The 52,536-nt window shown below is 44.5% G+C and overlaps 4 long non-coding RNA genes across 4 annotated transcripts; 2 read left to right on the top strand and 2 right to left on the bottom strand.

Moving 5' to 3' along the window:
* Nucleotides 1-13,865: 13,865 nt before the first annotated feature.
* LOC135295963 (uncharacterized) lies at nt 13,866-30,726 on the top strand. Its single transcript, XR_010357999.1, has 5 exons — nt 13,866-13,974; nt 20,062-20,147; nt 20,562-20,645; nt 20,765-20,852; nt 30,598-30,726. It is a non-coding gene; the product is annotated as an uncharacterized LOC135295963 (long non-coding RNA).
* On the bottom strand, nt 13,909-23,489 carry LOC135295964 (uncharacterized). Its single transcript, XR_010358000.1, has 2 exons — nt 16,551-23,489; nt 13,909-14,146 (listed from the first exon to the last, which is right to left on the bottom strand). It is a non-coding gene; the product is annotated as an uncharacterized LOC135295964 (long non-coding RNA).
* Nucleotides 30,727-31,166: 440 nt separating the features above from the next.
* Nucleotides 31,167-37,805, bottom strand: LOC135295962 (uncharacterized). The gene is made up of 3 exons (XR_010357998.1): nt 37,599-37,805; nt 36,580-36,841; nt 31,167-36,343 (listed from the first exon to the last, which is right to left on the bottom strand). It is a non-coding gene; the product is annotated as an uncharacterized LOC135295962 (long non-coding RNA).
* LOC135295961 (uncharacterized) lies at nt 36,556-51,822 on the top strand. The gene is made up of 4 exons (XR_010357997.1): nt 36,556-36,691; nt 40,957-41,055; nt 41,947-42,033; nt 51,688-51,822. It is a non-coding gene; the product is annotated as an uncharacterized LOC135295961 (long non-coding RNA).
* Nucleotides 51,823-52,536: the final 714 nt, after the last annotated feature.

The raw sequence follows: 52,536 nt of genomic DNA, 5'->3' as shown, positions 1-52,536 counted from the left end.
GGAAACTGAGGAAGGTGGTAGCTGCACGCCTGGCAGCAGCGTGACAATGACCAGTAATGAGAGAGGAGTGCTCCATCTGCTCAGACTACTCAGCTCTTTTGCACAGCTGCCCACGTGGCCAGGTATTTGCCATTAAATAAGATGATTAATTCCTTGACTAGTTGGTATCTGGCCTAGCAGTCCGGCATTTCCTTTCGGCATCTGTGGCTGCTTTGAGGAATGCAGCTTTATAGAATTTTACTAATTATCTAATAGCTTTTCAATCTCTTGTTTCAGTACAGGGAACTGCTGTTAATTAATTGCAGATCTTCAGCATACCATTCTTAACTGATTCCCCTAGTAAATATGTTTAACACTTGCCTTGGTTTCCTGTACATGATTCATTCAGTTGGTAAGTGATCCATCTTTGTTTGCTGTCAAAGTCTTTGAGTTGGAAGAAGACTTTAATCATGTTACTTGGCTTTCCTGAATAGAGAGAAGCAATGGAGTCGAAAAAGCACGCAATGGTAACGCAGTCAAAGACCACGGCCTGGGTTTCTTTCACCAATAAAAAAGTTGTGTAAGCTTCAATTTCCCTTTCATTTTCATAAAGAACATACTGGAAACATCTATTCAGCCAAAGACATGAAACTAAAACAAAGAAACAAAAAACATCTTGAAAGGAGGAAAGAAGGCACTTTCCCAGCTTATGCATTAATTAAGACCAGTCAAAGAAAACGGCTTCAAAGGAAGGAGGAAGCCAGTGGTAAGCACGGCTGCAACTGCTTTTAATGGGCTATAGCAATGACATGCATGGCAGGCAGAGCCAGAGCAGGCATCAATGCAGCAGTGGCAGTTCAAAGGCGACAGAGAAAATGTTGGAGGCAGAACTGAAGTTGCTGAATAGTAAAATTGTTTCACTAGCAGATTTGTCAGCCACACTGTGGGACAAAGGAACTTGTTTAGCAGAACACATCATCTTGAGAACCGTAAACACTGCTGGTTTAAAGATAAAATCAAAGGCCTTGAGAGCAAAGCAGAAGTAGACATAAAAGTATGCATAACTGGCTTTCCTGGAGGTGAAGAGGTTTGCATCCCTGTCAAACAATTCAGAAAGAAGCTGTTAAGTGCCCCAGGTCACTCCTAGCACCCTTAGCACCCATTCTTCCCCTGGGTGGAAGCCAGAGCTGCAGGAATATACAGCAGGATTGGTAGGTTTTTGCACATTTCCTCAGTGGTGATCTGGGAGTCTGGTGGGAAAATTTATTCCCCCCTACAAAAAAAAAAAAAAACCCAAAAAAAAAAACCCCAAAAAAAACCCACACAAAAACCACCAAAAAAACCAAAAAAAACCCCCAAAAAAACCCAGCTGAATGCAACTTACCACATACCACTATAAATATTTTATACAAGTAATGAATGTATTTGTTTAGCAGCAAAAGACAGGGCTTTATTATGTTATTTCCATGCATATTTATTCTCAGTGCTTTTCAGCCTGTGTCCCACATCCAGCTGTCTGGGAAACCAGCTGGTAATTTGCTGTTTCTTTTGACAAACACTTCAAGCTCATGCTTTAGAGACTTCCTAGGTCCCTTCATCAGCAACCAGCAGCACGTGTGCAATTTTACAGGAACATGATGTCTACAGAGAAGTCTCCAAATTAAGATGTCTCTCCTTGCTTTCATCCAAACTGGCACACGACACAGTGAGCATGCAGTAAATGAGTGATGACACACAGTTTATTGCTATCAAAACCAGCATTCTGAGAGATGCAGCTGACACACTGGAGGGAGGGCATCACTTCCCTCAGGAAGGTTTTAGTGTCAAAAATGTCTGAATACACATTCACTGGTAAAAGTGTGGCTACTCTGCAGTGTTCAGGCAGTTTCACATTCTCATGAGATCTGGGTATCAAAGGCATGGCTCTCCCTAGATGTGCTCAGATAAGCTTCTCATCTGAAGAGGACCTTCCACTTTGATCTGGAGATGTGGGGGTCTGAAAAATGTACCACATCCACCACATCCTCCATGGTTTCTTCTCATGTTTAGTCATCCTCCATGTGAAAAAAACCTACATATTCTTGCTAATTTAATGTCATCTAGCTCTGGTTTCCCACCAGTGATTTCTGTGACTTGCTCTGACAGTGATATCGTTCTCGTGTTCCTCCTGAGAAAGTGCTTCAGTGTCACGTGTGCATTACCTCTTAGACTCAATTCTGATAAATAAAAGATACTAAAGCTGTATTTCTCTCCAAAAGGGGTTTCCAACAGGTCTCGTGTTGGTTTTGGAGTCTTTTATTTTGCACATCCCTGGATGTCCTTTTTCTGCATTGTCTTATGGAGAGGTAACATTCAGCCTTTGTAACCTATTAACTTGATCCTAGACACATGGTGTGGGATCATTTTAGCTCTCTTTTCCTCATCAACATATGAGGGGCACCACTGGAGCTGACTGCTCATGTTTTTTCTGCTTCCTAGCCAGATTACTAATTTCCATTAAATAAAATGTGACCTCAGTTCCTTCAAAGGAGGAGTCACAGGGAAGGCTGAGCCTCCTCCATGGCTGGCAGCTGCCTGTGGTTCCAGTGCACATGGGTTTGCTCTAACAAGGGCTCTGTCCCATGAGCAGCCAGGCCACAGGGCTACAGTAATCACAAAGAAAATTCTGGATCTGGCTTTTTAGCAGAAATCTCTATTAGCAACTGAGTCCTAAGGTTTTTCAAACTACCATTTTGTCTGAATCCCAAGACTGTGTCCCTGAGTTGTGTCCCAAGGATCCAGACAATCAGGATTTGTTGGGGTTGTTGCTCTTCTGCTCAGCCTACACAAAAAACCCTCAGCCACTTGGGATAAACCCCACATTTATCGTCTCCTTCCACAACCCAGGGTGCCAAGATTTCACCATAAGGCACGTGACAATGAAATAAATGACACCAATGGTTTCCCTTTTTATAATTGCCATGGCAACTATATTGTAACTTTTCTGATAACATTTCATTTCTGGGGCTGTATCTCTCACAACATGGCATAATTTAGCACTCAGAGCCATCCCACCAGCCTGCCAGCCACACCATAACAGCAACATGTTGTTGCAGCATGCATAGCATTATTTGTTCTTCCAGATTTCTTCCCAAATAATGCAGCATTTTAGAAGGGAAGGCTGCATATTTGGTAGCTGTTTTTCAGAAGGAAGTATCTTGCAATTTTCTGAGTGTTTGTAGGAGTGTGTGCTTAAGCTAACTTCAAGTCCTTTAGCAGTTCCTTACACTTCATGTTCCTTTCATGTAATGTTGTTCTAAATTTAGGGTATTGACCTTATATGTATGAGACATCTCCAGAGATGAGACATGTCTTTTCTCAGCCTCCAAAAACTGTACTGCCTGCAGCTTACCATGGTCATTAGATACAACACATGCTACATGCAAACCAGGAAAATAAGATCTGTTTACCTGGCATGGATCAGAGGCAGTCCTATTTTCAAATCCACCTCAGGAATGTAGGAAGCAGTGTCTCAGGAGGCAATCCAGGCTGGAAAATGTAGGCAGTCATACCAAGGCTTAGTTTCTTTATCTGAGTGGTGCTGCTGCTGGGCAGAGCTGTGCTGGCCTGGGGACAGGCAGGAGAGGGCAGCTGAGGCAGGAGCAGGTGGCTCCATGCCCAGCTCCATCTGCCAGCTCTGTCCAGTGATGGCTGGATCCCATGGCCTCCCTCCAGCAGCAGCTCATTTCCCTTCATTCTCACCCAAGCCCTCTTGGTCAAAAACTCACAGCTACTTTTGCCTCCTGCTTTCAGCCCTCCTGTTTCATTTGTAGTCCTGCTTCTGGCCCAAGGCTTGCTCTGAAACCTCCTGAAGCCAGGAAAACTGGGAAAGGTCTTCAGCACCGTGACCTCTGTACAGCCCTCCTCTAATTAGCCTCAGGCTGCAGGCAGTATTGGGAGAAGGCAGCTCCCATTTGAAAAGGGCTTGATGTGGATGGTATGTCCTGTGGGAAAAATTCAGATCCTGGAAGGAAATGCTGGCCATCATTATGTCAAGGGTCTCTGCTGACACTTCATCATGTTTCTATCTGAAATTGAATCATTTGCTGTTATAAACAAATTGTAAGATGATTAAATGAAGCAGAGGAGGAACATCAATATTAGCCACATTCTCAGTCTGCAAAAGGGATTTTCTACTTGTGTTCCTGGTACTTTCCATTTTATTTCTCAACTAGAAAACAAACCATGGTTTACATGACCTTTGGGGGCCATGTTCACTTCCCAGCTCTGCTGGGTAACACTGGCCAAGTTATTTCAACTCAGGAGCTAATGGCTTTGATTTCACATCTTTTATCTGCTTGTATTCTCAGATCAGCATTCCCCAAACTCTACCAGCCCATGCTCTACACAAAGCAACAACACCCCTTGCTTTCCCTGTGAGCCTCAGTTCTAACTTCAGACTGTGCTGTGCCTGTGAGTAGCATTGGGGCAGGTTCCACGAGCCATGGACTGGTGTGGCCAGCAGGGTCAGCTGGTGTGGCCAGTGACGTGGGCTGGCATGGCCAGGGGGTGGAATTTTGGTGCAGGAATTGTTGATGGTAGGATGGACACCTAAAGCCTTGGGAGCAGGTACTTGGAGGAGCACTGGTGTCATGCCAGCTGCGAGTATTAATGATGCTTGTTGATCTGGGAGATCTTCATGCTGCTGAGAGAAAAACAAGCCTTAAAAACTGCCTAAATCCTGAAGCAGAACAGGGTTTAAGGTGTATGCCTCAGGATTTCTAATGAGCTCATTGTGTGGTGTGCTGGCCATTCTCAGTTTGATCCCCAGGCATATACATGCCCCTCATTAGACAGGTGCCAAAGGTGCCAGGTCCTATAGCTCTCAGGAACAGAATCCTATTAACTGCTCACATAATGCTGCATGTAAAATGTAAGCATTTCCTTTTCTAATAGTGTCAGTAGATAGGCATGTTGGTGATGTGAGGCAGTCCGATGTAGTTCTAACAGGAAGCAGGAGTGGGATTAAGACGTTCCAGGTCAGTTGTGTCTCTCAAAATGTGGTATTGTTCCCTTGGAGAGCTCATCCCTATACCAATTGCCTCGTTTTTTGAGCTGCCACAGACAGGCATGGACCACAGCATGCCTCTCTCTTCTGCAGCAACTGCCAGGAAAATGCCCCGTGTTGAAATGTTAAGCTGCAAAATACATTTGGGAATATTTCCCTGCCAGTCTTTCCTGGTAGACCTTTGAGCTCAGAAATGCTTCTGCAGAGGATGTGGGTTACCCCTGTGAGGAATCTGAGTACCCAGTGCACAGTCATTTTCAGTTTTCCCAAAGCGGTATCGCTTTCATGTTGGCAGATAGGAGATGCTTGTGGTTAAGAGTGCAATCCAGTTTCAGTAGCAGAATAATATCTCTATTGTTCAGTCTAGTTTTTAATGGCTCTGTGATCCCACAAGCATATAAACAATGGGAACTAAAGTATAAGATTGGGAAGATGAAATTGCCCATTCCTTAGTTGCCTGTGCACCTTCTCTGTTCATGGAACTGAAGAGCAGAAGGAGATTTTATTTTCTGCTAAAATTTAATATTGTAGAATAGGACTCTGCATCCCATGTGTGTCATACCACCTTTGATACTTCTGAGCAGGAGGGAAAATTAGAAGCCCTTACATGTCTGTGCCAAAGCAGAGTCCTTCAAAGCAGTGAAACAAATGATCCTGGGATGGTTGAAGCCTCTGACAGGGATGGCAGTCACTCTACAACGTGTCCCCCACCTGCCACTGATCACAGTCGTGTGTGGCCAGGCCGTCGGAGCCGAGTTCTGCAGACTGTGCGGACCCAGGGAAATCTGCAATTCCAACAGCAGATGGCACAGTCCTAAAACTAAAATCAGCCTGCAAGGGGAAATGCTGCCTGGGCCGTGAATCTGAGCGTTCCTTCAAGGGGATCCTGTGGATTTGTCAGCATAAAGCATACTGGTTTAGAAAACAGTGTGTTTTCTCTTTAGGAGAAATAACTATAAAGAAACGGCATATATGATACAATCTGACAGCAGTGGAGTTTGGTTTAAGATTCTCAAGTACAGCTGACAGTTTAAGCTTTTTGCATCCATGCCTGATAAATCACTCTTTTGATCATCCTTGTATGATCTAGAAACCATTTACAGTGGTCATGGATACAAAGAAATTCTATTTACTGGAAAGAAAGTGAAACCCCAGAATGATTTAATTGAGCAGTAATGTCTGAAATTTGCTTTTATGTGGACATAATCCTTTTGAGATTCTTAACCATCATCCAGAAACTTACCAAATTAGGCACAAAAAATATCTTCTGTTACGTTTGGAATTTCATGAACTAAGTGAAATATGGGTAAATCAACCCCATAATCCCCAGCCCTCCACATGTGAGGAAAGCAGTGCAGCAGACCTGGCACTTTGGTTCCATCAGTAATTAGCTTTTGGACAGGCAAATATACTTAGGTTGGCACTTTTTCTACTAACTTACAGAATAAAATCTAGAGGTCTTCCTCCAAAAGGCAATATGGTAAGCCTGGATGTATAATACTGGAAAAACATTTCATGATGTTGAAGGAATTAAGAAACTAATCCATCCATTTGATGCACTAAGGAATTGCTAGAGGAATTGTCTAGTGGTTATAGCAGGAAACTGTGAGTCAAGGCATCTGTTCCCCCTTTTGTCAGTGAATCATTTCCTCTTCTTTGGTCCCACAAAACACCCAGACAGAATCTGTCCCCAAGTGAAATACACCTTTTACTAGATCTGGTCCCCACACAGCTCCCAGGCTTGTGGTAGAAGCTTTCACCTTAGAGTCAGAAAGATGTCAGAATAGAAAGATGTCTTGTAGTCCTGTACATGAATTTTCCCTCTGCTCTTTCCACAGAGGGAAAATTCACAGAGCCCAGAGCTCTGTTATCAGCTGCCCTGTGAGAGCAATGGAAGCACCAATCTCAGCACAGTCCTCATTTTAGGAGATGTCGAAGTGCAGAAAAAAAAGAATTTTCCAGTGGTAAGATTCTGTATAAGCAGTGTTTGTATTAGCAATGTTTAAGGAGTGAACGATCCACCACTGTTAGGGATCTCATGATTTTCTTGCAGTTAGAAAGAGAGATTGTTGTGTTCAGAGAGAGATTCAATTCACAAATTTTAAACTTTTTCCTGAATTTAGCAGGAATTATTTTCTGGAGCTGCCTGTCTCCACTGTTTGCAGAAGGAAATGTTGAGCAATTTTACTGCTAACTTTCTGCCTCAACTCGGTGCTGAAATGGGCATCCCAAACTCCTGGAGTCAGACCACATTAATTAGATATTCTTCCTAGTTAAATATTAGGATGAAATTATTTACCGTGGGGGTGGTGAGACAGTGGAACAGGCTGCCCAGAGAAGCTGTGGGTGCCCCATCCCTGGAAGTGTTCAAGGCCCGGCTGGATGGAGTGTTGAACAACCTGATCTAGTGGAAGGTGGCCCTGACCACAGCAGAGGGTTGGAACTCCAACTCAAGCCATTCTGTGATTCTGTGGTTCTGTGATTCTGTGATTGAACACTAAGTCTAACAGTACTGGTCACTGTGTTGTACTTTCAACAGCTGCAGTTGTTGCTGCTGATTTTGTATTTGCCACACACTCCCTGCCTCCCACCACTTCACACGGAGCACTGCTGTGGCTCTTCTGCTCAGGGGTGTGTGCCCAGGAGCCAGCACCTTCCCTGAGGCAGCAGCAGAGAAACAGCACAAGCTTTTACTGCCCAACACACCAATCACTCATCCTCTCCCACTGCTAATCAAGCAAACAAAAATATGTGCTCTCAGAGATAACAGGGATTAAAGGTTTTGCAGTTATTTCCCAGAGGGATTCCAGGCATTCCCATGTTTGCAGTGATCCCCAGAAGTTTACATCACAGTTGCCTACGCAGGGAAAGCAATGGTTTTCAATATTCAGAGAAGCATGAGCTCTAAATCAAATAACTTCGCAGAAATATCTCAAATATTTGAGATTATTCCTTCAAAAATATCTGTCTGACACAAGAGGAGATTAACTTTACCTAACTACAGCTTTCTAAAAGTTAAGCGGGTGAGCAGGAATCCCCAGTAACCAATGGAGGCAGGGAAGCAATCTCAAACAATGCAAGTATGAAAGAAATAATGCCTTAAACAAGGGAATAACAATGGCCTATTCTGTTCTTCCTCTGTTTGTCTTAAAAACAATTCCAACTGTACTTTCTCAGGGAGAAAATAATTTTCAGTTTCCGTTCTCTGTTAAAATTCAGTTTGCATTTTCCTGATTTCTCCCAATTGGTATGTTTTCTTCCTACTCATCTGTTGTCAGAGGCTGTTGTGGTTCAGGTGCGTGAGTGTAGGTACACGGATTGTAGATGTTTACATCTGATTTAGCTATTTTGAGCTCTGATTGCAAATACTTCTGTGAGTGCTATTTGTTGTTCTAGGGTAGAACAGACCTAATGAACAGCACCCCAGAGATGCTTATTTGTCCTCGTTCACAGTGGGGAGAGACTGGGGTCACTAGCTCTGGCGTAGATATCTGCACTGCAAATGTCTAAAATTAGGTGGGATAAGTCTCATGCAAGGAGATTGATACTTTAAACCCCTGTTTAGCAAAGTACTTACTGACAGCATAAAATGAAGCCTGAGCTTTAATGCTTTGCTGAGCTGAAGCCTCAACTACTTAAGGAATGAGAAGACAGTCGTGGGGATCAGGCTTGTGCAAGGTTTATGTTGGATTTCCACCGAGCAGTCCTACATACCACTCTACTCCCCTGCAGAAAATACTCTCCTTCCTTCAATTTCCTCCTCCAAACACATTTATTTCCCCCTCCCGGGGCTCCCTCTCCCTGGCTGAGTCACCCACACTGTGTAACCCAAAACAGAGGCGGGCGAGCCAGGGGCACCGCGGGCTGCCGGGATCCGCGGCTCTGCCACTGCCTCTCACTGCTTCTTAGCCTTTGGGGGTTTTGGCTTCAGCGTTTAGCATCAAATTCTTCACCACCCGGCTGAAAACTTTGCCTGAGAGTGGCAGGCTAAACAAATATCCGGTGGTGAGCTGAGTGAGCTTCATGTAATTTGGGGCTTGTTTTGTAACTAGCCCGGGTAGGTGGCTGGAGCTGGAAGTCTGACCACCTTCTTGGGAGTGTTGGCACCAGCAAACTCCAGGCTTGCAGGACACAGGTCCAGGCACAGGCACCAGTACCTGTCGGGATGTTGTTCTGGGTCACCGAGCTGTCCTGTGCAGCACTTGGGCACATCCAGCCCCCGAACACCCTCCCTGTCCTGCTATCTCCTGGCTACCAGGAAAACCTGGCTGTGAGAATAAACCTTGAATTTATGCTAATTCACAGAATCACAGAATCCTTTAGGGTGGAAAAGACCTCTAAGATCAGAGAGTCCACCCATTAACCAGCACAAAGTCACCCACTAAGCCATGTCCCTGAGCACCACATCTACATGTCTTTTAAATACCTCCGTGGTAGTGACTCAGTTATTTTTGTAGCCACCTTGAACCTTTAGGGCAAAAATCTAATCATCACTTTTGCGCAGAAATGAGTTACATTCATCTCCTGAGCTCGGCCAGGGATTTTGGGTACAAAAAATAAATGATGGCAGAGATTTATTATTGTTGTGCTTTTGCTGTAAAGATGTCAGAGGAGAAGTCAAAATACTCAAATCAAATTGACATGCTTTGTTTATATGTGCCATCACTCTGATACATAAGGAAAAAAAATTAAATTACTAAACTGAGATCAGCCACCAGAATGAATTGCTGCAACCCTGAGGATGTGCAGAGCGTAGACTGAGTGGAAAGTGATAACTATAAAAATACAGGGACTCCAATGTGATACTTTTATCCCCCCCCATTACCACAATTTAGGCTCTGTACTTCTTGCTGGTTAATAGAAGCAATGGAGACTCAATCCCAAGTATTGAGCAATATTGGTATTGATAATCACAGACACCTGAATTCACACAAGTCATTAAATACCTAGTAAACCAAATAGGTAAATTAAACCCAGCAATGGCAAGAGAAATGTAACTGAGAATTCAGTTAAATCCAGTGTCCGTCACTGCCATGGGCATGGGGACTATGTTAAGGGACAAGGGAGACCACGTCCAGCATTATTTGAAATAATCATATTATTTCTGGCCTAGTGTACATTATGTTTCTTCCTGTAACTCCACAGAACCAACATCCATTTCCTTGTGGTGAGTGCTTTCACCATGTTACAAGTGCAAATATGAATCATGCATTATCAAATGCATTTTTCCTTGGTTTTCTCCTGATATTTTCTATAAGAATTGTTACAGATGTCCATGTAAAAAAATTTCAAAGCATTCTGTCTTTCACTCCATTAGCACTCAAAAACTGTGGTAGATAATGAGGCATACTTAAGTTTCTGCTTTTTCCTCCTGATTTTTTAAATGAGAAATAAATAGTTTTTTCTTCCAATTAATTGTGTCAAGTTTTTATTATTTTCATACATTCAGCAATAAATAGTGTATTTTTACCTTTTTTACACCTTTTGTTTGCAAGAAACTATGTCAATATTCCCAGTAAACTGGAGGCTGGAAAATAGATGTGTGTGTGTTATAACTTCCAGAAATGCTTTTTGGTAACATAAATAAATGCTTTTGGAGTCTTTCAAGGTGGGAAAAGCTTTCTAATAGAAGTTAAAACACTGTTAATGAGAAACGTTTAATCTCTTTGACAAGTTCTCAGGGAGAAACGAGTGAATAAGATTTTTATTAGCTTTTCTTTTTCATTATGTCATGTATGAATTAAAATATCTCTGTAAAATAAGCTCTATGGACAGGTTTAACTTTCCATTACCCTAAAAGCAGTATCAAGGACAAATTTGCCTGCAGTTCTTATTTCTAATTGTCAAGTGCTTAAAATGTAATGAGTAATTAAAAGCTACTAGCAGTGCAAAAAATGTACAAATTCAATAATAGTAATTAAATTCCCTCCTTGCATAACTCCAAGGTTTCACAATGCTCTAGCATTTCTCTTTTATATAAGACAACAACTGAGTCAGAGACTTCAACACATTTTTACAAGCTCAGTTGGTGCACAGCCCCTATTTGCTTCCCAGCCATGGTCATGAGATGATCTACACCCAGTCAAGGCTCCCAGGCTGCGGGTTAGATATTCATTACACAGCCCTGGTGACTGTGTGCTGCAAAATTGCATAATGTCTTTGTAAATCTCATTTGAATGAACGAGCCATTGAATTAAAAAGTGACGTAAGGCTCAGTCCTGCCCTTTCAGATGTTGTATTTCACTATGTGTTTTCGAGAATTGGCAGGTGGCAAGATGAGCCTTTGCTTTCCCCACGACAGCCTGGAGGCAATGGCTGGGCACTCAGGGTCATACTCTGACTTGCTGGCTCTTATAAAAGCAAGGTATCCACTGAAGAGTCAGAGTTTAGGCAGTTTTTATTGCAGCCCTTATTCCCTTGGCATTTACTTGGGTTTAATTCTACTAATCTGGGGGGCTCTAAGGTTTCTGCCCACAGAAGGAAATGTTGTAAAATCTAAGGATACAATAAAATGCATGGCAGCATCTCGGTCCTAAAAATATACAAGAAGCTGAAACTTTTTTATTATTTTATTAATGTGCAATAATTTGTGGCACGTGCTTTGGCTGTGGAGCTCCCATGTGCATCAGTGCACCACTGCCATTGAAAACAGGCATGCCTGAAGGGGAGGTCATGTAAAACTTTTTGTTTTGATGATACCATAGAGGCAGGAGTGAGCATTTATTAAAGTAACCTTGCCTCTTCATGCTAGTCGAGATCACAAGGCCCCTCAATTGCCTGCAGAATGCTGTAGCACACCACTGTGTTACATAAAATTGCATCTCTGGCGTCGCTCAGTACATTTCCAAGGGAAGAAAAAATAATGCTCGCTGAGCTGCCTTTGGGTGTGAGCTGTGCTGAAAGCACTTACAGCTGTTGACAATGAGCCCTCAAAAACCTGTCCCACTTGAAAACCAGTCCCCAGCCTTTCTACAAGAGCAAACAGGCAGAGCAGATCAAGGCAGCGATTTCAGTTTGCCGTCCTCTGACTCTGCAGGAGTGGCAAAATCTCCGTAATCCTGCTGATACTACTCACAATAGTGTAACTGATATCCAGCTCAAGAAATTAAATGCGTTTTTACCTACAGGTAGCTCACCAAAAGTAATGCATTACTGTTTTGCTCTCTTCCTCAGACAGTGAGAGCCTCAAACCTGGAGGACAACTTTTTCTTGTTTCCCTCAGGAATTAGTTGCCATGAGACTGTACCACTGCCTGAGATAATTTCTCTGTCACCTCTTTCTTTCATCTGGTGAGATGCCAGAGGACTGGAAGGTGCACAGGGGTTTGCTGACAGTCTTCCTGTTCAAAACTGCTCCTGTGCATTGGCCAGGCATTAAATGAGAAAGAAGGTTTGCAGAGGAGAGAGGTCACATCCTGCTGGGAGACAGGTCACAGCCTGGCAAGAAATCCAACTAGAAAACTGATTCCTTGTTTCACCATGGGGGAAAACCACTATTTTTAGAGATGAAAAAATAATAGGAGTGAGGGAGAAGCTTCTCACCTACTTCAGCATAACCAAATGGTCACAATCCTTATTCCAGATGTAGTGAGAGCACATGGAAGCTTTCTAAATTTAGTTTTACAAACAGTATGTTTTTTCCTGAAAGAAAAAGAAAAAAAAAAAAGAAAATCCACCAAAACCCAAAACAAACAAAAAACTCCATTGAAATCAAAATAACTTTAGAAAGAATAAATCTATTTATAAATCTGGGTTAAGTTTGGCCAGAAATATTGACCCTCAAAATGGAGGCATATTTTTTTGGAAATATTACTTTGGTATCCCTTCTTGGCTTTTGCTAAACAAAACCTTTTACTTTGCCCTGCCGAAAGCCATCTTGAATTTTAAAATTATCTTAAATTTACCAAAAAAAGCCCTTGAAGGTTTAAGTTCTATCTCCCCTAAGAGACATGTTGGTTTAGATCAAAAATATCTTAGATGTTAACAGAAGTATTTCTCATCTCCAGAAACCCTAAACTTCTGTTTCTTGGTTCAACCTAAGGGAAAATTTCTTCTCTAACTGTTTATTCAATCTCTGCCTAAACAGGAAATGTTGTTTTCATACTCAGATATAGATTGTAGAGGAAAAGTCGAGTCCCTATTCTCATGTCCAGCTATTTGTAGAGAGGACATTGGAATTCTGGTCTAGGCAAAGATCTCTTAGTTACCTTTGTGCAATAATTTTCTCCTGTGTTAAGCAAAAAAATAATTTCCTTTTTCCCCCCTCCAAAGCAGATACAAATAGTCTAAAAAATAATTTTGGTTCATATTAACCAACATTTTCAGACAGAGAAGGTTTCTGTAGGAAACATTTAACCCTCTCTAGCTGCTGGGGCATTTGTGGGGTGATTTCCTTCCAAATTTCAACCACACAAACAGCTGTTGCAGAGGTGATAAATGGAGAAATTGGTCCAAAAAAGCAGCCTTGCTGAGGGAGGAAGGGATTCAAAGCACTCAGACCCCATGGGAAGGGGGCAGAGGGGCAGCCTCAGCCGTCTGTCCTCAGCAATGCCATAAGGACTGGCAGGGAGAAGGATTGCTTAAAGCCCCTTTAATTTTTAAAAAGCTTGACTTAATAAGTATTCCCATGGGAGCATATTCTAGCACAATGTGGGAGTCAATGAGCCCATGAAGTAATAACACATTATATATTTTAAAGATTTTGAGAAGTAGTGGGAGAAGCAGAAGACAACCTGGGTAGAAGTTAAACCACATTTATGACAAAACACTCTCATAATTAAAAAAAAAGGGAATTAATTGTCTTACAAGCAGAAAGGCTTTCACTTTCTTTCCTCCTATGTAGGTAAGAAAGAGAAATCAGGAGATGAGAATCTGAGAAAGAAATGGTGAAAAAGCTGATTTTATTTCTGTACATTGTCACTAACTTTCAGCCATGCAGATCCAGCACAGGTAAGCGAGATCATCACAGCCATTTACAGGAGGGAGAGAGGTGGGATTTATCCAGGGGGGTTCTTCTGGTGATGGAGAAGCAGATTTCAGTAAGATTTATTTCATGAAGATGCTCCACTGAAACAGGAACCCAGATTACCAGATTTATATTGCAAGGTCCCAAAATCTGCACCTGAGGGAGGGAGGGAGGAACAGAGGCAGGGTCAGGGGTTTGTGCTTTTGTTGTTTGGGGTTTTTTAAAACATTCTCTTCGATACAATACAAGTGAATTCTTGGGTGTTTTGCCCTTTCCTGTAATGAATAAAGATCAGCTGTACGTGGTACAGAGAGGACAGACAATGGGAAAACAAAGATAAGACATCCTTTAATTTGTACTTAAGCACAAAATGGCTGATGACTGCCCCAGCCACGGCGTGGGGGCCGCTTAAAAATCGTATGTGAATCGTAACAGGGCCAGGCCAGGCATGTGGCAGCAGATTTTTTTTTTTTTTTTCCGATGTGAATCAGGACTCTTCCACAGGCAAAGAAGTCTCCATTTCATCTCACAACTCTTCACTGTTGGCTGCGAGAAACCTGGCACTGCCGCTCCATCCTGATGCCGCGGGCTGGCGGCGCAAGGCTGGCCTCGCCCAGCCCCGGCAGCTGAGGGCTCCTCTCCTCCTCACCCCACACCGGCCCTGGCACGGCCCGGCTATTTCCCTGCTCCTGGAACACCGGGGCTCCCTTCCCTCCGTGCTCCGGGGAACGCGGACATCCGGAGCGAGGTGCCCGCAGGGCACGAAACACAGAGCATTTCTTGCTGTGACAGCGCGCGGGGAATGTCAAATATTTCACATTTCCCTTGATTACCGTATTTTTTTTTGCTGTGAGAGGGTGCGAGGAATGTCAAATATTTCTCGTTTCCCTTGATTAGAGTATCTCCATGAGTCAGCCCGGCTCGGGGGCACCGGCAGAGGGAGGGCTGCTCGCTGCCGGCTCGGTGCCAGCATCTCTCTTATCACAGCCCAGAGCGCCGTGTCTCCGCTGCCGGGCCGGCCCAGCGGCCCTGCCCAGAGCCGAGCAGCCCTGCCCAGAGCCCAGCAGCCCTGCCCAGAGCCGAGCAGCCCTGTCAGAGCCCAGCAGCCCTGCCCAGAGCCCAGCAGCCCTGCCCAGAGCCGAGCAGCCCTGTCAGAGCCCAGCAGCCCTGCCCAGAGCCCAGCAGCCCTGGCAGAGCCCAGCAGCCCTGCCCACAGCCCAGCGGCCCTGTCAGAGCCCAGCTCTGCCCACAGCCCTGCCCAGGGCTCAGCGGCCCTGGCAGAGCCCAGCAGCCCTGCCCGGAGCCCAGCAACCCTTCCCAGAGCCCAGCTCTGCCCACAGCCCTGCCCAGCAGCCCTGCCCACAGCCCAGCGGCCCTGCCCACAGCCCAGCAGCCCTGCCCACGGCCCCGCTGCGGCTCCCAGGGTGTCGCAGCAGCCTGAGCTTTGTCCCGTGTCACTCGTGGAGCTCTACACCTCACACCGGAGACATAAACAATGCTCATGGGCCATTCTTCAAAAATCTGGGTGCTGTGAAGGGCTCAGTTAACCCCGTGTTTCTTGTGTACAACACGAAGGGAGTTTCTGTAATGTGTAATAACAGGGAGAATACATCCTGGGACCCGGGAGGAAGGTTTTGGAGGAATACAAGTATGGATTGCATTGCACTTGGCAAACCTGAACCAGATGCATTTCGTGCTTGATATAAGAAACTTCAAGGCTAATCAGTGCTAAACGTGCTGAGGGTGGAAGCGAGTATTTCCAGGCTCTCTTGGATGTCACTGGCATTGTGGCTGTCCAAGCAGGAGGTGTCCTGGCCTGCAGCCCCAGGGTCAGAGTGTGCCAGTAGTGAAGACTTGTAGGGGAAGAAGGAGAAGCACTGGGGTATCCTCAGGAAAAATGAATTAGGAGTAGGAAATGGCTGCACCATGTCTCAGAACAGATGTCTCTCAACCTCATCCTGCTCTTTTGACCAGTTTCATATCATGTGCTCTGCCCACTCTTTTTTTGCCCCTTGCTGTTCTCTATGTTTTCTTTCCTTGCCTCCTTTTGTGCCATTCCTCCTCCTATGCCTGAGCACACATCCCTCTTCTTGGGTATTAAGGGGCTGAGGGATATCATCCCTTCTTGCACTCCTATCACCTCTAGCCATTTGGTAGAGTTTCAATCTACAGACCATGTATTATTGTATCATGGAAACCGTCTTTGTCACTTGCAATAGTAATAGCTATAAACTTTACATTTTTTGGCCTTGGTGCAGTGAAAACACATGATAGGAGACAACTGCTTGCCCCAGGAGGCTTGTAAACATGATCCAGGGTGTCTTAAAAGGTGTAGAGTTCACCAGCCCCATTGGGGAGCCTGGAGGAAAGGCACCCCCAGCTTCTCAAGGGAACTACAGGTGGGTGGCCCAGAGGTGACCCAAGCAAGTGGTGACTGCAGAGGGGAGCAGGTCCCTGGCTGTAAGCAAGAGCTGGTACTGCATGAACCACAGCACCCCGTGGCAAAACCTGTGGCTTGGAGGCTACTGGGCACCAGTCTGGGGCAACTGGGAGCACCTGCCTGGCCTGATGATTCCATGGGGACACCAGCAGCAGGGCTGGGAACATTGTCCATGGGATACTCAGAGTCCTGGAAATGGCCTGAGCAGCACTGTAACACCCTGAGCACAGACGGGTTTCAAGGTGAATGGGAGCAGGCAGGAGGGCAGTGCCATCCCTTTGTGCTGTCACAGCTGCAAGCAGAAAGATGAGTCCAGGCTAATTCCCTTATAACTCAGCTGAGGGGCAAGCCTGGGGCTGGCTGGGTGTTTATTCAGATTTCTCCAACTGTTGCTTCCTGCTGTTTCCTTCCCTCCCTTCCCTCTAATAAAGTTATGTTCATTTAAAACATTTCGTTAAAGGTTGCTGCTGTGACTGGTGAAACACTGCCTAATCCAAGGTGCACAGAGGCATTTAGTGTCCCAAGTTTCTGAATGTATGGTTGAGACAGGGTTGCTCCAGTTTCCAAGGACATGTGGTTCAAAATTGAACCCAGGTTTTCAGCACATGCTGAAAGTGTTACAGAAGGTAGAAGAAAAAAACCCCAAAAATGGAATGACAACAATGAGGGATGCTCCCAGGATCTCTCATCACCTCAAGACATTCTATAACCCAGCTGTGGATCCCTTTCACCCTGGGATACTCTGGGATTCTATGACACAGCAGACCATCAACAGCAGTGTGGAGATCTCTGAGATCTTGGCCTGCCTGGCAAAATGTCCCTCACGGGACTGGACATGGACACAGACATGTCCTGACAGATGCTAGGTCATGTGTTCAGGTTCAGTTTGGCAAGTCTGAATGTGCCCAAGGAAGTCTCTTACTCATTTATTTGCCAAACCACTCTGTTCTTACAATTGTCCCTTTGTTTGTTCTCTTGGAAGTTCTCACACTGCAGACCCTCAGGCTGAGAAATTCACTGTCACTTTCATAGTGGGGGCAACAGCAGCACAGATATGTCCTAGGAATTTATCCCCACATTTGCTTTCTGTGGTCTATAAAAATATTAAAAACACCAGAGACCAGTGCTGCATCCAGAGACAGGATCCACCCATGACCTTCTCTGAAAACACAATGCCATCTCACACAGGCAAAATTCCAGGACCTAGAATTGCAGAATGAAGAGTAATACACAGTATGGAAATCCACACTGGTAACCCTTGATATCTGTGATACCTCTCTATGCATTGAATAAAACAACTAAGAGTAGCAGTAGATAATCTTTGTAATTATCTTAATTAAACGACCAATATATTATTTTATTTGTCTGTCTTTTTAATTCATGACATTTATTACAAATTTAAAAATCATTCCTTAGGAAGTTTGGGGTGGGTTTCAGCTCTGTATGAAGAGGGGCTGTGGGCTCAGCTCCGTTGGCCAGACTCATGTCCTGGGATGCACAAGACTTCTATGTGGTGCTGTGGGAGTTGACACAGCACAATCCCAAAGATGTTTGCACTGTTGTCTATAAGCCAAAGAGAGTACCAAGAAGGTCTCAGGTGACAAAAACAACTTCTTCTTTACCTCATGTGTTGACCCTTAGATGTAGACACCTAAACTTTATGTAATGAATTTAATAATGATTTTTTTTCTGCTAAGTCCTGATGTCTGAATTGCTTCAGAGAGCTCCATTTGCTCCTTTCCTCTCATGTCCTGGCAAGATAAATCCAAAGATGTCACCACTGTGAATTATAAAGTAGTTCTAGGACCCTTTCTGCCCCATAGCCTAGAGTTGAGACATTCCTCATGACCACACAGGTAAGCAACTTCTCCCCAAAACTGAGTGGTCCCATTGTAAATGCCTGCTGGCAGTGGTTCAGCTCCTGAACCTTGCTGAGGTGTCACTGCAGGAGCACAAACTGGCCTGGGATGAGTGATGGCCAAACCATGAGCCTCTCTACACCTCACTCACGTATTTGTATCATCTTTTCAGAGCACTGCTTGTCAGTGTTATATCCACCTTTTATGACAACATAATGTTTTAAGGCCAGCATGAAATGTGAATGAAATTTTTTAAAATAAGTGTGTTCTGTATAATGAAGTGAAAACCACAACCACAGCGTTGTTTCACTTAATCCAGAAGCTTTTCACAGATAGCCTGCAAATGGCAACTTTACTCAGTTAAGGCAAGCTTGCAAAGCCCAGGAGTGCCAGATTTTCTGAGAGTCGACTGGGTTTTGCCCTTTCATCCCACCTTGGCTTCACATTGTAAAAGTGCAGATGCTTAGGAAATTGCCTCCAGGTGTTGAGTGATCTGAGTTTCACAAAAATAATAAACCTTGATCTGAGGTAGATGACCTTGTTGTCAGCATAGGATCTTCAGGCTTGCAGAAGAGAACTGAAAAGGCACTTTCTGCGTTCCCTTGCTGCAGCTGTGGAGCTCTTTTGGAGAGTCTCAGAGTGACTCAGAATTGCTCTGTTTTCTTGGGCAAGAGATTTTTGATACACACCAAGTAAAAGGGTGATTTGGGGAGATATGGGAACTAATGCTAAAGTCCCTCATTCAGGTACTGCCTGTTAACTTAGACGTGGCACTTCAGTACTCAGCATGGAGCAAGACATCTCTTTTGGAGGCATCCAGGACCATGCCTTTTTTGAAGGCATCCAGGACCAAAAAGCCATGTGGTGTCTCTGCACAAAGGTCTGCAGTGGAGACCTGCCCTCCAGTTCTCTTTGTACATCTCATGGACCTAAAACAGCTGGTCTTTCTACCTTCATTTCTTACACTAGAAAGAAGTGGCAGTACTATTTTGGTTTCTCTTGGGGGTTCTGTGTTAGTTGATTTATAAACAGAGATGAAATCTGGAAGTTTTTTACATAGGGGCTTGCTATAATTCCAGTCCTTTGTCCCATGTCTCCCAATAGACAAACTGATGCATTAGGGGCCTCTGATGTGCACAGTGGTAGCCCAGCAACTGCTGCCCAGCTGTCTCTACGACCCATACAATATTTACTGTGCTGCCAGGTTCAACATCACTGGAAAAAAATTAATTGTAGATGTAATTTCACTGTAGAAATTGTTTAGAGCCTGCTATAGCTTTAGCCAGAGCATATGGGATTTTTTCTTCTATAAAAAGCCTGAGGGTTAGTGTCTGTTTAATATTCAGGAGGCAAGAAATGCTTCTAGCGCTCAGAAACAGTGAAGAGCATCCTTGTGGGATCCCTGAGATGAGATACTAAATCCTGAACTTGCACTCCTTGTTCTCCTATTACAGCAGACATCGAGGGGTAGCACTCGTGTCCCTGCACATCATCACCAGCAGCAACAAAGACATTAACTCAGTGCTGCTAATGAGGGCCGGGTGAGCACTGGAATAGGAAGCTGTGTTGACATTTAAAAGATCCCAGTCATCAGGCTCCATGTTGCCTAATTGCCAGGGCTGTGTGGGAAGCACTGCTGCAATGTCTCCATCTAGTATGGACATGACGAGCAGGAATACACTGCTCCTATGGAATGTCAGTTACTTCAGGAAACAATTAGCCTTTCTGAATATTTAAAATATGTCAAAACATTCTTCCTTTTTCCCTTTTAGAGCTCTTCAAAGCTGTGAGTGTGTCAACATCATTCCACCTACTTGGAGGCGGCTCTGGAATATTTGATTCACAGACTTTTCTCTTGGTTGGTGTCAAACCTCAAGCTGTTGTAGCCAAATCAAATCTTTGCAAGTAATACAGGTGAAAATGGATTTTGCCAAAGGATAGCTGGTCAGCATATACCACTACTATATTCCTTTCCTCTCCAAAATACAGTATCCATGTCCAAATTTCCTGTAACCTTGGACTATGCTTGTTCCCAAACTGTGCTAAGTGTGTCTGGGAGAGGGCCAGTTGACCCTGGTCAACAACGTGTGAAGGACTGTCCTAACAATTTAATAGCATAGGTGATCATGTTCTGGAATCTGGGCCTGGGTCCTGACGCTTTAATTTACTAGCAGAGATAGAGCCAGTGGGTAGAAAGAACAGGATCATCTACTCAACCGGTCTGATGGTGTATCACAGACTATTATGTCTCACCATGCTTCCCTTTCATAAGGGTTTGCCTGGGGCATCTCTACTAGGAAGACATCCAATCTTGATCTGAAAACATCAAGAGACAGAGAATCCAGCCCTACTTTTGGTAAGTAGTTCCCAGGATTAATTGCTCTTACTATTAATAATGCATGCCTGGGTTTCTTTGTATGAATTTGTTTGACTTCAGCTTCCAGCCGTTGATTCCTGCTATGCTCTCTCCACTAGATGAAGAAGATCTTTTGCATATGGTATTATCTTGTTGTGGTGGTACGTGTATGCTTTAATCAAGTAATGTCTCCATCTTTTTGATAAGGTAAGCAGAGAGATTCCTTCCAGGTTTTCACTAGAGAGAGACATTTTTCTCTCATCCTCTCTCTGACCTGTCTCCAGCTTTTACAATTAAAATACAAGGCACCAGAACTTTATGCACTTTGCCAGTATTAGTCTTACCAGAGCAGTGGGGAGAGATAAGATCAGCTCCCCCCTCCTACTCACTACTTCCTTGTTCATACATCCATGAATCACATTATCCTCTCCTGCTTTGCAGTAGGAACTCACTTAAATTCAGTCTGCGGTCCTTGATTTCCATGGCTGCCTGCTGTCTACACAATAGGCTCATTCCCTGATCTTACAGCAGTGTCTGTGTTAAGACATATCTTTAAAATCAGGTTTTCTGCATTGTCTGTGTTGTAATGTCCCACAAGCGTGTTCTGAAGTTAAATCCCTGTGCTGCTCAGTTAGCATTCTTGTGCATGGAATAAAAAGAATAACCAAAAGTTGTTCCTTAGAAAATGAATGACAAAATACTCCTTAATGTCAATAGGAGTGGGAAGAGCTCATGGCATTTGTTCATCAATACGAATCTGTAATAAAATATGCCTCAGAAAATGTAAAAGCCATGCTGTTCTAATACTTTTTCATATACAAGATCTTATAACTGCTTTAACCAGTGAACAAACGTTGACTCCTTCCCACTGCTACGACAATATTTTCTCTTCTTAAGAAAAAAAATAAATCAAGTCTAACCTGTCTTTCCAGCAAAGATTTTCTGTTCATTAAAATCCTAGCACTGCTCCATGGATTTTGGCTCGATAGGCAGAACGTACTCCATTCATCCCAAAGTCTGTGTGGCAAAGCCAGCATTATGAAGCTTTTTTTGAGTCAAATCAGAGCTGTTCTTTGAAGGACTGTGATTGTGCAATCATCAAGGCATTTTTCAAGTTAGCAAGAAAAGACACAAAGCAAACTGATCGGATGCATTTTAGCAGGTATTTTTTAGATTTGTAGATTGAAAGAACAACCTGAAACTTTTACATGAGCAATTCTTACATCCTTGGCCCTACTGATTTTGATGAGGTTTCTGGTTGGGAAAGGATTTCAGGATTTGACTTGCGCCAATACTTTCAGCCACTGATTTTTCCATGTAAATATGAGGTCACGTTGATGGCATAAGAGCAAGAAATCAGTCTTGTGGGCTCATTAACAGGGGACAAGCATCAAGAAGGCTGCAGAGTTTTGTGGCTAACTGAGGATTACAGAGTGAAACCAACATATTAATGCATGAAAGAAGAAAGTACATTTAAGTCCACACAAAGCTGCCAGTTTCTGTGCATGATACACTTTATAGTAAAGCTCAAGAGATCACAAACTCTGCCATTAAAACAGGAGTTGGCAATTCTGAGGAGCACTACAGTTTGTGTCTGCAGCTACTTTTAGAGGCTACTTGTGATTAATGTTCATGGGCCCGTCATTGTCAGATGGTCACTTGAAATTAAATTATTATTCCTGAGGAACTGGGATGCTCCCTGCAGCACTCGGGAGGGGGGACGCTTCCCCATGAGGCCATGGCTCTCGTTGAGGGCTGAGCACAAGGCTGGGATGTTTGTGGGGACTTGTACCTCTGCAATATGCAACTCACTGTGGTCTGCTTGTGCTCCCCCAGGTCCCTGTAGCACACCCTGTGTGTGAACGCCTCTCAGTGATGTATTAAACTAATCACCTACCCATCACATGCATCTCAGATGCAGGTTTGCAGTCAGAGAGGAGAACTCGCCCAGCTTTGGGCCAGTCCACCATGTTCCCATGCAGTCACATTCTCTCTGCACTTCCTAAAAGTTTAAAACGAGCAAGGAAAGTCAATTACATTTTATAGAAACACAGCAAGACCATGAGCATGAAAATCCGCATTAATAACAGCCTGACCACAAAGCACTCTGTGAGCAAGGGGTGGGATTCTTGTGTCAGCAGAGCCGTAGCTGTCCCAGTGGCTGGGTGGCAGTGAAGGTGTGCTGGCCCGTGGGAAACCTGACCCGGGGAGTTCCCAGGCAGGCGAGCGAAACGAGGTCAGGCTGCCGGGTACCTGTCGGGAGAGCAGCCGCACACCTCAGCCCGCCCGGTGCCATCTGCCAAAGCGCTGCTGCCTGCCCAGCCTCTGGAAACTGTTACAAGCAGCGGTCAGAATCCCCAGCTGCCTAAAAACTCTGCTGAGAGAAGAATCAAAATAGCCATATGCAAAATATCCCTTCCCAGCCTCAGCCATTCCTGGGAAGCCAACATGTGGTGTTCTGCAAACGCATCATGGAGAAACCTGGCCAGCAGAGGTCAGATATGGATTTGAACAGTTAGGGAGAAAAAACTTCTCTGAGATATTCTTTGGCTTGATATTGTCTCTTGATATTTGACGATGGAGAGGTCTTTGGTGCTAGTGTGCAGAGCTGGTATGCCTTGAGCCATTTTAGTTTATTGCTGTGTTTATATTTCCATCATTATAGTATTTGCTGTGTTACTCTCCTTAAGTACATTTTTAATAGTAAATTTCATATATTGACTCAGCAATGAAAATTAGACTATGAGGAAAGTTATCATTTTAAAACAAGTTGTATTTTCCTTCCTTCCTTCCTTCCTTCCTTCCTTCCTTCCTTCCTTCCTTCCTTCCTTCCTTCCTTCCTTCCTTCCTTCCTTCCTTCCTTCCTTCCTTCCTTCCTTCCTTCCTTCCTTCCTTCCTTCCTTCCTTCCTTCCTTCCTTCCTTCCTTCCTTCCTTCCTTCCTTCCTTCCTTCCTTCCTTCCTTCCTTCCTTCCTTCCTTCCTTCCTTCCTTCCTTCCTTCCTTCCTTCCTTCCTTCCTTCCTTCCTTCCTTCCTTCCTTCCTTCCTTCCTTCCTTCCTTCCTTCCTCTCTTCACTCTCTCCCCTCTGTCTTCAATTCCCTCATTCTCTCTGTCTCTCTATTTCTATGCCCTTTTTTCTCAGGCTCACAGGCCTGTTTTGTGAACCTGGGTGCACTGGCTGATAGTCACACCCACAGATTCACCCTCCCTAAACACATTCACAGTCAGACTTGCCACTGCATGTTTCCCTCCTTTCTGAAGGAGGGAAAGCTGAACAAATTGCACAGAAAGAACTGAAACAACTTAGATTTCCTTTCTAGCTTCTTTAGATGCCACAATAACTGAGATTGAGTTATTCTTGATTTACTCTGCAGATGCAGAGAGCAGCACGCATTGCACAGAGGGGGAGACTGGGGTGGGTTAGTCACAAGTGATAAACACCCTGTGGCTGTTCCAGAGGGGCTGGACTCCAAACTGAGGGATGTTGGCATCCTGGCAGGGCTGGGGCAGGGCCTGGACACCCACCAGCAGTGCCCAGCCATGGCTGCTCCACCTTTGGGCTCGTGATGCTGACAGTGCTTCTCAAAGGTTTGCTTGAAGAAAATGAAGACAATTTGCTAGAATAAACATCCACTTTTATATATGTAAGTGTCAGGTATTGGTAAGCATCATAGCTGGAAGCCAAAGCCATTTACTATTTGTACCCTGTTGACAGAAATTAAATGCTTCTGGTCCACAGGTGGTTTCCTTTACATTAACTTAAATCATACTTTCAGTTTTTTTGTACAAATATCTACCAGCAATAGTTTTAAAAAATATATTTATACTGCAGCTATTTGTTCTTTCTTCACACTTAGCATCCATTGTAAGATGGCAGGTAAGCTGTTTCTTAGGAGAAAAGTACTCAGGCCAGGAAAGAAAGCACAGCCTTGGCAGAAGAGCAGCCCTTGACAGACATTTGCAGTTTTCATCATGAGCATCCTAACAGGAAAGATATTTGTTCAATCTAAGTTTGCCCTTTCCCCTTTACACCGTGTTTTGTTTGTATTATATAATTTCCTGATATAATTTCCTGAGCTCAAGAATGAGAAGAAGAGGAACTATTCTGGAAGAGTAGACCTCCTCTGAAGGTTTGTCTTCCTGCTGTGAGTCACACTTTGAGAGGGAGAGAACCCAGATTTTTGTTTCTCAGGAAATGAGGTTCAACAATAGTAGGAATATTGTACCTTGATATAATAGAGCTGTACCAAGGTCGGGGTGAGAGGGGAAAAAAGGACGACACGAGCTGTTGACTCCTGGGAGATTGGTAAGCATCTCCCATTGCAGAGAGCTCAAAAAGGAAAAGCAATTCCCACTTCCAAATGTCCTGTTTTTCCTCTGAAGATGTTTTATATGTGTATGTTAGAGAAATGCTCACAGACTTTGGTCTGCATTGGGACCACCTGATATGAGAAGGGAGAGTCCCCCTCTGGGAGAGGTTGCAGTCCAGACAGACAAGAGGAAGGAAGGCTGAGGGAGGAAAGAAGTCTTCAGCAAAGCACTGTGCAGGACAGCCCTGCCCCTCTGCACTTCCAGGCTGGATTTCTGTATGCCATACCTGAAAAACATGTGAGGTCCAATGGACCTGGTTCGTAATAAACAGCTCCTTTTCCATGTAAAGGTATGAAAATGGCATTTCTAATAAATGCTGGAATTTATGGATTTACTAACCCAGCATTAAAAGTATGTTGAATGTTTCAGTAGGACTTATGATGGTACCATTTGTCTCTGCTAACAAAGGCTGTAAGCAAGTGTGAAGAACAGGCAATACAATTTACACCAAGAAACATCTCAATAAATGCCTAATTACACCAGTTAAACTGTGCTTGCTGAAGCCCTGGGCTATACTCTGCTGCTTGAATTTTTGTAAATCCTCGACATTACAGCTGCTTAAATCCATGCCAGGAGCAATATTGGATCTGTCAAGCAGAGATAGAGGTTTCATTGTCCAAAAGTAAAGATGCATGAAGCCTCAGATAGGTTTTCACTTTTAGCTGCTGAAGGATCAAACCCTTTACCTCTGTAACATGGGCAATAGATATCACTAGCACAGTGTGTCTGTATCATGAAGATACAGCAGAGCTACCTTGTTTCTGATTTTTTTGTGCTTTGAGGGCTCAGGAGCCACTCCTGCACCCTGAACAAAGCAGAGAAGTGCTGCCAGCCCAGCCCTGTGTCTGAATTTTAACTAAATTAACTGCAGTCCTTCCCAGTGCAATGCTAGATGTCACCCGTGTGGTCATGTACATCTCCTTTGCAGTGCACTTCTCAGGATAATTCCTTAACACAGCTAGAAGAACATTATTAGATAAATAGGCCTACAGTATCATCAAGTTGGGACTATTTTCCTGAAAATAATCACATGGGAACACCTCTTCCACTTCATTTTGGGATACAAAAATATTGGTTGTAGAGAAGGGCATCAAGTGATGTGTCAACAGGAGAGTCAGAAATGGCCATAAGCAAAAGGAGTTCTGCCCAGATTTTTACATAAACTCTTTTGCATTCTCTGAATTTTCAGAAAGATTAGGAAAAAATAAAATTCAGAGCATGTGCACTACAGTACTTCCATTTAATGAGGCTTTCTCAGTCATAGCACTCACTTCTTTCAAGTCATCCAAACTGAGCTGAAAACTCAATATTTCTTCTTCCATGAGCCTTGCAATGGTGGGTCCTTCCTTTGGTGGGCACAAAACAAAGAAGTCATGTGCTGGGACACTAAAGATACCTTGGCATAGTTTTGTCAGAAGAGACATGGTATACTTGGGGATGAAAAGTAATTTCCACCATCTTCCAGGAATTCCTTGGAGATGAAGAGTAATGATAAATCTTTCCACTTCCTTGCATGGTTTAGGGTTGCTACATAGTGTTTGTTTGAACAGCTGCTCTCGTCCCATCCCTGAAGGTGGGTGCAAGTCAGTGGAAGAAGAAGAAATCTGAGTATATATCATTCTGAAATGGCAGACAGGATGAGTTATTGGGATTTTCCCCACTGATAAATCCCTTGTTTCTGTTAGTGATACTGAACATGCTATGCAGTCATGACTGGGAGTTTCAGCAACTCACCACAGTGCTCAGTGTGCCTGTCATGTAACAGAAAGGTTTATCTCAGTGTCCTGGCTCAAATTTCCTAATGTACAAATCTCTATAAACTCCCCTTAAAGCTCCCAGAAGACACATTTCATGGAGCAAACTCCACTGTCCTGTGACTTGGGTAACTTGCTAGTTACAGCTGTCCTGCAGTTTCCTAACCAGAAAATTCCTGTAAAATAATGCAGTAAATATACCATGTGCAGCCCCTTCTTAGAGGGCTTGCATAGAGTAAAAGCTGCATCTGTGTAATTTCCCCATATTTAGTAGCCTTAAAGCATAATGGTCAAAGCTATGAGTTGTTGCTAAATTCCCCAACTGATCCAAGAAAGCATGATTTTTTACAAAAGAGGGAAATATCTTCAGTCTGCCAGTGTGGTGCTACAAGACTGAAGTCTGGATAATTCCGTCACAGTGAGCACACCTCCATGCTGGATACTCCAGCAAAGGAGCCTCTAAAATGCACTGCTTCTTTACCCCAGGGGACTTTAGTGAGTGACATATCTGTGCACCTGCATTTGGTTCTGTCTGACTGGCATCTGACAAAGAGTTTAAGCAACTTTGGTTGTGTCTGTGGTGGTGCCACTGCTCTGGTCACCATCTCCATGGACACTTCCCAGTCTGCTGTGCTCAGTGTCAGCTCACTGCTTGCCAGCTTTCAGCTTTGCTGTGTCTCCACAGGCTCCTCCTGGTACACATCAGGCACAGACTCCAGGTGGAATCAGCTTCACTTCAATTTCAACTTGAAAAAGTTGTTTTTAGCTTCCTTCTGCCTTCTGTGGCACCAAAGGACCATGCTGAGGGGGGTATTTTTCTCATTCAAAGGCAACTGTCAAAGTTAGATAAGAAGAGAGTTTTCCTCCAATTTCCTATTTTGCTGCTAATGACTTTAATGGAGTCTCAGAAGAGCTGAGACCTAAGTGACAAAACTTAAGTATCTGAATTGAAGTGGTATGAGACCCATCATCTCTGTCTCAGTCCTTCCTCACAGCAGGAACAAGCCCATTGCTGCTGGCCCTTGGACAGTCACAACTCCTGGGCAGGACAACCTGATCACTTCGATAGCTATCCAGGGAAAGGATGAGTTTGTGGGGCAGGTGGCAAGTTAGCACCTACACACAGAAACAGGCTTTGTGTGAGTTTTGTGGCTTTTCTTCTGAAAGACTAAAAAGAAGAGTTTGGGTGGTTTAGGAATGCATAAAGGTTATGAATTCTGTGTGATTTCCAGCAGCTCATCTGCTGGAGGCCAGCAGACACAGCAGTCCCCAGTGAAAGCAGATCCTGTAATTCCTCTCTGCTTCTCCTTGGTCAGATCCAGGAAGAAACCTCAGCCTCTTCCCTCCCAGTTCCCCCACAAAAGTTCACTGAAGAGCTATTTTGCACCAGGCGGTGAACACCTTTTCTCTTCTTGTACCTTTTATAACAGCAGAGGACCAGTGGCTGGTCCCATACCATCACATTTTCCCTCTTCCTGGAAATCTGGCTCAAAATTGAGGTTAACATACAGAAAAGCTCCACTGTTCCTTAGGTTTATAAAGTAAAAACTTTTATAAAGATATTGGTGATGCAGAGAGTTTGCAGACTCCAAGATCATTTCCACCAGCTAAGGGAACAGAGGGAGCTGCCCAGATCCCCAGGGGAAAGGGGAGCTGGAAGGATAGACATTGCATCACAGCATCTGCTGTCTTCTGAGGGCAGTACAGACTGCTGAACCCTGGGTTTACTACAGTCATCTGAAAATCTGCACAAGAGTCATTTTTCTGTAAGACCCCTTTGGTCAGATAGAATTTGAATTTTCTTCATGTACAGTGATTATTTCTTCAATTTTAGAGAAACAGTGAATGTATAGTCTGCATAGGAAAATGTGCTGAGGGCTTGTCCTGAAAATTGTCTGAGGCTCATCAGAAAAAATAAAACAACAGTTATAACTTAAAGAAAAGAGTTAAAATAACAACACAACTGTGCAGCCTGTTTTACAGCATGTTTCACATATTTCCAAAGTCCATATCAACCTAACAAGTCACCAAAGACTTCAGTGGCATCTATGGAGCACCTAGTTAAGGACTGGCAGTATAAATATTACATGTATTTAGTTCCTGACCCACTCATTTGAGTATTGGGCCTTAAATGAACAAAAATTCTAAATCCAAACCCTTAATTCAATACCATTTCCATTTCAAAAATGTTTAAAAGTCTGAATCTGTATTTGGATCTGAAGTACATCACCATACCATCACAGGGGACTTGCCTCAACTCCCAGCATAAATGCCCCATACACTTTGGAACACATTGTGATTTAAGTCAGCAACTAGAAAGCAAAGCAATGGGTATTTCTCAAATGACTACTGTAAAAATAAATTGATGCATTTTATATGTAAAGATAAATAATTTAAGTCTTTCTGGCAGTATTTTATTTATTTAACAAGTAAAAAGCTATTTTGCATTATAAAAGAAAGCCAAAAAGACAAAACTGACCAAAGCTGAAAAACAGGAAAGCCATGGGGGAAGGAGAAAAAAGGAATTCTAGTTATTTTACATAACAGATGGCAGCATAACAGAGAACAGCTGATGCTGGTAGCCTAAGGGAATTTTCCTGTGTCAGAAGAAAAATAAAATTTAGGATATACAGAACCCCCCTTTAAATGAGTTTCATAAAAAGTGTCATACTTAATGTACGACCTCTGGTGTCTGTATATCTTGCCTGGGCAATTCATCCACTTTATGGCTCACTCTCAGTGACCTTTCTTCCCCGTGAATGGTGAATGAAATATTCTCAGCAGTGACATACCTCTCCCCCTCTGCATTTTCCCAACTGGCTTGTCCCATTACCCCACACACACCCCCATCACACCAGGTTTAAGTTTTATTACAGGGATAAACTAAACCACTAAGGCAAGCAGCTTGGTTTGCCTTTCCGGAAGGTTTTGTGGAGCTAAATACCATGGAAGCTGACTAAGATACCCAAATCTGAATATCTTATCTCAACAAGGTATGCAGTGTGCAAAGGAAAAGAAGCTGCAGTGAGGAAGTCCTGAAAAGGGACAACACAGGAGACAAAAAGGAGAACATAAATGATGCAACAGACACAATCAGAATAATCTCATGCAACCACATGGACCAGTGCTACTTGAAGGGTGATGGGCTGAAGTCATTTTGGGCTACGTGCATATGAATGTCTGTCTGTCCCTGTGTACAAGGGATTTGTGCTCTGCCACTTGGAGAACAGAGAAAAACAGATCCAGTGCCACTTGACCTAGCACTGAACATACCTGTTATAGCTGTCACTGTAAAGAGTAGCAATCATTTTACCTGAGTACACCATTGCACCAAAAGAGAAAATTGATTATTATTAATGAGAGTCATTGTTCACTAAAAGCAACATGGTGGAATTTTCCATGTACCAACCTAACTGAAGTCCTTTTTTTAACTTACGTGTTAATGTGTTAATGAATGAATGTGTTAATTTTTTTCCCGTGGATTCAACTAGAAACAAGTCAAGACCTGAGATCTTTGGAAACATTCATCCAAAGAAGGAACTTTAACTTGTTGAGTATAATTTTTCTAAGACTTTGAAAAAAGATGAAGTTTTACTAGCCATAGAATCATACAGTATCCTGAATTAAAAGGAACCCTCAAGGATCATCAAAGCCCAGCTTCCTTAGAAGGCAGTAGGTGGGATCAGCATAAAATTCCTGATGGTAGCACTCTTAGAGGGGAACTACTTCTTCCATCCATGTAAGTCCTAAGAAGTGGTCTGACAAATGGTGTGCTCAGAGCTGACTCAAAGGATCTGATCCTAACCCAGATTTCCCATGTTGTTTAAGGCTGTTTCACAGAATCATTGGAGACGGAAGGAATCTCTGGAGACCATCTGGTGCGACATCCCTGCTCAGAGCAGGGTCAGGAATTCCTCACTGGAGATGCACATTCAATATTTATTTGCTCCAACTGTTTGTGGATGTCCACAAAGGTCTCTGAGATCCTTGAGAAGAAAGTGCTACAGAAGTGAAATGCATGTGACAACTATCTGGATATTTACCTATGCAACTTTGGTACCTGCAGGCTCAAGAGTGTGCTCATGTGTGTATATATATATATATATATTTATGTATCCTGAGGATGTTGGCATGAATCAACACTTTTGTCCTAGTCACAGCTTTTATTGTGGTTGCTGTTTTTCTTTATTTTTGCTATAACAATAGAGCTCTATGTAAGCTCTCTTTTTACCTCCTGTCTGAGTCCCCAGCACTCATCACCCTGTATTACCTTTGGGTTTTCAAGGTCTCTAAGCAAAAGGAGCTGCTACTGCACCAGCATCCCCTCACATTTACTGGAGAAGGATGCCATGAGTCCTTGGTGCAGCCTGAGTAGGTGTAGCCTGAGAACCCTGCTGGTTTGGGCAAACAAACACATGCCTATGACAGTCCTTAATGAGAAGGAGCTCAGGCAATAGCAGAGCACTTGTCATCTCACAGCAGGGAGTGGCTGAGCAGGTGAAGGACCCTTTGCACAGGTACCTCAGGGCTGAGGGGCTCTAGCACTTTGTTAGGCTTCCTGAGCAACTGAATTGCTCAATAATCCACAGGAACCATCCCCTGGAACAGAGATAACAAAAGATTTTCTAAGCTTGAACCAGGTTTTGTGGGTTTATAACCTAGAGAGAATGAGGGCCAGATTTTTATGCATGTCATTCTATTTGACCCCATGCAGGCAGAGACATGTCCTGAAGCGTGGCCATAGGGTACCTTTATACAAGGCACTGTGGTGTTTGAATCACATTTTTATTTCTCTCCCACTTCTGAAAAGATCATGGGAACCAGCCTTCTGCATAGGAAGGGATCAGATGCGATCATTTCAACAGCAAACATGCTTGGAAATGACACCCACAGGCAGATCTGTGCACTCTGGTCTGCCAAAATAAACCCTGGTGAAGAGAACAGACCTTTGCAGAATGCAGCAATAAGCTAGGATGTATTTTTCTTTTTTATTTTTTTTCTTCCCATGAAAAAATGTTTGAAACATACCCTTATACATATCTCACCGGAGTGAATCAGGCCAGCTGAACAAGTTTAGTATAGCAATACCATTCAATGTGGATCCTAAAGAAAATCTCCTGTAAAGTATCTCAGAGAGCTGCAGAAATAAATGTTGTACAGGCTGCCATCTGGCCATAGTGTCCACACATGTGTATTTGAATGGAATGGGAGACAAATGAATATTATTTTCCTGGGTTACTACAGGAGCTTTAAACAGAATTTCAGTTCTCACATTGTGCACTCCAGCTGCCATCACAGCTCCAGTGCAACATCTGTAACACTATCAGTCACAAGAAATCACAAGTAATCCTTGAAACGAGGAGCACTGTAAATAAAACCAGCACTAGAAAGCATTCAAAACATCATAATCCTGCCTACTCTACACAGATATTAGTGAGCCCCCTTGGGACAGCAGTCTGTGCAACTGTGGAGATACTGCTGTCTGTGATACTGTTGGATATATGGGTGAAACCAGAGCAAGAATCCAAGGAAAAGGGCAAACAAGTGAGGAAAATCTTACAACCTGGAAGGTGAGGGTGATGGCTTCCAAACCCAGTCAGCAGATTGCTGGCAGTTAACAGAGCTATCACAAGTGGTTTTGATTTTGTTTCTAGGGAAAGACTTGATGAGAAGGTAGCTGAGGATGGCTGACTCTGCTCAGTCAATGCACTACAGCTGGAGTCTGTTCTAGGGGTAATGAGCTAGGAAATGGCAAAGACAGAAACCATGTCTGATTCTGGAGGAGCAACAGCTCATTCTCTTCTTCTGTGGTATCATCTTCCTGACTTCTCAGTTTCCTTTCTCTTTGTTCAGCTTTAACGGGTGGTGTTGAATTATTTCCACTATGTCACAACTGTCACAGGTGTTGTCTTCCAGTTTGTTTTGCATTTCTGTTATTACACCCAAAATTAACATGCATTAGAATGTCTGGTCCAATAAATCTCTTACAATCTTCTGTATAAATTGGATATGAAAATCCTTGCTTTATTACACATGTTTAGACATATCATAATTTAACATAGTTCCTTAAATATATTTTATCTGCTTCCTGATGAATCATGCTACAACATTTTAATTTCCTAATAAAAGATCTGTTCCATCAGATTAAGCAAATAACACTGAAAGCATTGAAAATTTGAGGGAATTAATTTGTCCTGCATAGAAAGTGGAGAGGTGAGCTAACTGTTGTTCCTAATTTCTGATTCTAATGTGAAATCCGAATTCTCATTTCACATCTCATTTCCACTGCTCCCCATCTGGGGACTGTTCTCAGAAACAGAAGCTGCACTGGCAGAAAAATGGAGAAGACAGAAACTTCTTGATTTCAAAATTTTATCAACAGCTACAAAAATCACCCAGCACAGATGAGCGAAAAATAAGCATTGTTCCTCCTGTGACCACAATTTCTCTGCTCTGATATTGCCATAATAGGGCTTGGGCATTGACAGCCGCTAGTGATGCCAAAATCCCTGAGGAACAGACAACTCCATCTGGCAGCTTTTTCTGCTGTCATTTGGGGTTATCTACTTGGTCATCCCATGCTGGCCCTCCCTGCAGACAATGACTTATTGCCAAAATCCACAAACTGATAGTTTAAGTCTCTATTTCAGCCTAGGGTTCAGTCACTTGAGACATCCTGTGGGGTTTAAGCCAGGATGAGTAACTTGTGTGTCTCTGCATCCTGCCTCTGCTCTGGCACAGTGTCTATGAAAACATCCCTCCTCTCAGAAGACATGGCCTGGGGGCACGTACAGCCTGAGGACAGCAGCTCTGGCATGCTGGCAGGATGGCTGGAGCTCCTCCATGCTGAGTCACATTCCCCCCTCTCCAAACAGCAGGGCTTTGGTTTGTTCCCAGCCAGGAGCACAGGGCAGGCAGCTACATCTCTGAACACATCCGCTCTGCGTTTGGGTGCAAACACATCAGTCATACTGCAGTCAGGTAAACAGTACTGCATTTTAGCTTTCCCCAGAGATCCTGGATTACCAGAGCTCCACTTGTCAAGCATCTCCGTTCCTCTCTCCCCTGCTCCTCCTTGTTTCTCACTCACTGCTCCACTCTTCCAAGGCTCGTGTGCAGGTTTGCTTCAGAGCAGCTGTACTTTGTTACTGCTTTTGTTGTGATAGCACCCAAAGCCCTGGCCACAGACAAGGTTTGTGTGGTCACAAACTGCTTCACTGGGCTTTCATTTCCAGGACTCCTCTGGGTACTGGGGGGCTGAGTGATCTGTGAGGTTTTGGAAAGAAACAAGCCATAAACCCCAGGGCAACACCAGCCTTTTCTGCGTTTTACACGAACTTCACAAAAGCTGTGTCAGATGAAACTATTTATAGTCCTGGGCACTGCTCACTTCTGGTTTGGACCTGCTCCTTCCCATTTTCCTCTGCCCTGATGTTTGGTGGTTTGAGCACAGTTTCTGAGCCAGAGCTTTCTGATCTAACTCACCCCTTGTGTGGCCCTGTGCTAAGCCACGGACCTCTCCTGTGTCAGCCTCCTCATCTGCAAAAGTAGTGTAGCCCCTGCTCACCTCCATCCTCTGAGAGTGAAAAAAATCAATTAATTTACATTTGTGAGATAGTTTTAATGCTTCACAGAGCACCAAGCATGGAGCTCTGTAAGTGCTAAATGTAACTGGGATGATTAGGAGCATCTACAGAGCTAGTGCATGGGGCTGTTACTTAGAAGTATTTGGGAAAGAGGAAAAGGTGATAAACTTGCAGCAAAGAGCAGCCTCTTCTTGGAAAGAAAACAGCAGACAGAGTGAATGACAACTTCCCCAGGGCAGCAGCTAAGCTGGAAGTGCTATTTTGGGGCCTTTTAGCCAGAAAGATGCCTGACCCTCAGACTGTGGGCATAAACAGGGAGCTTGCATAGGTACAAGCTACTCTTGCGTTTGGAGGCCTGAGGAGGAACTGAAGAGGCTCTGGGGCTGGCCCAGGAGGTTCTGAGTGTACCTGGAATGGGGACGGGGTGCACTCCTCACCCAGGGCAGAGCAGCAGACTCAGATTTCATGCAGGCTATAATTTTGCCTGCTGCTGCCTCTAGATCCTAATAACCAAACCAAGAAGGGAATTTTTACGCCATCCGAGGCATTCCTGATCCCCCTCCACATCTAGTGAAAACTTAATAGCGTGAGAAAATGCCTTCCTGTAGCGTACTGTAAACCACAGGCAGAACAGGAGCAGATGGAGGGGCCTGTCCTCGCCCCATGGAGGGGCTCCGTCAGGATGCTCCCTGCCAGGGGGTGGGAGCAGCAAGGAATGGCGGGGTGCAGTATTCCATCAATGAGGGTGAAGCCAGCAGAAATTGCAGAGGCTGTGGGATAATAACGCTTGCTGCTTGGAGGAATGTAAGTAAAAGGAGAGGGAGAACTGCTTTTCCGAAGTCTTTCCCCTGTACAGATGGAAGCATTTAAGATTCCTGCAGGAGCCAGGAGCGGCAAAGTTACATCTGGAAGTTTCCTGATGCCTGAAGTCAGGCCGTGGTGAACAATGCTCACTGGGCTGAGCAGGCTCTGCTGCTTTTATTGCACTTGGACTCATTTCAAGCCCTGCTCTGTGATTAATTGCACTTTTAAAAATAAAGTTCAAAACACTTCCCAGGAAGTTTGGGAAAGGCAGAGTGCTTCAGTGGCACCAGGAGCTCACTGCTCAATGCAGCTTCAATACAGCAGCCCCAGACAGAGCTTGCATTAGCCACAGCTTCATTTGACATGGGATCTTGTAACCCCATTCCATCATGGAGAGGGTGTCTGGCCTCCCAAGCCTCTCCCAACACCTGCCAGACATGGTAGGGTTGCAGCAGGTGTTAGCCAGGCTCTCCACCCATCTTATTTTTTTGGCCCCTAGCCTGGGGCCAGGCTAGGACTGTAGATGTCCTCAGCCCCATGAAAAATATGGAAAAGAAGAGCCTTGAGCCTTCCCAGGCTGCCTGTCTCTCCCAGGGCCTCACTCTAACTCACAATTTAAAAAAAAGAAGATAATGTTTTGGGGACAGGGGAGAAGGGCAGCACATTCTTGGGATGCAGAAGACATTTCAGAGGACTGAAGCTAGGTCCTTATTGCCATATAATGCTGGTGGAGAGGCCAGAGGCAAGACTGAAAAAAGAAAAATGGTGAGTATTTTTCATTTCATACTAGGATGGAAGTAGGCTCAATCTCTTTGCTATAAAAACAAGTGTATATTTGTGATAGAGAAGTGGCCAGCTGCTCCAGTGTTACTAGTGGTAGAGGTGCACAACTCACACTGCCTGAGAGTGTGAACTGAATGGAGACCTGGAAGCCAGGGCCATGGTAACCCATTAATATCTGACAAAAGGGTCTGTGAAGGGCTGTTGCACATGTCCTACAGCCCCTCCTGGGCACCTGTACTAGATGGTGTGAACTAAAACTCACACATCCACAAAATGATTACCTTGGAGCCAGTCACTCACAGGCATGAGGGATGCTCAAGGCTGTTTAGCTCTCTGTTAGCATCCAAAGCTGCTCCAGGAGCCAGTGGATAACTGCAAGTTCTTTGCAAGTGTCCTCTTCACTGCAAAAGACAGAGGTTGTTTTTTTGTACAGAATAAACAACACAAGATGTGCTGAACTGCTGGAAAATTTTCCAGGCAGGCAGCAAGAAGGGGAGCAGGGAGCTGCAGGCACCATGGGCTTGCCTTGGCAGTGTCTGCCAGCAGTAGAGCTCTGCACACTTGGGCTTTCAGGTTGGGTCGTGCCCACCCAACACAAAACCCACGGAGCCCTGGACCACGAGGCATCGCTGCTCACCGTGCACTGGGGTGAGCAGAGGCTGCAGAGCTACTGAGCCACATAAGAGATGGGTCACCCTGTGGTGGGCTCTCGGTCTGCCTGGGCTTCTGGGTTTTACCTCCATTACCAGGTGTGTCTGAAAAGCGCCCAGACTGGCAGCCATCAGGGCGGGTGTGCTGTTGGTTTATATTACAGCACGTCTGGAGCGCTCCTCCCTTTCTCCTCCGCCCCCTTCGTTTCCTCCGTGGAGCTGTCTTTGCATCTTGCCTCATGTTAGGACCTGATTTGAAAAATGATTTAACTGCTTGCTTAATTGTAATACACTGCAAGTCATTGTGTTGTAATCACAGCTGGCTGCATGGAAAGCTCGCCCATGTGCCGGTGCTGGCAGAGGGAGCTGCCCTGGAGTGATGGGCTGGGGGCTGAGCCTCCCCTGCCGGAGCTGGGCCGGGGGTCTCTCACTTCCAGGCTGCATCAACACCCAGCGAGTGGTTTGTCTGGGGGAGCTCTGCGTCATTGTTTGCCATGCTGCTGTAGTATTTTGGGGCTCCCTTGCAGCTCAGGTGTCCCCTGCAATGGCAGCGCGGCCCGCCCGGGGCTCTGCGGCCTTGTTACCGGGCACGGCGCCCCGGGCTGGGTGTGCCGGCAGGCACCCGCATGTTGGTGCGGCTGCCTGAAACACCCGCCGAGCACAGGCAGGCTGTGGGGGCACTGCTGGAAACAATGCTCTCCTCATTACAGGGCAGGGGTTTCACCTATTTACCCGTCATGCACAGATGCCTTCTGAGGCGAGGTCTGGAGTGTGTGGGCCCTGAGACAGGCGGCACTCCTTCAGAAATGCTCTTCTGCTGCAAAGTGTTCAGATGCTGGGACTCACAGGGGGACTTTTAGAATCACAGAACCATTTGGGTTGGGAGGAACCTTAAAGATCATCCAGTTCCAGGTCCCCTACCCCGGGCAGGGACACCTTCCACTACAGCAGCTTGCTGAAGGCCCCATTCAACCTGACCTTGAACATTTCCAGTTAGAAGACTTACCCAGTTCAGCACCACCAAAGGCTCTGTCTCCCATTACCCCGAAAATCCCTAGGTTGGGTTTTTTGTGTTTGTCCAGCAATAGAATTGCACTGCTGAGGGATGCCCACTGATAGGCACCTGCTGTGTGTAACTTCAGCACCATGCACTGCTGTGGGTGCTACCACAGTGCTGGTAATCATGACAAAAAGAACACCAGGGGCTGCTCTGAACCCAGGCTGCTCAGCTGTTAGCTTAGTTCTCCCTCTGGTTTATCCCTTGTGTACTCCTTCCTTTACCCACAGCCCTGAAGGCATGAGTCTCAGTGGATTGAGGCTATATTGTATGCTGTTTTACATATATATCAAATAATAAATTAACAAGAAAGCGATTTTCCTGAGACAGATCAAGCTTCTTACCAGAGGCATGTATCAGAAATCACTGTACACATGTAAAATCGCAGGTGGAGCAAGCCCGCACATGGAAATACCGCTCTTCACAAGCAAGAAATTACCATGCTGTTTTGTATTTCTGTTTCGCTTTCCTCCTAGGAATTTCTTTCTGCTTCCATGCCTTATCTTCTGACCGAATTTCATAGGGCTTGGGGTGCAGGAATGTGCGTGGGAAACACTTGGCTGGCCGGGCTGTGCCTCCACCGCACACCCTCGCTCCCGCCCAGGCGTGAAGCCCTTCCCACCCTCACCGGAGTCATTGTCACACATTTCACCCGTGACTCACTAATGTGCCTGATGTTCATGCTGCGGCTTGTAAGCCATTAGTGCTTGTTCACACAGCTTTTTTTTTTTTTTTTTTCCTTTCCCTTGCTGCTCTGATTCAGCTGATTTAGGTGGCCGATGGCCTCCTGGCTTGCTCACGCTGCGTTAGTCACAGAGCAGCTCTGGGCTCACCAGCCTGCCAGGGGTGGGGACAGGACAAGCGGATGGAGGCCAGTGTTTGGTAATCAGGGATGGGCAGGTGATTTCACGGCAACTCAAAAGAAAGCTTAAGCCTTGCTGGTACCATCTGCCTAAGCATTTCACACAGGAGGTGCTAAAAAGGGATCCTGGAGCTTTAGGGATAACTGTGAGCTGGAAGTGAGCACCAACAAACCAGAGAAACAGGCTCTGCTGCCTGTGTTGGCAGGTGAGCAACTACGAGCAGATGTTCCTTCAGCTCTTTGAGAAATAAACTTCTGCTGCTTAGGCTGACTGGAGAGAGCGGCTGCCTCTCCAGTTATATTGTGGTCTTCAGGTACATGGTGCTGGCATGACTGTGGGTATCCATGGCACAGAAATACACAATTCCAGGTCTGTCCTGTGGGCTGACTGATGCAGCAGAGAGAAGACAGGCAGCAAAGCGTGTTTGGTCTCTCACTGGGGCAGAAATGGTGCTTGAATGGCTGCATAGGGCCAGGTGGCATCCCCTTCCCCAGCAGAGACCTAATAGCCCAGAGGAAAGTCCTGGAATGGGTGGAGCACACTGGTAGCATTGCCATTTGCTATGATTTGTACCTCTGGGACTCACTTTGCCATGGGGGAGTTTCTCTGTATTTAACCAAGTTCAGGACATCTGGGAACCCTGAGTCAGCAGCAGGGACTGCCTGCATGCACACAAGGCCATGCTGGAAGGGCTCCATATTGGCTACTCATGACCCTAAAATTCCCTCCTGGACATCTGCTAAAGTTTTTCTTGTTTTCAGGAATGTCTGCTGCCTTCTTACCGACAGCAGTGAGAGCCCTTCCACCGCAGCACACAGAAACGAGATACCCTGACCACATGCTTGCTTTTCTTCTGTCTTCGTGTTTACCCGGGATTGCAGCCAGATGGGCACTGGAAACTGGTTTCTGGGAGCAGAATTTTGGACAGTGATAATCTAATCTGACCTCCTGTGTAACCCAGGTCATGGAGTTTAACATGGTAATTCCTGCACAGGAAGGAATTAGTCTTCCTGGCTGTGCCATGAACCCTGCTCAGCCTAACAATTTGTGGTTGAATTAGGTACATCTACTCTTGGGTCTGAGAAAACAATGAGTTTTCAAGTTTTTGCCTCCCTTGGTGGATAAAGATGTGGTTTATTCCATTAGACTTTCTTCCCAGACCTATTCAAGAGATGTTTGACAGCTGAATGATATTAGAGGAATGGGACCCCTCTCCATGGCAGAGGTATAACTTGGATATGTACAAATACATTATTCCACTAATACTTTAACTTTGAAAATTCTGGAGTAAAAAGGGTGATGATTACAACTGTGGTGATCTCCTGCAGATGACTGTGACTTATTTGTGCACATAGCTGTGATTCAGAGGCTGTAGGATCTAAGTGCAAATAATACAGAAGGAAGTTTATGACTTCCTCCTCTACTTCACCCCTCTGACCCTGCTTCTCTCCTGCCTCCACTTCTGATATTATTTTGGTTATGTGAAGACTTATGAGGGAATGATGGCTATGTTTCATGGGGTATCCACTTGTGAAAACTGAGTCATGTTCTCTCACAAGAAGAGTTTTTATCAGAGCGTCTCATCTCTTGCATAATACAAGAAAGAAAGACAAATAGGCTGGAGAAAGAAAGCTAAATGTTGAAAGCCTCAGAGATCTTAATCTGACCCCACCACCCATTAAATGACCAAAGGGAGATCACTCTTAGTCAGTCTTTCCAGCAGAAAGCTGCTCCAGAAACTGCTCCCTCTCAAGATGAATGAGATCGTAGGGAAATACATCACTTGGAGTATGGAGCCACATGTGCATTTTTGTATATAGCTACACACATACTTACTTGAATAATATATACAAACAGATCCCTGCATATACCTGAGCTATTTCAGTTTGAACAAAGACCTGTCAGTGCTCATGACTTCCAGAAGAGGAGATACACACACACATATATATATACACATATATGTATACACATATATATGTATCTCATCAACTTTCCCTGATTTCTCTGCCAAATGCAGGAATCCCTGTGCCTTTTAGCAGCATGGAACAGGCATTTCCATCATTTTGGGGCTGGCTAGACCAGAGAGAGGTGCAGACATAAAACAAAGCTATTCTGGCTGGGAAGGAGGAAAAATATCTAATTAACCAAATGTATATCCAGGGCCCAATGCTGCCCTTAGTACAGCTGTGCTCCCTTTTTGTGCCACAGGCAGAATTTAATCCATAGAATGAGCTGATTTATTTTCTTCTGATTTTTTTTAGTGGCAGATTCAGTCACTTACCTGCATAAAACTACTTCTTTCCCATAAAACTCTGTCTTCATTTTACCTAGTGGATTAGCACTGCTCAGTCTGTGGCCTTTTGCATCTGTGCAGCCATCTGAGAAAACGAACCTTTTGCCAGATAGCTCAAATTAATAAAACTGATTTTTTCCCTCCACCAAAGCCAGCAAACTGAAAAAGGCAGAAGCCCTCCAGAGTGGTTTTAGACGTCCAGGTCAAAGGGAGAGAAAGACAGAGGAGAAAGAGCCTGTACAAAAGTCAGGTGAGAAATGAACGGCAAATGTGTTTGCATTCATTATCTTGTTCCTTCTAATTCTTCATCCCATTTCCTTTTCAATGGGTGAACAGGGTAAGTGGGTCTCAGGTTGTCTGTGTTTGGTGGAGTACAAGGAAATCCTGTTGCAGTGCACATCACTTATGGCACAGTTTGGTGCTGTAGGTTTTGCGGCATTCAGGGAAGGAAGATCTTTTCATTGGCAGCTGAAACATCCTAAAACTGGGCTGTGCTTTCTCCCTGCAGTCACTGCTTGTGGCTCACTGAATAAGAAACCCTCTTTAAAAAGATATGCTCAGCCTGGATATGAGGGATCAGCTGGAATGGGTGGAAATCAAAACAAGACTGTCGGGTTTTTTGTTTTCTCTTGGCACCTGGTGAATTTTCCCAATGTAGAATAATTTGGAGCCAAGATTTTTCTTCCAGAGCTCCAAGACTGTTACTTTGCCTGTTCATACACTTTCTTTTTCTAACAGGGTTTTATTTTTCAAACCAATTTTTCATCAGACCAGTAACTGGGTTGCTTGTGGAGACCTGCTCACCTGTGAACCTGGAGAGTGGAGGGGAAAACCCAAACCAGTATTGCTGCATCGCTGATGGTGCAGAGGCTCAGATAACAGTTATGGCTGCTGGATATTTAGGCTCTGCATTTAACCCACCTTTCCTGGCTACCTTTACAACTCACATTTAAACAACAAGCACTTTCTCTTTCCCAAAGCTTTTCCTTAATTGGATTTTTGTAATGCTTTTGTTCCTTCTCGTCTGTGGCTTAAGGAACTGTAAAAAAATAGCTTGGAGGGACCAAAAAGAACCAGCACTTTAATTTCAGGCAAGAATTGCACAGCTTTCCTAAAAAGTAATTTTCCCTCTTGCTTACAGGATGGAAGGCATTTTGTTCTGCACAAGTTGGTGATGATCCTGAGATGCAAGTTTAAATCAGCAATTGCATTTAAATCAGCATTAAAGGTAAAGGGAAGAGTTTTGGGAAGGTGATGACTTTTGTAGTCTCTTTGCCCTGTACCTTTTCCTGTGGTTTTGCTGGTCCCACAGGGTAGCAGAGCTGGGACTGGCTGGCACAGAGGCTGCTTGACTCCTGTTCCAGTTCCCAGTGGCTGAACCACCCCTATCCACAATAACTCCACTGCTGTGGGTTAAACTGAGAACTTCACACCAGGCTGTATGTGCTTTATCTCATGAACAGCCATGTCACCTGGGGCAGAGGGCACAGCCCTGCCCAGGAGAGGAGAGGGAGCGCACCAGTGACTGAAACCACCTCACCCACAGCATCACAAAAAGCACCCCCACTGGAAATAAAAACATCCCTTCTGCCCCAGCCCAGCTGAAGGGTGGTGAGCTGCAGCAGAAGGTGAGAGCAAACAGGGTAGGATCCCACCAAGAGCCCTTTGGAAGCCAAACAAGCAGTGCTCACTGCTTTTGCAGTAGATCCATGCAATAACATTTCAGTCAGGAAATATATTTCAAGTAATATGGTGGACAACTGGATATTGGCAATGAGGGAATAAGAAGATATTTTGCAACTCACTGCATAGCAAGATTTCTCAGCACAGAGCTCTAAACAGCCCCTGCTTTGCTCTGGAGTTATCAGTCTCCACAGCAGTATATCCTTCAGAGGTCCTTCAATAAAATTAAGGATTCAACCTTCTTCGAGAGAACTACTGACATGCACTGTGCATGTTTCTGCCCCTCCAAGGTTTTCATGGTCCTGTGTCCCATAGACTCACAAATGTATACAAACATTCATCCTCATAGCACAAATGCTTCTAAAAGTTCAAGAGCAATGCTTGTTCTGCCATCATATAGTTTTGCCAGTTTTCAAAATGCACTGGGCACCAATTGCCAGCTTTTTTGAAGAAGCTTTCACTCACAGGCCTTGGGTAAGAAACACTGCAGATTTGGTGATAAAGGGATGGTGAGATTTTTCTGAAGCCACACTGGTCACTGTGATGGCAGCTGAATTCAGGCCTGAACTCTTCATTTGGGGGATGCAGCAGTACCACTGAATAAATGACAGCATTTGCTGTCACATCAGTGGGCATCCTGAATGCTAGATAGCTTTCTTCTTCTCTCCAGAAGATTGCAGCATCAGGTTGTGTCAGAGCTGCAGCTGCTCCAGGGATAGAACTGCTGCCAGAGATCTGGAGACCTGCTAATTTCCATTCTACTTTTCTGGACTTTGTTGCCTTGTAAAAGAAGCAATCAGCCATCTTTCATAAGGACAGGGCTTTGCATTGTTGCAATGTTTTTCGCTTCCAAATCACTTTACAAACATTCAGTGGTGCATCTCACAACACACCTCTAGTGGGCTGTGGAAATGTTTTATCTTAATTTTATAGTTGTATTTAATCAAGTAAACAGGAAACTAGTTTCTTGTCAAATCATCTTGTGGCCCTCAGGCTAGACCCACAGGCACAGTCCTGTCCTGTGTCTGGCTTGGGGTTGGTCTATAATCAGCCTGGAATGGCATTGCTACAGGAAAACAGCCCAGAGAATCATCTGAGGGCAAGGTGCCAACACCAACACCAGGCTCAGGGTGACTGAATGTCATTGTTTTACCTCCAAGTGTAAATGTTTAAGCTCTTGGGCATTTGCAATCTTCTCTTTTCAGGCTGTTCTAGACAGTGAATGGCATTTTGCAGCCACAGCTCATCCTCTCTGACCAAAGGGCTTATTTTATAGTAATCTATTCCCTTCAGTTTATAGCCACACAGACCAACAGAAAATGACCCAGCGATAAAATGTGGTTGTGTAAATCTCTCCCAAAGCATATTTTCATTATCCATTAACTCTATGTAGTCAACACTGAAGGGCAGGTAATAGACACCAGGGAAGCAGCAGCAGGAGGGTTGAACACTGATCCTGGAGGAGACCAAAACCTCCCCTGAGCTGCCAGGCTGCTGCTGGGAGCCTGGTGCTCCTGTCCCTTCAGCCTGGACAGATTTTACACTCCCCAGAGGACTTAAATAATTTTTAGTGACTACACTGTGTGTTTCTTGTTTTCCTGTCCTGCATCAGCATATTCACACATTCCTATGATAAGCTTTTCAAATTTTAGTTATTTTAATTTTAGTGAATAAAATATATACAAATATCTATAAAGTATATGCAGGCTACCAATAAAAGTTGTGGATGCCCCATCCCTGGAAGTGTTTAAGGCCAGGTTGAATTGGTCTTTGTGCAACCTGGTCTAGTGGAAGTTGTTCCTGCCTTTGGCAGGGATGTTGGAACAGGATGATCTTTAATGCCCCTTTCAACCCAAACTATTCTAGAATTCTACTATTCTGTAACAACCAGCAGACCACTGTCTGAAGCTTCCAGATAACCTTATTTTTGATCAAGTGCACTCACTTTTTGCACTTTGTGATGATGCACTGAGATTTGAATTGTGGTTAGAAAGCTAAATAAGTCACCAAGGACACAGCTTGGAGTCCCGTCTGTGTTGTTCAGACCTCCTGGTCAGGATACAGTTCAGCAAACCATGCCAGGCTCATTTTCAAACTTCATTTTCCAGAGGCTCTTTGTAAATAAAAAGGCTGCAAAAACCCCCTGACTGTTCAATGAGGGCAGACTCCAGGAAGCTGGAGTGCTTGGGCTCTGTGCCTCGCATTCGACAGCCGTTTAACACGGGAGTTTGGCAAAGGGCAATGACTCACCTGAGAGGAAAATCCTGCCATGGGATGGCAGTTCCTCATTCTCAGAGACTTTAATCTGAGCATCAGGGTGCATCTGCCGAGAGGTTAAATCCATGAATACTGTTCAGGTTTCTATTTAACATTGTGAGGCCAAACACGACATCTGAAAACATGACACTGCTCTTGTCCTTGCCCCTGTACCAGACTCCACAATTAACCCATCCATATGTGTTTGTAAAGCACAGTAAGACAAATAAAGGCTGACTTTCCCAAACTGCGACCACAGCATATGAACTTATAGACATAAGCAGAAAAGTTCCCCACATCAATAGATTTCTTGCTGGTCTGGATCACTTGCATGTCAGTATTTCCTGTCACTATTAAGAATTATGGCTGTAATCCTGCAGGAATGGTTCTTTAGTTTTTAATGTGCAGCTAACCATCAGGCGGGCAAGATAGCACAAGCCACAGGGGCTGAGCTCCTCTGTGATCTCACCCATTACACAATAGTGTGAGGAGTCCCAGTGGTGTAACATTGCACAGAACAGGCTCCAAGGAGTTTGGGGGTTACAGACAGTCCTGAGGAATTATTTTATGTCATGGGAGAGAGGAATGGGATTGAAAGGAGTTCAAAGTCCGGATTACCATTAGGCCAGCAAAACACATTCCTATAATCTGCAAGTATACAAAGACATCACAGTTGGCTCATTTCCTTTCCTCTTGCCTGTAGCAGCCACAGCTCCAGCCCTGCTTTATTTGCACTACATCAATGTGTCAATAAAATGCGGCTGTGAGGCCTCATCCTCACCCAGTAGGTGTGAGGTAGCTCTGTGTGAATGCCAGCCAGGGCTCAGGCTGGCAGCTCTGTCCTGCGCAGGGAAACATTATTTCCATTACATTATCTCTTTTGTTTATTGGCTTTTCTTTTTCCCCTTAAAGGGATTTATATTTAAACCATAAAATATAATCTGATTCAAACTGGTTCTGGACTGGGTCTCCTCAAAAGTCTTTGTATTTTAAGTTTCTTTTTAATTTTCCCATAACATTGATATGTCTGCTTCTCGGGAAGCACAGTGGGCTTAAATCCACCAAATTCAGTTTGGATTTATATTATCACTGAACTCCTGCCAGGGGGTGAGGCAATGGCAGGCTGAAGGCTGAAGGAAGAGCTGAGGACCCAGGAGAGATGGGATCACTCTGGAAGAGCAAGAGAGAAAAAAGAGGTCTGCAAAATAAGGGTCCCACCCTAAAGCCCAGAAGGTGCAGAAAGAAAAAAACCTGTTAATCTACCCCTAATGCCAACCTACCCCTTTCAGAGATTGCTGCCAAAGGTACACAGCAGATATTTTGCTCTCCAAGCCTTTGCTGGTCCTTGTGTTTTTAGAGCATCTCTGCTTTTTCAGGGCTGATCCCTGGATCTCTCCCTGCTGCTGAGGGTGGAGCAAACTTGGATGCTTTGGATATCTGCACTTACTTCTGATGCCCCTGTGTATCATGGCAGGGGAGGGGGAATATGCCATTTTGCTGGATTTTTGGTGATACCTCATATGTTTACTGGTCTTTGCCCTCAGCTGTGGTGAACACAGTCTTTAAAATAAACCTCCAACCCATCTGTGTGCTCAGTGCTATACAGAGCTTTCATGTTTCCCAAAATGCATCCTAACAACCCTTCTGTTCCTTCCTGGGAGCCTTCGTGCAGCAACCTCCTGTGGTTTAGTTATCTGTATACTTTTCTCCTTGAATCAGATGACTTCTCCCTTCCTAGACAGATTACACAAAGTATTCCTCACCCAGACACCATGAATCTTTCCGCCCCCAGCAATTGCCAAACAGCTCCTTGCTGAGCCTCTCTTTCCATAAATAATACATGCCCAGATTTCTTAAATTCTTGGTCATCTTCCTTGATTCAGCTACATGTCAATGACCTCTCTTATGACATACAAGTACATCTGCAGCTGGGATCCCATTTAATAACTTATTTCCCTTATTATATAAATAGAAATATATACTGCCGTGCTTCGTGTGTGGAGCAGCATGGAAATTACCATGATGGTGTCTGTGCCCCGTTAGCAGCTCTGACCTGATTTAGCATGAGCTGGCTCACATCACCTCTTACTCAATGTTTTCCATGGATGAAATGCAGAGAAGCTGCATATGAGGAGCTCATGGATTTGTGTCACATGTGATGAAACAGGAGAGGATGGAGGCAACTCATGCCAGCTAACTGAGATGCTCTAGCTAAACTCTCTCCCTACACACTTGGTTTAATCCAATCCCCTTATTTCTGTCAGAGTGACATGCTGGTTTTTCCCACATTGCTCCCTACAAATGCTGGTACAAGAAGAGCTTCACCATAAATGTGGTGAGTGGAGCAAAGGCTTCATCTTCCCAGCATGGATCATCTTTATGGGTGTGGTAACAGAAGTGAGATTCCCACGCTCAGCCCAAAGAATCCAGTGGAAACAATGAGATCAGAAGCACATGAGATTCATTCCAGTTTAACCACTAAAGCATCAGTTACCAAGTTAATCATTCATTTTTCTCCACAGAACACTTTCCTGCAGAAGAGGATCTCCTTTATGTTCATATTGACTTTATATCCAAAATGTCTCTCTCCCCTTGGAAAGGCAACCTGTCTCATGCTGCTTTTTATGACCAATAATACACACCATTCTTAACAAGGAATGGATGCTTTACACACCTGTTTTGCCCTTACAGCATCTGAGGACCAAATCCTCCTCCCTGAACTGTCACATTTGCCATGCAGTTCTGCTGTACTGCTAAGCAGGGGGCTGATTTCCCAAATTTCTCCATTCCAGAGATCTGCTGTTGTCTCATGCCCTGACCTGCTCTGTTTCCACAAGAGCATCCTCCTTCCCCACCCTCCCTGTGTGGGTAGCTCATGGCCCTGCCACACTCATGTGTTTCTGCTGTGAGGAGACACCCTCCACCCTCTTTACAGCCACCCCGTAGCTACTGGAACACTGTGATGAGATTTCCCCTAGGCCTTCTCTCCTCCAAGGTGAAGGGACCTAACTCCTTCAGTCTTTCTGCCAAACCCCTGTGCTCAGGCTGTCCTGCTGGACACACCATGTTTGTGCAGGATCTGCTTGCACAGCCCGTGTTTACTGCCCATGACCCTGCCACTCTCCCATGTTTATGTTCCATGGCCCCTCTTTCCATGCTGTGACATCCAAGGCCCTGCTGCCTGTCCCTGCTTTAGTCTCCCAACATCTGTTGCTCACTGCACCTTTGCTCTTGGGTTCAAAGCTCAAAATGATATGCAGTCATAAGCAGAAGATTAAAAAACCACAAGTAAAACAAGACACCTAAATCCTTGCGTACTTCTGCTGATGTCTTTGATAGGAATCGATCCTTCCACCCCCCCCCGATATTCAGCCAGTGGACCCTTTGTACTGTGTGGGATGCAGAGATCAAAACACACAAATTTAATGAGCTCATTTCTAACAATATTTTGAAGTTGTCTTTTTCTAGTCTGTCTCCTATATTCTCTCTGGCTATACTTTGCATTTTCCTCATTAGAAACATGCTCTTCCAGTCAGGCTGCTGACATTGCAGAGAAAGTTGCTGCCCTCGATTGGAGGCTGAAATATAATTTGGGGTGCCTAAACTCATATTCACACACGCACACACACACACACACACACAGCATTAAAACTCTCAAACATCAATTGAACATTTTAACCCATGTAGGTCACTAAAATTCAGGATTTTGTAAAAGAAATCCGGCTACAGAGAGAAAGCTGAAGATGGGTTCAAACATTTTTATATGTCTGCTTTGTCAGAAGAAAATTCAAAGTCCTACTTCCCTGAAGACAGGAGCAGCAAGTTACAGTTCACACAGAACTGGCTTTCTTTGAATCACAGTTCCCAAACTGTGTGAGCTTTTCCCAGGTTTTCTCTCCTGCCCACTCTGCCCAGCAACACGTCTCTGATTTCACAGGCTGTCTGCCTCCCTCTCTTGCAGCTTCAGAGCTGGTTGTCTCTGCTCCTCAGCCACGGGCTCACCCATCGCTCTGTCTGCACATCCAGACTCCGCATGATCCATGGAAAAATGTCCTCACTGGGATCTATCAAATTCCTCTGTTATCTGTGCCTTTCTCTGTGCTTACTTTGGGCTTTGGAGACTCCTGGTTTCCTAAGAGACCTCTCACAATTAAATTAAACAAAGGCTGGGGAATACATGCTGGCTAGGAGCTTTTGCTTAACCTCCATCACAGCTTTGTTCTGATGTTTCACAGCCAGGCTGAGATCCCCTTTCCTGTGCTGGGGACACACTGGAGAGGCTTCAGCCAAGTGTCCTCCAACACCCTGTCACCCTGTGGCCAGTGCCAACCCTTCCAGAGCTCTCAGAGCAGGCTCTCCCATACCTGCTTCTCTGCTCTCAGCCTGACTATTTTGGAACTACTCACCCACTCACACAAGAGGCAGAACTGACTCGAGCCTCCCATGAAAGGGTGGACCAGGATGGGACCAAACAGTTTCTGCTGCCAGTGTGGTGGCTGGGAGGGATGCCCACAGCCCCGAGCACTCCAGGAGCACAAAATGTCAGATTTCCACCAGCAGGGAGCTCTGGCTGTAATGAGGATGTTGGCCTGCACTTCAAAAAGCTTGAACTCATCAGCATTTGGAGTGTTGTGCTGTCAGGGTCAATTATTATCATTATGCATCATCCTGCTATGTGACCCAACTTACAAATTGTTTCTTTCCACCCCACAATGTACTGCAGACAGAAATAAGCCCAATTTCATAAGTATGTGAAGAGCACATGCTCAGTTGCTTCGTGCACATCATGGGTCACACATATCCCATGCTGTCCATCAGCAGTTCAGTGAAAGCTCCTGTCCCTTTATACACAGCAACAGCACTCTCCAAACTGCAGCAGGGAGTTAGAACTTAATGCAACTACACATTTCCCCTCCTCAGAGCCCTGCAGCTCACCTGTGGCTGCCGAGGTGTGCAGTGCTCCCTGGGTGCACACACCACAGGTTGTGGTATCTGATACTGCAGCACGTGTGCTGTTAGAAAAGTGCCCTTCTTTTCCCTCAGAATTCACCTGGTTACAGTGTGCAGCCATAGCTTTTATTATCCCTTTCCTTTTTTTTCAGGTTTCAGTTTTACAAAACAAATGCATATAGTATAGTCAAACTCCCTTCACTCTTGTTTTTGATAATTTGAGGAGGCTGAGTCTGTATTTCTCATTAGAAGTGTTTTGCTCAACTAATTCCCATGACACTCTTCTTGACTTCTGTTTGCCAGAGTATTTTAAAAAGGGCACCAGAATGGCAAGGTTTTTTTTTTTCAGGATCAGCTTTAGACAATTAGAGAGGCAAAATATATTCTCTGCTGCTACTAAACAACTTCCTTGCTTGTACAGACAGAAATTGCTTTATCCTCTTCTGTCACTGTGGGAGTTCATATTGTGTTGCTTGACTGATAAAATCCCTCAATCCTTGCAGTGTAATGGCTTTTCAGGGCCAGCCTCACTCTGCAGATGGTCAGCTCTCCGTGCTATGAAATCTGTCATTTTCCAGCTCTCTAATTTAAAATACAGGTTGTTTGAATCAGCTCAATTTATCTCTCTCTCCAGCTGATTCTGGATGACAGCCTTATCTTCATCATTATTTATCATCCTGTCAAACTTTGTGTCACCTACAGCAAGTTATCTCAGCATGTTCCTTATATGTGCTTCCAGAACAGTGCAGAAAATTTTGAACAGCATTGATTATACACTGATCCCTGAAGTTTATCACTAAATGATTCCCCATTGACAGTCACTGTTTGAGACCTATCAATTAGCATGTTTACAGTCCAATTAATGTGTGCTTTACTGGCAGTGTATGCTGGTCTTTGTAATTGCAATGATACAGGAGTACCAAGCTCTGAGAAAACCCCTATTTGCCATCACCACTCAGCTGTTCAGTCCCCCCAATAATTAAATCAAACTAGTCTGGATAAGACAGTGAACCATGAATTATGTTCTTATTGGTGCCTTCTTTGTGAAATGAATCTTGCTAATGGAATTATTCCAGAGTCTGACAGCAGTGGGATACCTGGCCTGTAGTTATGCAAATAATCCTGATTTCCATGTGTCACTGCCTTAACATGGGACCATTTCTTCCCTCTTGAACTTTCCAGCTTTTCTAGTGTTTATCATCAGTGCACTAAGTCTCCCTCCCCTAACTCCTTCATGGCTCTGGAGTTCAAGTTACCTGGAGCTGCTGATTCTCCAACACGTTCACCATTGTTCTCTTAATGGACTGGGAAGCCAGAGAAACCCACTGCTCTCTTTCTTGCCCATACAGAAATACTTCCTGAATGGTTTTGCTTTCTTCAGTGGATCTCCCAGAAGGAGGTTTCTGATTGCAGTTTCACAAGGAAGTTTTGCAGTCTGGTCCCTGTGCCAAGTTCCCCCATTCACGTAGGCTGTTTTTGTCTGGCTCAGCTCTATCTGGCTATGAGGATGTTGGCAAATAGGACTGGCAGAGACTTGCTGTGACGTAATCTTGAGGCCTTATGATACAATCCCTTTCACAAACTGCTTAAGCTTAGAAGTGACTGGATTGTTTGTTTCTCTGGGAAAGGCTCAGAGAGTGACATTCCTCTGGAAGAAACTTCTTTCCAATTTCAAACCTAACCTTGTTCATGGCTAGCTTGTAAATAATCTGCTGCACCAACATTTTCCTTAAGCATCCTTTCCATGTCTCACAGGTACCCTCATATTCTGTAACAGCCATTTTATACAACACAGTCTTGGATGGCATTGGTTAAGGAGCCAAGGTGTTTCTGTTTCTCCATGTCTAATAGACTGCCAGCTCTTCTAGCCATTCAAGCTACTCTTCTCGAGCTTGCTCCAGCTTGAATACTTCTTTCCTTACCTTAGGATGCCTAAATGATGTCTTATTGAGGCTTTGCTGAACAATACTAAAATTTCCTCTCTTTTTTGCAGGTGATACTTCACTTGATGTGTCCCTCTCTCTTGAATGCCTTATTTCATGCATTTTTGATTCTTCTTATGGGATGGAGAGACTGAGGATATGGAAAGAAAAGCAAAAGTACCAATAAAATAAATCATAGACTGTGATTTCCAAATTCTCTGTGGTATCTTAGAGTTGTAATGTGACTTTCATGGATGTTTCAGCTCTACTGCAGTTTTCTGTAGTGCTTAGGTGTGTGATGTACATGTGGCCCTTACATTCAAATTCTGGTAAACCCCTACTTGCACATTTAGGTCCTTAAAACATCAGCCTTAAGCACAAGGAGTACCCCTTAAAAGGATTCACTTAAATACATTTTAAACAATTCCCTTAGAGGTCCTACAGTGGGCACAGTGTGCAGCTCTGAGAGCAGCATAGATGGGATGAGTCAGTAGTGACTAATCATGACTGTATGGAAAGTCTTCAAAGTATTTGGTTAATAAAAGGAACTGTAGAATTTTCCTTAAATAGTCTTATACCAGGAAAAACCTGATACTGTTTTTTCCTAGAAGATTGAAGGGTAGCTCACCAAGAGATCTTGATACAGAAAAGGAACATGTGTAGGATCCCTGGCCTTCTCACTTTTTTCTCCTCTGGGAGTTGAGTGACCAATATTTTTTTAATATTGGCTCTCCTCTTTTTATATCCTGCTTGTCACCTTACACCTTCAGAATATTGTCCTTTGTCCCATCCATCAAGGATCCAACTTCCCACACACGGAAAGGGAATACCCAAGAAGGCCAGCAGGGAGGAGAGGAGGCAGAGGATGGTCACTACATGAGGAAGACCCATGAATGCCTCAATTCATCTGCCATGAGAGG

This window comes from Passer domesticus, chromosome 3, assembly GCF_036417665.1.
Source record: "Passer domesticus isolate bPasDom1 chromosome 3, bPasDom1.hap1, whole genome shotgun sequence".
NCBI classification, from domain to species: domain Eukaryota; kingdom Metazoa; phylum Chordata; class Aves; order Passeriformes; family Passeridae; genus Passer; species Passer domesticus.
The sequence above is the reverse complement of the archived record's forward strand: the minus strand, read 5'-3'. Positions and strand labels throughout refer to the sequence as shown.